Source organism: Gossypium raimondii, chromosome 5 (assembly GCF_025698545.1).
Source record: "Gossypium raimondii isolate GPD5lz chromosome 5, ASM2569854v1, whole genome shotgun sequence".
NCBI lineage: Eukaryota > Viridiplantae > Streptophyta > Magnoliopsida > Malvales > Malvaceae > Gossypium > Gossypium raimondii.
In genome coordinates, this window is record NC_068569.1 from 24,033,404 (window position 1) to 24,104,415 (window position 71,012).

Sequence of the window (71,012 nt, forward strand, 5' to 3'; positions counted from 1 at the left end):
AGATTGATAAAATTTTAATTTATTTCATCAAATATTATAAAGATATAAACTATTAAAATAGTGAAAGCATATTTTTACTATCGTAAAAATATACAATTTAATTCCACCCCTCAAAAATATTTTCTAATTTCGCCACTTTCTCAATTATAAAAAAAAATTAAAATCTTTAGCCATTCTATTTGGTTTTTAATCTCGTTGTGTGTGGATGACCAATTCCACTCTTAATAGAAAATAGAAAATAACAGAATTAATTTCTTGAGGATTTTTTTTTTTTTTATAATAAGGAAAGGCATAGCCCAATATGCCACTTAGCCATGGGCCATAAGGTCCAATACTTTTAGGGAATCAATGCTAGAAGCCTAGAATAGAAAAAAGAAAAGCCTTAAACTGTAAAGGTAGTAGATCCATAACAAAAAGGTTAAAATTTGTTATTAGTCCCTGTACTTGTATAGAATTTGATATGTGGTCCCTATACTTTAAAAGTTAAAAATTCAATCCTCCTACTTTTTCAATTTAAAAATCCCAGTCCAATCATTATCATTGTTGGTAGTAGTTTCTGTGAAAAAATTTCAATCTAACTTATTTATTTTCTGGCAATCATATATCACGTCATATGAAGACAACCTAATCAAATTTCCAAGTTAACAAATTTTAATAGAAAATACATATTATTTTAATGACTGGACTAAGGTTACTAAATAAAAAGTTAAGATATCTTGCTTTTTAATCAAGTTCATCTCGCGAAATCAATTTTCTAAGAAATCAAGCAAGGCTTAACAATCCAATAATACTTACACAATCAATCATCTTAGGGACAGGTTGTACCAAAACCAATAAATTTACTATAATTTTTAAAAAATATTATTAAAATTTTCAAAAAAAGTATTAATTGTCGATGGAGAAAATAGCACTAAAATCAGAGGTTTCGACATTTAAAACATCATTGCCACCATAGAAGAAGCGTCGAAACAATTAGTAAATGATAATTCCGTAGATGACATCCAACCACATGCTCCACTTTTTTATAATTTGAAAATTGAAAGGAAATTGTTAGAGTTGAAGATAAATAGGGAGAGTTTTTCTTTTTTTCTTTTTTCTTTTTATTGTTAAAATATTATTTTTTTTTTGAAATTTTAGTCTTTTTTTTTATTTTTGTTTCCTACTAGTGTAATACTAATTACAACGATAAACAAACAAGAAGAAAAAGGAAAAAGAGAACATTTACAAACTTTAATCTTATATTGCAAATAACAAAAGAAAAGTGCTTTGGACTAATTACAACGAGGTCTCTAGTTTTAGTAAAAAAGGTCACATCAGTAATTCGTTGGTGGATTAACGGAATTTGTAACGGTAGTGACCAATTTGAGCAATTATATTAATTAAAGTGTTTAAATTGAAAAAAGCCAGAGTGACCAAAATAGAAACGACATTATTTTAAAGTGACTTACAGTGTAGCTTTCCCTTATTCTCTTTAAATGTGAGTTTAGTAATACGATGGAAAATAAAAGGTATTCTCGTCAGTTCAAAAAAAATTCAAACTCGTACTTTTATATATACTAGCTTCTAATGTCATGTGCACGTGAATTTTTATACATTTTTAATTCATTAATAATATATATTTTTATAACTTCAAAAGTATATATTTGTGCTAATTAAGTTAAGATTAATTTAATTTATACTAAAGTGAATTAGTTTTAAAAATAAAATAATATTTTAAAAACAATTGAAACAAACAATTAAATTAATGCATAAAACAAATTTAAAACTACGTAAGAAAGTAAATACAAAAGATATAATAACAATCAAAATAATTGTTGAAATTGAATTTATTTTCAAAATGTTTCTCTTATACCAAACAAATAATGGATAACAGATTTAGCACTGCTTGCTTCACGTAATATAATCGACTTACAAAAAATAAAAATAAAAAATAATAGTATAATTTTATATTACTTCATCATCTATTAAAATAATATTTTATCTCTCTTTGGTGCTATTGTTGTACAAATATGATTCGATATTACCTCATAAAAACTATTACTTTATAATTCTAACTTATTATTGCTAACAATCTCTAATTTTTACATCTATTTTTTATTGAAAGGCAAGTCTTACGATTTTATAATTCTTTCATTTCATGGATTTGATTTTTTGGTGGATACCGAGATTCCTATTAAAATAATTAGAAATGAAGGAAAAATGGAATGGAATAGGCATATATTAATTAAATTAATAAAAAAAGAAAAGAAAACCAAGTAATCTTTTTTTTTGAACATTCCAAAGAAGTAATTCGTTGAGCAACTGACAGATGATCCAAAGAGTTCTATGGTAACTTTTCTTCGTATTTCGTTTCGAAAAAAGGGTATACCCTGCCGATTTTGAATTTAACTTCTTTGATCCATGATATAAAATGAGTCAATAAAGTATTTCATAAATGAAATTCAAATAAAACAGGGGGTAAGTATCTAATATGTGACTACACTAAGGCAAGATCTTATTAAATTAAATTAAAAAAAGATTTTTTTTCTGTCTTTAAACAGTAAAGAGGGAGAGAAATACAAACAAGCAAATACAGAAAACAAAGGGGATTCCTTGTCCCTCATTGTCCGTTTGTAACTCTGGTAAGAGCTGGTTCATCAAAATAGACAATTTAGGAAGAATTCTTTTTTTTTTTAATTTCCCTAATTTTATTTATAAAATTAAAGTTAAATTTTAATTAGTATATAACTCTAATACTAAATAATTGATAATTAAATATTTAGAGTTCTATTCAATTATTAACTCTATTTTATATAAATAAAATTAGCACAATTTAAAAAATCAATTTTATAGTAACGTCAAATTTAAATTATATTTGTTTTAACTAATAATTTTAAATTAAATTATAACTATAATTATCGCAACTTTTTCTTATATTTTAAGCTTAGAGTTCTATTCAAATAATAATTATATTTTAAAATTTGTTTACATCAAACTTTTTAAATAATAAATGTAAAATATAATTATAATTATTTTAAATGTATAATTATCAAAATTTTATTAAATTATAATTACTTTTAAATGTTTAATTATCGTAACTTATATTTTATGTTAATTTTTAACTAATAATCCTAAATTAAACATTACACTATTTTTAAATGTCAATTTAGTAATATATTAAAAAATTATTCTAGTCGGTTCAAAAGTTTTTCCAAACTCGTGTTTTTATATATACTACATATTATATATATATTTGGCACACTAGTATTGTATTTTTTATTTCACAACCAAATTTAAAAAATTGTCATGCGATTTTTTTTAAAATATTACTTTTAACATTTTACTATACTCTTGAAGAACACTTATCAAGCTTTTGACTTGCTTATGAAATTTAAAAACTCTACTAACAAGACATCAAATATTTTTCATATATATAATATTACTGATTACATATTATAGATAATAGAATATTTTATCGTTTAAAATATATGTTTGCCATTTATATAACACCTACTAATAAAATCATATAAATGTAAGGCTCAATTAATGTTACATATCCTTGGAACTTCTTTTATATATATATATACACAATTGATATTTAGAAAATTATTTGATACATGTTAGCGGAGTTTTTAGACTTTAAATATTGATTGAATGTTTGATAAGTGTATTATAGAGTCTAATAAAAATATAAAAAATAAAATTAAATTAAATTAAATAAATAAATGTGACATTTATCACACCTCAATTAAACATGGAGCTTAAAAACTCTACTGACGGAGTATCAAATAATTACCTTTAATATTTTTAAGGCTAACATATTTATATCCTATTCATAATAAATCATTGTATAAATAATATCATATATTAGAATATTTAATGTAAAGTGTTTTTTTCTTTCAAGCATCGACTAGAATTTAGAATTGTCAGTTAAGAACGAGGAGTATATTTTTTGATATAATAAATTTTTAGCTTTCCAATCTTATAAAAAAATCATTTTAGTTTTTATTTATTTTTCATTTTCAGTTATTAAATTTACATTATTTGTTAAATCACTTGAAATGGATGAAAAAGTTAACCTCTGTTAACTTCGTTAAATTGACAATCCACTTGTATGTTACGTTAGCAAATAATTAATTTAAAAAATTAAAAATCTATATTTTATACTTTTTTAAAAATATACTTTATATATTTTAAAAATAATTAATTACTTATGTGACATCTATGTAAAAATCCACCTATATGCCACATCAAGAAAGTTAACAAATGTCGACCTTTCTATTTATTTTAAAGTGATTTATAAAGCAACACAAATTTAAAGAGTAAGAAAAAATGAAAAATTAATTAGAAGGTTAATTTTTTTTTTTTTTTGTAAAATTGGAGGTGCATATAAGTTTTTAATTTTTATCTTTTTTAAGCCAAAGCTATTTTGGCAGGTCTCTAATGGTTGCGAGAATTGCGTTCTCCACGAGTCGAATTGAGACCGACTATCTCCTAGTGATCAAGTCTTTTCCTAGTAACCATCATATAGTATCGAGTCTGGGAAGGTGGATAGTGGCTTTCATTTTTTTGGCTATAGCCTTTAGATTTTGATGTAATAAGTTAAGACATGTTTCAAGAGTAGTAATCAAACTGCTCAATATCTTAAAAAAATATGCTCTGGGTAAAATTTGAAAATTCTTTTAGGGTCGAAATTAAATTATAATTTTATAATAATAAAATATAATTTCATTATTATATTTTATAATTTTAAAATATTAAATCAAATTTTTATGCTTTTAGTCTAGACCAAATTACAATTTATTTTTATTAATTTAAAATTTAAAATTTTTTAAAGACCAAAATAAAAAATTCTATTTTAGGGTGCTGCCAGCCCCTTAGTTTTGCTCCTTATTAGATTATGTTTCAAGGTGAATAATCGTTTGCCTTTCTTTTATTTTTAGAAATTGATAAGAAGAAAAGAAAGAAAGAAGAAAAGAAAAAAAAATCATGTTTAAATTATTTCTAATTAAAATCTTACAAAAGGATAATATTAGTAATCAAAATGGAGCAATGATCAAAACAAAAATTTAACCAAACAATAATGACTATTTTTATAGTTTACCCTTCAAAAAATTTGTCTTAAATTATAGGAGAAAGACCCCTTTACCGTAAAAGCCGGGTGGGGAAATAGAAATAAGCTTCGCCTTCTTTCTCATTTTCCGACCTTAGGAGACACAGAAAAGAAGAAAAAACGACTTCCTCCCTGGAAATCTTAAACTCCTCGTTTCAAAACTCTTAACTATAAATATTCTATTAATATCAACGAGGTGTTTAAGTAATTTGTTCAATTGGTTTATGTTCTTTTAGTTTCTTGTTAGATTTGTTTTTCTGTTTTGGATTTTAGGTTAAGAAGAGCAGGAATTGTTTTATAAATCAATTGAAAAAGAAAAGAAAAGATAGAATCAATGGATGGAATAATGAATAAGATAAGGAATTTAGATGCGTACCCTAAGATAAACGAGGATTTCTACAGCCGCACGCTTTCCGGTGGCGTTATCACTGTCGTCTCCTCCGTTGTTATGTTCTTGCTCTTCTTCTCCGAGCTCCGTAAGTTCCTTTTTCTCTTCTCAATTATTTCGATCTGATTCCTTTTTTTCTTTATCTATCTTGGAATTGAATTGTTTGAAATTTGTTAGGCGTTTTTAGATTTGAATTGTGATTTGAATCGAGATGGTGACTCAGGTTTATTAATGAATTAGTAACTTAAACATAAGGAATTAGTAGGGAAATCGTTAATGATTTTAGTAAAGAGGGGTGGTTTTCAATGGCTGTTTGCGAATTGATTTGATTTAAAATGAATGTCAACGATAGCAGTCAGCTGCTGTCATATGCAAGCCGAGCTTCATCTATATATTTGCATCCATTTTTGACAAAATTTGTTCGACTTCTATGGTGTACAATTCTTAAGGGGTTGTTTATGAATACGGAGAGATTTGCATTTTGTTCTTGAACATATTGCAGTAGTATGGTTGAGGAGTTGGTAACGATGGCCTTTCCATTGCGGATTGAACAACTGATAATCCATTTATGAAGTCATTTAACTTGATCATGTTTTGTTTACAAGTTCCCACCCACATTCTTTGTGATTTTAGTGCAAGACACTTTGCAGGCTTTTTTCTAGAGCTAGTAGTATGTATTTTCAGATATTTGAAGTGAAGCCCTACTGTAAACAAGTCATGTTAATGATAGCAATGAGATTTCAAATTTGTTCTGGACTTCATTCACGGAAATTTGTATTTGTTGATAATCACTTGCATCTTCATTGCTCAACCATGATCCTTGTGCCAGTGTCGAGTTTCTTTGAAGTTTGAATATGGTTATTAAGATCTTTATTGATGGATGATATTCTTGTTTATATACTTTATCTTTGATACTTTAACCTTAAACCTGGTTTCTCTTTAGTGCCTGCTTTATCAGTTTTCTTCAGTTCTGTTAACTCCTAACATCTTGTGAGTGGGGTATGGTTGGGGTGGGTTGCCCTGTTTGGGGGTAGGAGGTTTCTTTTTGTCTTATTCATAATCTAAGTTAGATGTTCTGTTTCCCTGAACATTTTTGTTTTTACCTGTCTTGGTTGCAGGATTATATCTTCATGCTGCAACCGAAACAAAACTCGTGGTTGACACTTCAAGGGGGGAAACTCTACGCATCAATGTATTATCATCTTCTAATCCATCTTTAATTTAAGTTTTCCCTTTTAGCTTTTTCCCTATGGCCTTTAATTTTGCATAAAATTTTCTTAAGATTCTTCTTGCTTTTGCAAGATTTCCTAAAGATAATTCCATTGTCATTTTTCATGTTTTACTGTATTCTGTTTCTATATTGTCTGCATCAGCTTATTCTGTGTCATCAACATTAATATAACCATTATATCACACAATTTGTAGTGTTTCTTCAGTTTTATTCATAGCACTGCTGTGGATCCTTTGTAATTATCATATGTAATTTATTAAAGTTCCTTTGGATTTGAAAAATGCAGTTTGATGTTACATTTCCTGCTCTTGCATGCTCAATCGTTAGCGTTGATGCAATGGATATAAGTGGAGAGCAACACCTTGATGTGGTATGTATTGTGATGAATTCTGCTTTTTAATTCTATATTGATTAGTTTTTCTCCTACATCAAGTATCGTAAAGGGAATTTTCTACTTCTCTCTCTCTCTCTCTTCATGGGCACATAGATGTGTTTTTGCATGAAAATAGACGAACTTATGTGCATTCACACGGAACTTATTTTTTTCTGCGCTTGCTGCTAAAATTGTCCAGTTGTTTCTGTTAAACATTTATTTTTATAAATTTGCAGAAACATGACATAATCAAGAAACGGTTAGATGCACATGGCAATGTTATAGAAGCGAGGCCAGATGGAATTGGTGCTCCCAAGGTTTGATATATGGCGATATTGCTTGAAGTTGATTCCTCAGTTGCATTTTTTCTTTCAAAGGATCTGAGGAACCACACATTCAGCTTTTTTTGTTTTGCCTATGCCTTTCTTTCTGCTCATAATTGTTCCACTTCATACAGATTGAAAAGCCTTTACAGAGGCATGGTGGCAGACTTGAGCACAATGAGACTTATTGTGGTTCATGTTATGGTGCAGAAGCGGTATGTTTTATTTATAGTTTGTTGTGATATAAATCAATCCGCTGGATGCATGTTTTTCCTGAATATGAAGGATCTTTGACGTGTTTTATGGGTCCCATCCCAGTACCTTATTTTCTTGATCCTAATAGAATTTTCATTCTGTCATCATTTGCCTAAAATATGATATACCCATTTGATTTAGTGGCATTTATTCACCTTTATTCTTTTTTCAATTGGCAATTTCCTTAATTTCTTTTGATTTGGTTGTGTTTTATTATGGAGTTGAAGAGGCAGTTAATGTTGCCAGTATTTAGGTAGTGAATGATCATTGAAATCAGTCCAGTTTTAAGTACTATCTTTCTGCTACAGGTATGATGTACTTTTCCTTTTTCAGCCTTCTTTTTCCTTTTGATCTTGCAGGCTGATGATGATTGTTGCAATTCCTGTGAGGATGTTCGTGAGGCATACAGAAAGAAAGGTTGGGCGTTGTCGAACCCAGATTTGATTGACCAGGTCTGTCTGCATAAGAGCACTTAAACTATCAGAATTTTTAAGCAACTTTAATTGGAATGAGACACACATAGACAGATATGCTGGGATGGAAAATGTTATGTTTGCCTTTAGTTTCGTTGGTATCCATAGTCTTGGTTGTAATTAATTGCTCTTGTTTCCATAAGAATGCCTATTTTCCCTTCCCAAGAATTCCTATCGAGTACTGACCAGTTCCAGATCCAACTCCCACAGAGGCTTAATTTGAATGCCAACTATGAAGGTGGCAAGGGAATTGTTATTTGTCTAATAATTAGGTAATTAACATGGGACTTGCTTGCCCTCTTCTTGGTGCATTAAAAAACTTGATTCCTTTTATTTCTCAATAATCTTAAGATAACAATTTATATTATCTTATATCAGGGCAGCTACCAATACAGTCTTTGTTGCATAATACTTGAAACTTTTAATTGTTGTTGATGGTTGATACTCGCGAAAGGTATACAAGTTTGTCTGAGCTAATATCCTAATGGGCAACAGTGTATTATTGTCTGTGTAGTAGTAGTTTTTGCTCTCTGGTCGGCCTATCTAAAGATTTTGTTCGTTCCCCCCTTCAATATTGGTCTTTAACCCAGTTGGCATACGTGACTTAATGTGACCCTGGCTTATGCTTTGATTTATGCTTGCTTGTTTCTGTTCAGTGCAAGAGAGAGGGTTTTCTTCAGAAGATTAAGGATGAAGAAGGTGAGGGGTGTAATATATATGGCTTTTTAGAAGTTAATAAGGTGGCGGGGAACTTTCATTTTGCACCTGGGAAAAGCTTTCAGCAATCGAATGTTCATGTACATGACTTGCTAGCTTTTCAAAAGGAGAGTTTTAATGTAAGATGCAGCCTTATTGTTTTTATCTTTTGCATACATTAGCATGTGTTATCTGATGTTATTGCGCTTCATGAATACTGGATACAGCTAAGTCACAAGATCAATAGATTAGCTTTCGGAGATTACTTCCCCGGGGTCGTGAATCCTCTTGATAGGTACTTGCTAACTTTTGCTTAATCATTTTACCTTGGCCATGTACAAGAGAGAGATGTTGGCATATTTTACATTTTATCTTGTCCTTGTTTGTTTTTGCTTCTAAAATTCAGTGTTCATTGGACTCAAGAACAGCCAAGTGGGATGTACCAGTACTTTCTCAAGGTTAGTTTTCTGTGTGAATTGATTTTTACTCCTTTATTATCATATTCTCCAATAACTATCAAGAGGTATGACACCTATCTAGTAATCGAAGACAGAATATTACTCCTGGATCTAGACTATTTGCCTTCTGGTAACCCTTTTCATTCCATTAGCCTTTTAGTGTTTGCAGCAGGTGATGCTTCCACTCCTAATTGTGCATATATAAATGTTATATCATATCAAAGTTCAAAACTTAATTTCAAAAGAGCTTTGACAATATTGATAAAGTTTGCTTATTCTGCCCCTCATTGAACTTTATAAATGGCACAGAATGCTAAAAGTCTGTCTGATTAGCTTAATCGTTCTAAGCTAATGAATGTTGTCGAATTTATTAAGGGGAAAATTCCAATTTCAAAATGATACCAGCAAACAGATCAATAAAACTAAAACAGAGAACCTACTGAGAATATGGTTTGCTACAGTTGAAACTTTTGTGCAAATATAAACCTCAATACCACAGCTTTCATCTTCTATGAAAGCAAGAGAGAATAACACATTCAAGAAAACCAAGTACCATGTGTTATGAATTCAAGAAAACTGAATACCATGCATTCAGACTAACTTTGTAATTTGATGGCATACATTCATATCTTCAGGGGCATGGATTCTTGCTTTTTTTCTCTGATGCATGTAGCTTATCATGTTCCTCAATGAGCTTCAAATAAATAAAGGGTTTCTTAGTTTGATGGTTTTCAATGTATTCTCTAACTTGTAGGTTGTCCCTACCGTGTACACAGATGTGAGTGGGCACACTATCCAGTCAAATCAGGTGGGGTTAAAACTTGCAAAAATTTTGAATTTTATCTCGCTTTTCACTTAGTCAAAATGATTAATGCATGAGAGATTGCTTTTGACAGTTTTCTGTAACGGAGCATTTTAAGGGTGCAGAAGTTGGCCGGCTTCAATCCCTCCCTGGAGTTTTCTTCTTTTATGACCTTTCTCCTATCAAGGTTGGTTGCTCCCGTGCATTTGTTTTTAGGCAATATCTTTGACCGAATCAACATTTTACGTCATAGAGATGCCACATCACTTTCAAGGTTCAGTTTAGTTATTTATTTTTGTATATGCGAGGGGGCCTAACGGGTCAAGCATTAGACATGAGTTCTCTTAAAGAATAGTTATAAATGCTAGCCCGAGTCCGGACTATTTTTCATATTTTTTATTTGATTCCTGCTATTTCTCTGAGCTTATTTTGAATTTCATTTTTTTAGGTGACTTTTACAGAGCAGCATGTCTCGTTCTTGCACTTTCTAACAAATGTTTGTGCTATAGTTGGAGGTAATTTTTCCCCCAGCATTCTGTTTATTTCACAAATTAATAGCAGTGTTTTACCCCTAAATAAACTTGTTCATATTTCATCGACTTCATATGAGGCAAGAACCCAAGATCTCCCTGATCCGACTTCTAAAATCTAAAAGTTACATCACAAGTTTAAATTCTCATCCCTTCCCACAACCTTTTTTTATATGAAAAAAGAATGAAAAGTTTAAGTTCATGTTTATGTTGTTTGGTAGTTCCTTGACCATCTTTTTGCAACTGAGTCAACAAACTATGCCTGAAGATTTTCTATTTTGCGGATAAAAAACGGATGATATCTTAGCAAGTTCTCTAAATCGTCTTTATTTGATTCTAGCAATTTATTCTGGGTTTAATTCAACAAAAACTTTTGAGTCCAAGAATATGGCTTGGTTAATTGATTTTAACTCATAGATATGCCCTTGATTGGATTGGAGTTCCTGATGAGCTGTTCAATATTTTTTTTTCAATTCAGGTGTTTTTACTGTTTCGGGAATATTAGACTCTTTTATATACCATGGTCAAAAAGCAATCAAGAAGAAGATGGAAATTGGTAAATTCAGTTGAAGATTGAGGCTGCTGCTTCATGTTCCGGTAAGAGGTGCTTGGGGAAAAATCAAACTAAGCGAGAAGACCACGCAGCAATGTACCGTACGTATTCCTGTTCAGTCAGATTTCTTGGTAATCATGAATATGGTTGAATTGGATTGATTTCATAGTTCATTTACAAGTCTTAGTTGTCTTTGAGACTGACCGAAATCAACAGAGTCCAAGCTTGAGTTTGAATTTATCTACTCCTTTATTATGCGTTACTCAAATGGTATGATTTGTATCTTTTAACAAGAATTAGAAAAGAAATGGAAGCGATTTTTGTTTAAGAGGAAATGATAAAATATCTAATAATCTAAAATTGATTGAATTGTAGCTTATAATAAAGTTCAACCGTGATAAAATATTTTGTAATTCTCTTATCATTTTCATATACCGTATATGGTTTTATGAGGTAACTGAAATAAAGTCTCTGGTTATTAATGCTCCACACTTCGAAAAAAAACATTTATGCTAAATTATTGACATTTTATAAGTTTGGATTCTCGTGGTTCGGGTTGGGGTATTTCTTCAATCTGGATTTTGAACAAGTTATTTTGTAATTTTAATTTTGATGTTACTTGTATTATTATTTAATAAATAAAAAGGTATTTAAATGTAATTATAAAATAATGTAAATATGTTGATACAAGGAGAAATAGGTGATGGTGATGGGTGGTTCACCCTTTATTGAGTGGCTAGAGTGGGAGATACCAGGAGGAGAGGATGGAGTTTGAAGTGAGATGATGGTAGAGGAGGTTTAAGTTTCTTGCTTCCAGCCTTAGGCTTTTAGTCTTTTAGCTTTACATACATCTCTTGTATTGAGGTGTCACGTGCTCAGGGGTAGGTAATCAAGTGATTTAGTGCCATAAGTATTCATTTCAAATGATGGTTGAGTTCTAATGTAACGATTAATGAGTGAGTTAACTTATCAGGCAAATTTAAAGTCAAAATGGTTTTTACAAGGGTTCGGGGGAGGGGGGTTTTGCACATACTGTTCATGGGGGGTTTGCTCGTATTGCTCACAAACTTGGCGCTTGAACTATCATATATTGGTGTAACAAAATATATAATTTTTATTTCCTTTAATAAAATATCTATTTATACTTATAGCCTTCAATTCTTAAATCAAATCAAAGAGAAGTTTAAAGTTAAATTAAATCTTTTATGTTTAATATTTGATGAACAAGATGATTGGTGGTGTAAGAATGAATGGGATAAAAACAAATTTGAATTAAGAAGAAATAGAAGGGGTTTATCAGGGTTAATCCTTATTAAAGGGTGCAAATGTAGAAAGGCTAGAAAGCATTTAATTGGAGTTTGAAAGGTGGGTTGACATTGGTCCCAAGTGTGTACTAATTTAGATGATGTACGTACGCACATGGGTCCAAATGTTCAACACATTACCAAGTAAAGCGACCCATGCCATGACTAGTTTCCTCATGACAGCCAACCACCACCCATACAACTTAAAGGAATCTAAAGAAAATAAATAAATCACAAATCAGTCGCTTGACGGTGCAATCAACCATTAAAATTGGTTATGATTCCGAGGGATTCTTATGGAGTTTAAAGTTTCAATCAAGTTATATCAGTTTATTTAATTGAAGTTGTTTATCTATTTAAAAATAAGTTTAAAAGTTTTTTTTTCTACTTAATTTTAACTTTGATTATTATTTTTGAGTTTATTTTAGAAATATTCAATATCAATTATTAAGTTTATTAATTACTTGAGTTTTTTTTAAAAGTTAATTCATTAATTTATTTAATGAAAGGAACCATATAATTTAGGAAAATAAATAACAAATACTCGTCATAAATGATAAAAGATAAGTTCCACCAACACAATAAATGTTTTAACTTTAGCATTTGACAATTAGCTTTGTCACAATTTGGAGTGATTGCAAGCACTTAATACGATAATGAAATCAACATCGAATGGTCCAAAAAAGTGAGTAAAAATCGACAAAAGAATCGAGCATTTACCAAACTAGAGAGAACGATTACAAGATCATCCCTAGAATCACTTGTAAAACTAAGATTTACATGCATAAGTAAGATTAAAAAATGTGCTACAAGAGTAGGCAAAAACTTCTAAAACTGAAAACTTATTAGACAATGGAAAAACAAATAAAAACATATAAAATTTAAAACAACACGGGTCCAAATCGGCTCGTAAAATAATTTATTATTTTGAAATAGTTTCAAAATAGAAACATGTTAAGAAGCTGACGAAGAGCTATCAACTTTTCATGAAAAATTAATGATGGCCGGTGGAGTTTTAGCGAATGACAAACACCGTCACCTGTCCATCACAACTTGTGAAAACAACAAAGATACCCATAAAATAGACCTGCAAACTGAAAAGATAGAAAACATGTGGAGTGAATGAGAAAGAAGTTGACACCGCTGAACAAAACAAAAGATAAAAAACAAACGACTTATAGAAAAAAAAGGGAAAAACTTTTAGGGTTTTTAGGTTTTGTATAATAATATTGGTTTTATTAATTATCTGAGTTGAATGTTTTAGTCTCATTTACATCTTAATATTGTGAATTTATCTCTAAATTTATTTTAATTCATTATTTATAATAATTAATTCTAATTAAGGAATACGTTACGAATTTCGAGTTTGATTTAGTTTACACTCCCAACTCAATTATTCAGTATCAGACTAACTTTAAATTATTCCATCATGCAAACTCCACAATAATTTAACCAAAAATTTGTAACATTTACTTCGCCGTTCATGTCAACCAATCAAATAAAAGGGCCCAAAACACAACCTTTAAACTGAAAGCCGTCCCTACATGGCAGACGTTCACACCGAGAAAAATTCAGTGTTACCCAAAAACCCCATTCATAAATATACGATGCAAGGGCAATCAAGTCATTCTCTTTTAACAAATAATTAACACCATCTCAGTACGACTCACTGGACTGTAAGCACTTTTCAGGCAGCTTCACTTTCTCAAAGATGATGCTTTCTTTCGTTTCCTTACTAAGTTTCACTCTCCTTTTCATCCACGGCGGATCAACCCAACCCCCATTTGCATGTGATTCATCGAACCCAGAAACCAAAAACTACCTTTTTTGCCAAACCGAGTTACCCATAACTCAAAGAGCTAGGGACCTGGTTTCAAGGCTTACATTAGATGAAAAAATCTCTCAACTCGTTAACTCAGCTCCGGCTATCCCACGGCTAGGTATCCCGGCATACGAGTGGTGGTCGGAGGCCTTACACGGCGTTTCCAACGTCGGTCCCGGCGTCAAGTTCGACGGTACCATTAAAGCCGCTACTAGCTTCCCTCAAGTCATCCTCACCGCTGCTTCTTTTGATCCGTATCAATGGTACCGCATTGGCCAAGTAAGTTGGCCATTTCTCTGGGTCATTTTTTTCTTCCCAATTTTGTTTTTAATGGTGGTGATGTTAAAATAGGCGATTGGAAGAGAAGCGAGAGCTATGTATAATGCAGGGGAGGCAAATGGGATGACATTCTGGGCACCAAATATTAACATATTTAGGGACCCGAGGTGGGGAAGAGGGCAAGAAACACCAGGGGAAGATCCATTTGTGGTTGGGAAATATGCTGTGTCGTATGTGAGAGGGGTTCAAGGAGATACTTTTCAAGGCGGGAAACTCCATGGACACCTTCAAGCTTCAGCTTGTTGTAAGCATTTTACAGCTTATGATTTGGATAATTGGAAGGGTACGAACCGGTTTCTCTTTGATGCTCGTGTAAGTGTTACCCATTGTTCCCTTTTATTTTCCCATGCAAAGAGTAGTTCTAGTTTTAGATTTGGTTTATGAATTTTTTGTAGTATTTGATAAGAAATTTAGAACATTTCTGGGCTTTTTTATCTTTAATTTATGATCATTGTTTAATAATAATTTTTCCTTCCCAAGGAAGTAAAGGAAAAAAAAGTAGAAAATAAAAAAGAAAAGCTTTCAAGTCACTGTAGCATTAGATTATCGTCTTGGAATTTGATTCTATGTTGTTTGTTCTTATTTTTGGGTAAATTTCGATAAATATCAAACACAAATAATTAAAAAATCTAAAAATCAAGTTCCAAGATGATTATTTATCTTTATATTCAAATATGTGAAATAATTTGAAAAAAAAAAAACATAAGTTGATATACCTGGTTGGATGACAAACATGTGAAGCAAGTTGGTGAAGATGCGGTTGTTAATCTTGCTTTAGTAAAAAGCTACTTTATTGGTCTCTAATGTCAAAAACCATATCAAGTAGAACAGTACATTTTTAACTTTTTTGGTTTTGGAATTTGGATTAATTTGTAGGTAACAGTGCAAGATTTAGCCGACACATACCAACCGCCATTCGAGAAGTGCGTACGAGATGGGCGAGCCAGTGGAGTTATGTGTGCTTACAATAGAGTTAATGGCGTCCCAAGCTGTGCTGATTCCAGTCTCTTGTTCAAGACTCTGAGGGGCGAATGGGATTTCAAAGGGTAATCCTTTTCATTTCAATAAATTCAGATTTCTCTGTGAAAATCACAATGGGTATGTTATTCAAAAAAAAATTTAATGCATTTGGAGAGTTATAGACGGGCATCATCATCATAAGAGGCCATGAAAGATCATACGTTCACGAAAATATAAATGAAGAATCGGACACAACATAGATCAACAACTCAATGATAAATTATACACTGGTTGAAAATTCTGATTCAGGTATGTCACATCGGACTGTGATGCGGTTGCAATCATCCATAACGATCAAGGATACGCCAAAGCACCTGAAGATGCTGTTGTTGATGTTCTCAAGGCCGGTATGCACATCCTCACCCCTTGTAATCTTGTTGTATGAAGCTCCTATTTTCGATTTTATTTACAGTACCGTGTGACCATCGCATAGTCGTATATGGATATCGGAATATGATCTTTTAAAGGCATTTCAAATGTACATACATGCGTTAGACACATGTTTATATGCGAAATTTGCACCTGAGTCCAAATAACATAAGTAACGTGTGCATGTGTTTCTGCATACTTCCATTAATCTGCATACTCATGTTTGGGTATACGACAGATACGGATGTCAAACACGAGTGTTCAAGAAAAAGTGAAGCAGTTAAGTAAAATATGGAATTTCTTCTAGGGAAAAAATGTAGGCCTAGGATTTTAAGTAAGAGATAAAATTAAAAATTTGATAATTCATATTTGATCATTTCTATGACAAGCATCATAAAAGGAACATAAATGGTGATGCATTTCATATGTAATTTCTGCAATCTAAATGGTTTTTGTTTCTATAAGATGATTTATAATGTCAGCAAATTCGGTTTTACCTTACGAATAAATGTCCTTATGTTTTTGTTTGATGAATATTTACAGGCATGGATCTCAACTGTGGATCCTATTTGCAGAATTATACCAAATCTGCAGTACTGCAGAAAAAACTACCAGAATCTCAAGTAGACCGAGCTCTCCATAATCTGTTTGCTGTTAGAATGAGATTAGGCCTTTTCAATGGAAATCCAGTGCCAAATCCTTTTGGAAATATTGGAATGGACCAAATCTGCTCCCCCGAGCACCAGATTCTAGCACTTGAAGCTGCTCGTAATGGCATTGTCCTTTTAAAGAACGATGCTAAACTCCTTCCACTTCCAAAATCTACCATGTCGCTTGCTGTAATAGGTCCAAATGCCAATTCGCCACAAACACTTATCGGAAACTATGCAGGCCCTCCATGCAAGTCTGTTACTCCTTTGCAAGCTTTGGAGAGCTACATTAAGAACACCGTGTACCACCCCGGTTGTGATACGGTTTCTTGTTCTACTGGTGCAATTGACAAAGCAGTCGACATAGCAAAACGGGCAGATTATGTAGTGTTGATAATGGGATTAGATCAAACTGAAGAAAGAGAGGCACTCGATCGGGTTGATTTGTTTCTTCCCGGGAGGCAACAGGAACTCATTGTCAGCGTTGCGAAAGCTGCAAAGAGACCAGTTGTTTTAGTGCTTCTTTCCGGAGGTCCGATTGATATATCTTTTGCTAAGGATGATCCGAGAATCGGTGGCATTTTTTGGGCCGGTTATCCAGGAGAAGGCGGAGGTAATGCACTCGCGGAAGTAATCTTCGGTGATCACAATCCAGGTAACAATCTGTTGATACCGTCTATTGCCAATAAAATGTTATATGATCAATGATGATTCACTACATACTGTCATGCAGGAGGGAGATTACCCGTAACTTGGTATCCGCAAGATTTCACCAAAGTGCCAATGACAGACATGAGGATGAGACCTGAATCGTCATTGGACTATCCCGGACGCACATACAGATTCTATAAAGGAGACACGGTTTTTGAATTCGGTTATGGCCTTAGTTACTCAAAGTATTCGTATTCGTTTACCCGTGTGTCCCAAAACAATCTTTATTTGAACCATTCTTCGAGTTTACATACAAAGGAGACCTCCGAATCTGTACGATACAGGCTAGTTTCAGAAGTAGGTGCTGAAATCTGTGATGAAAGGAAGATCACAGTCCATGTCGGAGTGAAAAATAACGGGGAGTTGGCAGGTAAGCATCCGGTATTGTTGTATGTGAGGCATGGAAACCATGGAAATGGGAGGCCAAAGAAACAATTGATTGGATTTCGAAGTGTGATATTAAGTGGAGGGGAAATGGGTGAAATTCAGTTTGAAGTTAGCCCTTGTGAGCATTTAAGTAGGGCTAATGAATATGGTTTAATGGTAATGGAAGAAGGAAGGCATTTCTTGGTTGTAGGAGACAACAAACATCCCATCACCATTATAATTTGACTTGTGTCCGACATGGATATGTTCGATTTTTCTTTTCTTTTTGATGTTGGTCTACGAATATGGAGGATTTATGCATTAAACACGAATACTTCATAAGAAAATAAAGAAAATGAATAGTCGGACTTGAAGCTAAGAAATAAATTTCTACCATGTATATTTCAGGAACAAACTATGTTCATTTTTATTCTACTTTCTAGCCTGTAAAATATGTGATGAAATTCGGGTACATGTCCCACTAAGAATAAATAATATATTTAGGGTATAATTTTAAATTTAATCTTTTTGTGAATTTGACTTTTAATTTTTAATTAAATTAAATTATCTTTTAACGAAAGTGTTAATTAAATTTGCTTTTTGAGGGTAAAAGCTTTCATTAACAAAATTAAATAAGAAAAGCAAACATAACAATAACGTTCCAACAAGCAATTAAGGGAGATATATATCTCAAGTCATCATGCTCACTCAATACATCCGGTTCTAACTTTCTTAGAGACATTGGAGTTAATAGTAGCCAAATCCGAAACCAAAATAACATAAATAAAAGGAGAATCATCCCAACTACAACAAGATGCTGACGATAAAAGCCACCTTAGAAATATTAACTTTTTTCACAATGTTAGTTTAAACGTGTTTCACGCTGAGATGACATTATTTGTTTTATACGTTAACGTCAACAAATAATTTATAATTTTTTTTAAAAATTAAAAAAAAAGAAAAAGCATGGAATACATGTGATTTGCAAAATTGCAATGCAAGTTGTCGTATTTAAAAATTTAATATTTTAATCAGTTTTTCCATTAAAATAACAATTTAAACCTTTGTAAGGTTGATGGTCAAATTTAACTGTTTTTAATTTTTTATTTTTTGAGTTGAGGTAAGATTTAACTAAAAAAGCTAAATTGATAAAATATATAAATGTTGGAATATTAACATTTTCATATAATTTACTATAACTAAGTTGAAATATATCTCAAATATTAATGTGTGGATCCAAACATTACTTTAATAGCAGTATAAAGATCCAATAATTTCGGTTTATCAATAATGTATAAAGGAATTGAGATAAGTAAATCTTCAAACCCTTTTTATCTCATCCTAAATTTCAATCTATTTTATCTGTTTGACTGAATCTTATCGTTTTTCTTAATGATTGTTCCAACTAATCTTATTGAAATTTTGTTTGTAGATATTATTGTGATCCTTTTGGTATGAAAATTTGTGAGAATTTGGGTTTTTTTGTGGAGAATTTAGATTTTACAAGGGTAAATTATAAAAATAGTCACTTTTGTTTGTTTTAGATTACATTTTAGTCGTTTATGTTTGAAATGTTACGTTTTAGTCGCTTATTTTATCATTTTATTACGAAATTGTCACTCTACTGTTCAACTCTGTTACCTCCTTAGCCGAAAGTCCTACGTGGCAATCCAAATGGGTTTTAAATACTAACTTAGATGTCCAGTTGTTGAGATGAATATAGGTTTTTAATTAAATGAAATTAATTTGGATTGTTACGTAGAGCATCCAAGTTGGCATTTAAAACTAATTTGGATTGTCACATAGACCCACCGTTAGGGAGGTAACAGAGCTTAACGGTAGAGTGACTACCTCGTAACAAAACGGTAACTTAAGTAACTAAAATGTAACATTTCAAACATAAGTGACTAAAATGTAATCTGAGGCAAACAAAAGTGACTATTTTTGTAGTTTACCCATTTTAAATGAATAAGAAATTTAAATTCAACAAATTTCAGAAAATTATTAATTAGAAAAAGGAGGATTTATTCCTAAAAATATTAAAATTAAAACAAACAACTTGTTTGACCAAAATTGATTCCTAAGTTATCCAAATTTATTAATTTTAAAAGAAAAGAAATCTCGAATTTTGCATTGTAATTATTAGTTCGAACTTAAATTTTAGCAGCTCAAATTATTATATAAATTGAATTGAAGTATTTCAATCCTTGATTCCAATATTTCAAAAGTCTAATTAAAAATTTTAATATTTTTAATTTTGATTATATTAAAATCTTAATTTGAGTTTAAAATAAATAATTAAAACTGAACTCAAAAGTTATATTCATTTTATTAAGTAAATAAATATAATTAAATAAATTCTAACCGTTCGTTTTTTTCTTAAATTAGATTCAATAATAAATAAAGGGTAAACTATAAAAATAGTATATAGGACTGCTGTTAGGGAGGAAACGAAGTTTAATGGTAGAGTAACTACTTCGTAACAAAACGATAACGTAAGTGACTAAAACGTAACATTTGAAACATAAGTGACTAAAATATAATCTAAGGCAAAAAAAAAGAGACTATTTTTATAGTTTACCCATAAATCAAAAAATCCCTCCAATTTCTGGTTTAACTCGAAATTTAAGATAAATCCGAACTCCTTATCATCAAAATTCCTCCAATTGTAAATTTGCACCTGTGATTGATGACGTGGCATCCCGTGGGCCCCACACAATTTAATGAAAGCACAAAAGCACAGGATTCTTTCCCTGCGAGTGTTTACACACACGAATCAAACCCACACCGCTAAATCACCAAACCCTCTCTTTTTCTCTAATTCACAACATTACCCCTATTTCGTTACACTTCCGATCCCTTATTGGCCTTTCCTATTAAAGGGTTTTATCGTAAATTCATTTTCATTTGAAGGATAAAATACAATAAATAAAAATAAGAAAAAAAGATGGTTGGATTTGTTTATGAAAAAATGACGTGGAAATAATTAAACGGTGACGGAGAGAAAACCGGCCGGTAAGGTTGGGCTCCTTATTTCCTATATAAACCCGTTTTCTCCCTTGACAATTCGCACATTTAATGGAAACTAGAGAAAGATCCTCTTATTTTTCCTCTCTAAATTTATAACCTAATTTCTCTCCCTTTTTCAATCCTGGCTCGGTACTTCTGCAGTTCTTGAAGAGGTAAAAGAAAAAAAAAAAGAAGATAATTAAGATAATTAAATAAATGGGAAATTCTCTCTCAACTGAATTTCTTTTGTTTTTTCTTTCTATTTTGAATTTATATGTTGGAACTTGGAGAAATGCTGGAGGAATGAGATTAGATTTTGAATCGAAGGACAGAGGGTTTGACCTTTTGGATTAACGCATTCTTGTTTGACAGTTTTAATCGAAGTGATTTATTTTGATCTGCGAAAGGTTTTAGTTTATGAAATCTGCGGATTTCAAAGAAGGTGAATGACAATGGAGCTAAGTGTTTAGATTTATGCTCGTTTAAAACCCTAGGATTTGATCTGGGGGCTTATATTATGTGCTTATCGAGATTAAGCTTAGATTAAGTCTAAATTAGGGATCTTATGATTCTAATTAAGTTCCGATTGGATTGCTTTTCTAAATTTCGAGTTAGTTAGGATTGAGGGTGAAAAGTTCTTCATTTTTTTAATTGTTCACATTGGATTCAATTAAGTTAATTATTTGCTTTGTTTGAGTATATTGCATTTAATGCTCCTTCAGAAGTAATCTTGTCGCCTTATTGTGATTGTTTGTGTGAACTATTTTAATTGCGTACTGTTTGGTAGATAGATGATAATCTTAGATTTGTTATGCTTTACTTTTGAAACTGTTTATTGATTATTAAAGTTGTGCGTATGTATGTGGAGGTATCAATTTTGGCAGTCAAGCTAGTTGTTATTTGGTTGTTGTTTCATGATTGGAGATAATTAGCAAGTACATTGCTTTGTTTCTTACAGGATGTGCAAACTTTTGTTGCTTAACTGGATTTGGTTAAACTAATAACTTTTTATCATATGTACAGCTTGTTTTCTATGTGGATCTTTTGCTGACTAGTATACCCAGTTAGATCTTGTTGGAATAATCATATAGCTTGTATGCATTTATATATGAAATGGGCTCCCGTGGAAGACCATTATTTGATCTTAATGAACCCCCGGCTGAAGACGATGAGGAGAGTGATCTTGCTTCCTGCTTCCAGCCACAAAAGGCACTTCCATCTGCTAATGCCCATACTTCCGACTTATCTGTGACATTAACAGGTTCTCAGCAAAGAGTTAATTGTGACGGGTTCTTGCATGTGTCCTCTGACTTAGGTTTTCAAACATTTATTCAGCCTAAAGCTTCTCCTTTAACCAAAGTAGATATTGAACTCGAGAGAGCAGAAGACCAGAATTCCAATTTGGCATCATCTTCTTCAAAGTCAAAATCAAATAATAGCAGGGAGACGAAAGGACATGTAGCAGCTTCCTCTGTTTCAGCTTCTACAAATGCTCAAGCTGCAGAAAGAGAAGAAGGTGAATGGTCTGATGCTGAGGATTCTGCTGATGCATCTGGAAATAATAGTATACATGAAGAGGTTAAAGCTTCACAAAAGCGAGCTATAAATGAACTGATGGATCATTCTAGTGCTTCAGGCATGATTATTCAAAGTGTTAGTGCCACTGAAAACAATCATTCTCCATTAAAGCCGGACCAGTTTCTAAATGATCAGATGGGCAACAGTAGCCAAAATTCAGAAGGCAGTGGAAAAGGTGATATACCCATTGATGGTCAAGAAGAACCTGGCTTAGTGTCCAAACAAAGAGAAGTTAAAGGTATTGAAGCTAGTCACACACTTAGGTGTGCGAATAATCTAGGAAAGAGGAAGATAGGTCAACAGAAAGAAGCAATGCTGGGAAAGAAACGGAATAGAAAGACAATGTTTCTTAATTTGGAAGATATCAAACAAGCTGGCCCTATAAAAACTTCTACTCCAAGAAAGCAAAACATTCCAATGCCAGTTGTTACTCGCATTGTGAAAGAATATCACGTTGGTGAACGAATTGGCGAAAAGCAAGGCCGGCCAATAAATGAGGATCAGAAGCAAGTTGATGTACCATGTAATGAAGGAAGCAATCCTGCAGTAGAGTCATGTGATCCTAAATCTGAATGTAATGGTGATATGAATTCTGGACTACTTGCCAGGCCTAGGAGGTTAAATAGTGGCTCTGATCTTTCTCATTTACCAAGCATTCCCAAACAGAGTTCATGGAAGCAACCTATAGATTCAAGGCAACTTAAGAATTCACAGTTTCCTAATAGGAAACCAACTCCAATCAGCCAAAGCGCTATGGACACAAAGATGGTAAACAAGAAACATCTTCCTTCTAAAAAGATAACTGCCACTACTACCTCTTATCATGACACATCTGTTGAACGTTTTATACGAGAGGCGACGAATGAAAAGTTTTGGCACCACCCAGGTAATAATATATGTGTGTGTCTGCATGTGTGCCTTCTTTTTATGGGTTTACAGATAGCTGTTGAATGCTTTTAGACTTCCTTAATCTAGATATTCTTGTTCTCTTTTAAAGGTGCTGTTTCCACTGATTTATTTGCAATATCTGTTAACAATAGTTCTCTTGATCTGGTTATTTATGAGAATTTCCATTGTAGAAACAATTAATGTGACATGTCTTTGGAGTTGCTGGTTTCCTCATTTACTCTTATCCCTCCTTAAAATATAATTATTTGTTTAATGGAACTTTTTCGTTAGGCACATGCATGTTATAGGAGATTACTTGGATGAATATGCTTATTTTTTCTACTATTTGTAAAGCCCCAGAATATTTACCTGAGCCCTAATAATTTGTACAATTTCTGGAGCCATTGACATACAATACCGTAAAAGACGGCGTATTTAATTAATGTGAAGTAAAATATATGATCAGAACTATTTCTTTCTTTCTTCCCATCATGGTAATTGAGTAAAGTTCCTTTTTCATTTTGCGTTTTTTTGGCTTGGCATCTTTTAGATTGCAGTTGTACTTGACCTCTAATTATATTTGATTTCCGTTCATCTCTATCTTGTTTTTTTAATCTTTTGCTTCTTTTGGTGTACTAAATATCTTATGAACTTTTAGCCCTTGTACTTGACAACGAATTTTCACTTAATACATCAGAAAACAGTGAACTCCAGTGTGTTCCTGGGCAGTTTGAATCTGCAGAAGAGTATGTCAGAGTATTTGAGCCGTTGCTTTTTGAGGAATGTCGTGCACAGCTGTACAGTACATGGGAAGAGTTAGCTGAATCAGCTTCAAGAGATACACATGTAATGGTCCGTATCAAAAGCATTGAAAGGCGTGAAAGAGGTAAGAGTGGCTTAAAACACTTACCAGTCAACAACTTTGCAGTCTATTATCTTAGTGATAATGTAATTACTGTAGGTGGGGGGATTAGTAAGTTTGACAATTATGGTTTTGACCTCTAATTTGGTTAAATTTTTGGTTCCAAGGTAAAAATGCTGTCATTGTTTTTGGGAAAGAGAGTAATCTTTCTACTAGTTTATTAATTGGCAGAAATTTTTCTTCTGTTGGTTTAGGATGGTATGATGTGATAGTTCTTCCCACTACTGAGTGCAAGTGGGTATTTAAGGAGGGTGATGTTGCAGTTTTATCTGCTCCAAGGCCGGGTTCTGGTATGATATTGGAATAAGATTTCTTTTCAGATTTATTTAGGAATAATTAAAAAGAAGTAAATATTTTAGCAATGTTTATTTCTTATATCTTGCAGTTAGAAACAAGTGGAGCAACACCTCTTCAATTGAAGAAGATGAGGAAGCCGAGGTTACTGGACGTGTGGCTGGTACTGTTAGGCGCCACAGGCCCCTTGATACTCGTGATCCTCTTGGTGCAATCCTTCACTTCTATGTTGGGGATTCCTATGACTCAAGCAGGTAATTAGAGAAATATCACGTCCTTATTTATATGCGCTTTGTTGCTACAGTTGATTCCTGCAAAAGCTTAGCCAAATTTTCACAAGCATTAATTTTCTCTTTCTCTGTTTTCTAATGTTGAAATAACATAGTAATGTTTATAGCAAGGTTGATGATGATCATATTCTACGGAAACTTCAACCCAGGGCTATTTGGTATCTAACTGTTCTTGGATCTCTTGCAACCAGCCAGCGGGAGTATGTGGCATTGCATGCATTCTGTCGTCTTAATGCCCAGGTACATACATTATTATCATTTTTAAAGATTCCTGTGGCCAGATGCAGCAGGTCATGTCGCTTGATGCTTTCTTACTATGGTTAACAAAATTTCTCTTGGGCACAGATGCAAACTGCCATCCTTAAACCAAGTCCAGATCACTTTCCAAAATATGAGCAACAAACTCCTGCTATGCCTGAATGCTTCACCCCAAATTTTGTTGATTATTTACATAGGACCTTTAATGGGCCTCAGCTTGCTGCAATCCAGTGGGCAGCTACGCATACAGCCGCTGGGACAAATAGTGGGGTGGCTAAGAAGCAAGAGCCATGGCCTTTTACACTTGTTCAAGGGCCTCCTGGAACAGGTAAGACACATACAGTCTGGGGGATGCTAAATGTCATCCATCTGGTTCAATATCAACACTACTATACTTCTTTGCTCAAGAAATTAGCACCTGAAAGCTATAAGCAAGCTAATGAGAGCAATCCTGACAATGTTGCGATGGGATCAATTGATGAAGTCCTTCAGAACATGGACCAGAATCTTTTCCGCAGCCTTCCAAAACTCTGCCCTAAACCCAGAATGTTAGTTTGTGCTCCTTCTAATGCTGCAACTGATGAGCTTCTTGCGCGTGTTCTTGGTCGAGGATTTATTGATGGTGAGATGAAAATTTACCGTCCTGATGTGGCCCGAGTTGGGGTGGACTCTCAAACACAGGCTGCTCAGGCAGTTTCCGTTGAGCGGAGGTCCGAACAACTTCTGCTCAAGAGTTATGATGAAATTTTACAACATATGCGCACTTTAAAGGCTCGTGAGGCTATGTTATCTCAGCAGATAGCAACTCTTCAAAGGGAACTTTTTGCTGCAGCTGCTGCTATTCATTCTCAAGGATCTGTTGGTGTTGACCCTGATATTCTTGTTGCTCGGGATCAGAACAGGGATGTATTGTTGCAGAACCTGGCTGCAGTTGTTGAAAACAGAGATAAGGTTCTAGTTGAGATGTCTCGCCTTCTCATTGTAGAATCCAGGTTCCGTGCTGGCAGTAACTTCAACTTAGAGGAAGCCCGTGCTAACCTTGAGGCCAGTTTTGCCAATGAGGCTGAAATTGTTTTCACTACTGTCTCAAGTAGTGGCCGCAAGTTGTTCTCTCGCCTTAGCCATGGTTTTGATATGGTTGTCATTGATGAGGCTGCTCAAGCCAGTGAAGTTGCGGTACTTCCTCCCCTGTCTCTTGGTGCAGCAAGATGTGTACTTGTTGGGGATCCCCAGCAGCTTCCTGCAACAGTCATCAGCAAGGCTGCTGGCACCCTCTTATACAGTAGAAGCCTTTTTGAAAGGTTCCAGCAAGCAGGATGCCCAACTATGTTGTTATCTGTGCAATATAGGATGCACCCTCAAATTAGAGATTTTCCTTCTAGGTACTTTTACCAAGGACGTCTTACTGATAGTGAAAGCGTTTCCAACTTACCTGACGAGGTTTACTACAAGGACCCTTTACTTAAACCTTATATGTTCTATGATGTTACCCATGGCCGGGAGTCTCATAGAGGTGGATCTGTTTCGTACCAGAACGTGCATGAAGCAGTATTTTGTTTGCGCTTATATGAGCATCTACAGAGAACTATAAAATCTTTGGGTGTGCCAAAAATCACAGTGGGTATAATCACCCCATACAAGCTGCAATTAAAATGCCTACAACGTGAGTTTGAGAGTGTTATAAAATCAGAGGAAGGGAATGATCTATATATCAATACTGTGGATGCATTCCAGGGCCAGGAACGTGATGTTATAATTATGTCTTGTGTCCGAGCCTCAAGTCATGGGGTGGGCTTCGTTGCAGACATTCGGCGAATGAATGTTGCTCTTACTCGTGCCAGAAGGGCTTTATTGGTATGATTTCTATCTTCTATTATTCTATGGTACCACTTTCTAGCTCAGAACATCACGGAACTGCTTGAAGTCATGTTTGTTTCAGGAATTAACATTGATGTTTGAACAGGTTATGGGTAATGCCAAAGCTCTGGTGCAATCCGATGACTGGGCAGCCTTAATTGCTGATGCCAAAGCTAGGAATTGTTATGTGGACATGGATTCTCTCCCCAAGGACTTCCAAAAAGACTTGGTCTCCAAAGATTTTTCTGGGCCCAGGGGACTTGGTTACCCTCCATCGCAGGGTAAGGCTTCTAACACAAGGAGTTTCAGGTATGCTGGACCGAGACATAGATCAGGAGATATGCACATGGACTCCAGGTCAGGAACACCTCTAGAAGATGCAGGCAAGTCGATTTATAGGAATGGTAATTATCGGCCATTTAAGCCACCTATGGAACCTTCCTTGGATAACTTTGATCAGGCAGGTGATAAATCTAGAGATGCCTGGCAATATGGTACACAGAAGCGAAATTCAGCTGGTGCTCTGTGGAAAAAGGATTCTTAGCCATTGATTATTTGCCTACAAAATATTTGTGCTCAGTGAAGATCCTGGGAGCAAAACTTCGATCCTTGTGATTGAAATTCGTGAATAGCTATTGGCTCCACAAAGGATGCAGTTCAGTAGCTCGAGTTATTTATCTGTTCAGCCAACGCAATTTACAAGAAGTTGGTACCACTGCGTGATTTGTGTATGATACTTGCTGGTGGGCACCAACATGCTTTTGCTCGAGGCCTCGTACTGTTTTTGCTAAAAATCTGTCTCTGCAAAGTTTTTTTCCTGCTATCTTGCAAAGGAGATGGATGATTTTGGGGTAGGATCTATGAAACTGTACCCTAGATCCAGCCACAAGCTTCGAAGGTAAGAATAAATCATGAAGTCAAAGTTTTGTACTAAACAACTTGTCATCTTTATGGTTGCTTTTACATATAATTATATTTGTAGATGTGTCATCCAGGAATTGATTGCTGACATCGAGTATGGTTCTGCCTAACCAACATCACTTAGCTTGATTACTGAGAGCAAATTGTTGCAATCTGTGGCATGACCTGGATGAAAGTCTTTGATACATTTGGGCAGTCATCCTGGTTTTTTGGCCCTTTGGTCCTGTATCTCTCTCCACAACATTCAGCTGATCCGCAGTTCCTGAATGCATTTGTTTATGCTCTTCACACTTGAAAGATGCTAACTTCATTACATGCCTTAAGGTTGCAAATGCTTGCAAAAATCTTGAAGTCTGCTCTGCAGGATGTTTATGCAGAACCGACACGGTTGTGAAAAGCACAGCCGGTACAAACAGATGAAGTAAACTGACAAATTTTGAGGTCCGCAATGTACGGGTTAGTTAACTGAATATTCTTTCTTTTCTTTGTTGCCGTTTTGTGTCGGCAAAGATTAGGTGATTTTCTTCCATAATTCTGTATAGAAAAGGAAGAAAAGAGTACAGAATTTGTTTTTAAGGGAAAATCTCATAGCATAGGAATTGTGATGTTAACTGACTTTGTACATACACCTTCTTCAGGTTCAGTATCCTGTGGAATCATAGAATTCTTTCACAATGTTCTAAAGCTTTGTTCTTAAAAAGAAAAGAAAAGAAAAAAAATCCAGAGATTTGAAATTCCAAGTACCCAGGATTTATGTTATTTCTCTTGTGTTTGTCAGGTATATGATAAAAAGACAATTTAAATATTAAACTGGGGACAGATCATCTTTTATTCTTGTTTCGGTAGAGAGAAGCATGTAGAAGGTGATACTACATAAAATTTATATAACTCATCTGAATTCGTTAGACGGAACATGATGAAATTGATTGATTTGAAATCGTCTCGGAAATGAAGGAATCAAATTCCATTCCATGTGTTCGGATCTTATCCGATAATGCTGTCGCCATCGAGCACACGTTAACATAACCTGGCACCATTTAAAGCAAGGTATCGGCAAAGTTGGACGGAGCTGTTTCAGGGCCACTTTGTAGCTTTGTGCAACTAGTAAGTCCACGTAAACCTACCCCCATAACTTTGTACCATCTTCAATGGCAACAGCAATGAACACTGGTGATAGTGTTTTTAAGAAAAAGCATATTTGCAGTCCTCTAATATCTAAGAAATCAATCTAATATCGAAGAAAACTCAATTCACTTCGAGTCGAATTTTACTATTTCAGATCGATTCAATTGGTCGGTTTTTATTTTTGTCCTTTTTTTTCAAAAATAACTTTAATATGTTAGGTCCCCGTCCAAAACTGTCTAGGTTATAAAACTTTAATTGCATCTTAATCATATCAATTATATTATTTCATTATTAAAACTGTTAATTTAACTATTAAATGATATGTCAAATTTTATGTGACGTAATTTAAAATCAAGATTTTAAAGAAAGTAAAACGTAATCATATTACTTTCTAAAGTAAAAACTAAAAGTGAAGTAAAATTGAAGAAAGAGTGAATGTTTTCTTTAAAATTTGTATTTTAAATTATGTTACATAAGATCGATGTGCAATTTAACAATTAAATTAATTATTTTAGCAATGAAAGGACCTAATTGATATAACATTGATAGTTTGGATATGTAAGAGCTTTGAAGTTTGGAGACCAATTCGAATGAGGGTCATAGATTGAGGATTTCGATGTCATTAACTTATAAAAATAAAAAGTAAAATTTAGAAGAGGAAAAATTTAATCCGAATTTAACTTATAAATAAAAAAATTGAATCAAATCAAATTAGGGTTCATTTAGAGGACATTAAAATTTACAATGTAATATTGGTATAGATTCAAATGTAACAATGATGATACATCAATAAATATTTCTTTTGAGACTTGGAGGTAAGGAGTGAAATAGTTAGATTAAATCTAAACTCTCATGCCCTGCAACATAATAAACTTGTTGCTAGATTAAGAAGCTGTTGAGAACTTCATCAAGTATTAATAAAAATAAAACATAAAATCATGGTAATATATCAAATAGTATTTCCATCTATACTAAAAAATTATTGAAAATAACATTAACAAAGTTCCCTTGACTTAGATCACTTTCGTTTCAAGGAGGAAATAACAGATTAGTATGGAAAGTTGATTTCAACGAGGTCTTCACAATTAAAAATGTTTATTCCCTCAACTTGTCTCCACTGAAGACCTCTTTTCGAGAAGGCTCTCCATCAATGATAATATTTGCCCACTTTCCTAAGAAGATAGGGAAACCCCTAAGTACCTCTTTTTACATTGCAGTGTTCGGCTCCCCTCGTGTTCTTCACTCCGATTCTCTCACAACTCATTCATCTCCGGTTGGCTTTTTCATTGGCTCCAAGGAAATTGTATCAACACTCAAGATTGAATCAAGAAATTAACTCATCTTTAGAGGTTCTAATTCATGTCCTATAGGGGACGTTACAAGAATATCATATCTTCTCGGGCTTTTCATTCAAGGAATCAACCTGCTCTCAGCCTTGGTGATCACTTCTCCCATCGGTCTCTATCGTCAAAAGGACATGACTAGAGCAGCAGCTATTGTTTAAAACTCTAATGTGCTCCAACTGTTGTCCATTCAAAACTTCATGTTTCCCAGCAATATTCAGGCTAGAATTTTATCCTCCGTGCAATTCTTTTATCCCTTTAAGTCTCATAATAGACATGATATCATTCTTGGATGCACCAAAGTAGGGTGAAAACTTCAACCAGCATTGAAAGACACCTATAACCTCCTCCAATTTATTACCATTGGACAACAGCCAGATGACAACCACATTCTAGGAAGAGAAACGGTGAAGTGGGCAACATGTGCTTCGAAGACTTTCTTTTGCTTCTCTTGGCCATAAATATACCAAAATGATAGAGGTTCCTTAACTATAACTTTTTTTATCACCTAATTATAAAAAATTACAAAATGATCACTCAAAATTTAATAAATTTATTTTTTAGTCACTTAATGTTTAATTGTCTTTTTGGTTACCATCTGGCTAACATGACAATAGAAACACCTAAAAATCTAATATAGTTGAGTGACAAAAAAGACAATTGAATAATTGAATAATAATTTATAACATTTCATAGTTGGATAGCCAAAAAGAAATTTACTAATAATTGGATGACCATTTTGTGACTTTTCATAATTAGATAACAAAAAAATTATCATTAGATGACTACCAATGTAATTTACCCTTTTATTTAAAATAATTACATAAATTTATTTTAGCCGTAATAGGGAAAATACAAGTAATATAAGTAGATATAAAATATTATTTGATATTATAGAATAGTTTCCATATTTCTTCACTCGAACATAAAAGATTATATGAAACTATAATTTTACATCATCTTTAGAAAAATTACAAATAAAAATAATAGTAGATATTATGAATCAATTGTCTTCACATTTTCCATTAATTTGAATAAAATAATATCATATATTTGTATTCAAATACAAATATTGAACACAGGTCTTCCAAATAAATAATAAAAAAAATACAAAGATCCTGACAGAAGAAATCGCATATTTTATATTAGAAATTCAATAGAATTCAGAGAAAACAGCACGCATGTCGTATTCATGTTCATATTCATATATGCCAAACTAGTAAGTAAATTAGACTTCACAGACCGCCACTCTAATCATCTTCCTCCTGGTACACCTTCATTACCTCAGCACAGCCAGCTTCAGCCTTGTTGGCCATGAACCCCATTGCGTTGGCAAAACGGGTGTTGGATGAAATGCCGTTGAAGTTGGTCAAGACCACGCGTGCACGTTCACGTCCCGGTGACATTTCAGCGCACTCCGGCTGCGAGCTCTTAACGAGAACAGCGTCGCAGATCTCATCCAAATGATCCTCGGAGACAGCGATCTTGTATTGTCCGGTTGAGTCCGTGTGTCCTTCCTTCTCGTACACGACATCACCGGTCTTCCGGTTGGAACATACCACCTTAACCTTGGCACCTGACAGGAAACCAAATGTACCATTAATCAAACCTAACAGGTAACGGCATATACTCAAATCTTGTGAAAATTATCTCCAATCTATCAACAGCAATCAGTTAAGAACAATACTATGTTCCATCTCCATGAACCACCATTTTTATATTCCATTAAGCTAAGCATGATTATGAGAGTCGATCCACCTAAGACTTCCAAATAAATCAAAGAAAAACTTCGAATATCTTAAACATATCTATATCCATGTTCGAAACTCACGTCATAATCCGAGTAACGTAGTACAAAACTATGAGCAAAGCTATCATTTTTGGAACCATACTTTTTCTTAAAAGTTACAACTTTGAACCAATCTGCTCTCAGTTGTCAAATTCTAAGTAAAAAGGCTATAATTTTCATGGTTTTAGGCTACTTAAAGCTTACACTATGTCCCCTTTTCTCCCCAGATTTGAAACTTTCCAGGTTTCAGTTAACCGCCAGTCCAACTTGCCAATATTTTATGTTTCAAACATACCCCTAATTTCTTCACTCATGAAACATCAAATCCTCTGAACTACTACACAGAACTACACGTGCACACACACAAAAAGAAACAGATCTAACAGTGCCAGCAACAAAAACACACTAAAAACAGGCATAAGGAAACATAGAAAAAACATATAAGAAAGGCAAAGATGGAAAGTACCAGCCATGTTTCTAGTCTTTGGTGTTTCAAACCCAGCACGGCAATGGTCACAGTAAACTTGACCTTGAACCACCAACGGGTTCTTCACCATGCGTGTAGCACTAACAAGACATGGAACCACAAATAGTGCAATGAACAGCAATAATTTGGCCATTTTTTTGGCTCTGGGTTTTTCTCTTGAGAATGTAATGAAGTAATGGGAAGAAGGCGTGGAGATTAAAGTCAAGATAAAAGAGGGGGATAAAAAGAGGGTGATGATAAAGAGGAGTGATATAAGGAAATTAAACAAAAAGTGGGAAACAGAAAATGATAACGGGCAAGCCGCGTTAACAGAGTGTAATCGTGTGTGTGTGGATGGAGGATTTGGTAAATACTGAAGGGAGATGAGGGTATTTTGGTGAATGGAAAGAGTTGGGATGGTGAGGTGGCGAGGTTTTATTGGTGGGAGATAGAACCAACTCCAAGTGGGGACGTCATCGATTGCAGGTTTCACTTTTCACATTAGGAACGTTGTGCAAAGCAAGCAAGCATAAGTTGCGGGATGGCATTAGCATTACTTCTTTAATTATTTTTCATGTATAATTACTTATTTAACCTTTTAATTTTATAAAAAAAATTATTTTATCGGATCATCTTAAAATATTTTTTTTTTCAAAAAAATTTTAAACTTATATTTTTTATCGAATCATCTAAAATAAATAAAAAATTTAGATATCACATACATATAAATTTTCACTTGGATGACACATTAACATTTAATTAATTTTTTAAAATTTTAAAAATTATAAAATATTTTTTAATATTTAAAAATTAATTAACTGCTGACATATTATCTACATGGTAATTCACATTAATTTTTCATCTATTTTGAAGTAATTTGATAAAATATATAAATTTAATGATTAAAATAGACGAAAAATTAAATAAAATGTTAAAATATTTTTTTTGTAAAGACAAAAAAAAAATCATTATGCCTTTTGTCCAACGCCAATCACGCAGGCTTGCAAGGCAGAAGATTTAATGGGATGGCACTGCTGAAGGCGCCTGCTACAGATGGGCTTAATGCACGGTTATTTACGAGACATTTAAACATTGTGGCTCAATAATTTGTGACATGGTTAGGGGAAGTATTAAGAGTACGATTCTTGGAGCCTATGGTTATTTGCCGCGGTTAAGGATGATAATTCTGTTCAAGGATTTGAATGTTTGCAAAATACTTTATATAAATTTTGCGAATTCTAGATATTAAAATTATTATAAGCTGCAAATAAAATAGATCTCTTGAGATTTATTATCTGAATTTATATGTAAGTTTAGATAACTCATGGATAATTCAAATATATTAATTACAAAATATATATTTTAGTACCTGAATTTGGCTTCAACATTTAAATTAATATTTTTTTGTCTAAGTAGGTACTTGAACTTGGCTTTAAGATTCAATTTGATACTTGAACCTAATTTTTTGATCCACATTAGTATTTACAACAAATAACTTATTTAAACCAATTTGTTCAGGTACTAATTCGAACCAAAAAGCTAAGTTTAGATACTTAATTGGACAAAAAAAAGTTCAAGGATCAAATTGAACCTTGACGCTAAGTTTAGATACCCAATCGGATAAAAAAAAGTTTAAGTATCAAATTGAACCTTGAGGCCAAGTTTAGGCACCTAATTGGACAAAAAAAAAACACATTAGGTACCAATTTGAATCTTCAAGCCAAATTTAAGTACCAGAATGTATATTACCCTACATAAATTCATGTTTTATCCATTAATATTTCTCTTAAACTTTAATTATAGTTTACACGAATAAATAAATAAAGTATAAAAACATAATAAAATATTTTCCAAAAATAAATATACTTAATAATAAAATTAAAGTAAATATTTTAAACATGCTAATTTTATTAGGAAAAATATATATTCTTTAATATTTTTATCTTAAATCTCATGCTGCCTTTATTAAATCCTATCTTACGTATCTTAAATCTAACTTAACAATGATATCGAATCGTAGGAATCCTTAAATTTTTATACCCTTTTATTATTTGACCAACTCAATTAGTTAAATTATTTTAAACTAATTTTTAATTAATACTTATATAATTAAAATAAATATTATATAAATTTAATAATCGGACATTATTATATCTATTACATATTATAAAAATAGTATTATATACATTTAAGGGCATAAAATATGTCAATTGTTTATATATGCAAAACGAATTTATAATTATTATACAATTACATTATTATAATGTTCATTCTTTTGTTAATGACATGCAACCTTTGAACATTAAACGTGTAACTAATTTTATAGTAGATTATAATATGTACAATTAGTATTATATAATTAAAATAGATTATTAATGATTATTAACCCTTTTATACAACCATGTTATTATAAAGTACATTTTATATTAATGATATGTAAGCTTAAACCTTAACGTGTAATTAAATTTACGGAAAATTATAATATATACAATTATAATTTTTTGGAATACTTATGTTTAATTTGTCGGGCATATTTAAATTATTGTGAAATTGTTATGTTTAGTTTGTTTGGATTTTTATTTAAATACTTTTGTTAATTTATTATTTATAAATAAATTTATTTAAAATTAATGTTTTTATTTTATTTAAATTAATGTTTTGTTAATTTATTTATAAATAATAAATAATAAATCATAAGGTTTGTTTGTTTTTTTCTTTTGACATAAATCATATCTAAATTTCTTTGGTGTTAGAAAATCATATCTAAAATAACAGTATGCAAGAAAATTTATTTCATAACTAAAATTACTTTATTAAAAAGGTAAATTAAGAAATTTTTTGGTTAAAAGGAAATAAGAGTAACTTTCTAACTGCGACTCTCTGAGAGTCTATTCTTATTCTAAACTGTTAAATATTATTTTCTAGTAAAATTCAAACACACTCAGGTGACTTACCAAAATAACACTTTACATTAAATCTCCAGTAGACATCTTCACTATACAGTTTGCAACTTTATTTTACTCCCTTAACACATACCAAAATAAAATCAAATATTACGTATAAAATTTACAATTAAATATTAAAAACAATATTATGGAAAAGTTTGCCATTGAAAAATATTTGTTGGCAAGATATATTGTCACATAATATTAAATGAATACTTACCAAATATTGCATAAATGCCATACATTAATTGTTTCAGTATGTGAGCACAATTTTGACTTAATGACATTCAACTGCATATGTGTCAGCATATGACACATGGCAAAGTATATAAGAATTGAAAGTTTTCAAATTTGTGTCAAAGCTCTGCTTTATTTTATATTTATATATATAATATAATTATTTGGTAACTTTTAAGTTTAATTAATTAATTATTTTAATTTTAAATTGATTAAAATATTTATGATACATAATCAAAAATTGTTGGAAAATGTTTATTTTAATTTATCTTGAAATAAAATTTAATAAAAATAAGACTTAACACTAAACAAGCACCTATAAAATAATTAAAAAAAAATAGTTGAGCCATTAATAGAAAAATTTTGCAATAATCGAAGCATTGAAATATGGGTTTTCATTCGAAACCTTAACAAGTCATTAAATATTGACATGGTAGGTGTCGTGGTAGTTGGTGTGAAAAATAATGATGTGGCAGCTAACATGATAAATGGCACGAAAAAATGTTGAAGTGGAGAGTTTAATTGATTTTTTTAATAATTTAAACTTAAATATATTGCAATATTATAAATTTTTTGAAAATGTAATAAATATAGAAAAATTAGAAAAATGATAAAACTATTAAATATTACAAAATATTCACATGTTATGAAAATATTATAAAAATTAGAAAATACAGATTTTTTAAAAATTAACCTATAAATATAGAAAATTATATGAAAGTATAAAAATTATATAAAATAATTAAAATGATGAAAATTATAATAAAATTATAAGAAAATATATAAGAAAATTATAGAAAAGTTTGTTATTTTTAAGGTTTGATTTGGTTTTAATGGGGAGCTTGAACTGTGATAGTTATTGGGCTTGTATAAAGTGTCAACTAAGGGATCTGAGAAACAATAAGTTTAATGTTTGAAAACTTAAGGTAAGTGATGATTAATGTTTTTGGTTGAAAAGAAAAAATGAGAGGGAAGTTGATAAGAATGGATTGACGTGAGGTATAATGTAGCGCAGCGTGTGAAGGAAAAAAATGAATAGTAATTTTTATCAATTCTTTTAAAAAATCATTAGAAATTATTAAAATATTACAAAAATTAAAAAATTATAAAAAACTTATATGAGTTACTAAAAATTACAAAAAATAAAAATAAAAATTACTTCTATATTATTTTATAAAGTTTTAATAATTTTTATCATTTTTATAATAACCTTTCATAAAATAATTAAAAAAACAATTAAGTTATCTACGTCAAATGTTAGGTCAACTGCCACATCATCATTTTCCCTCACATCAACACTTAACGACCCACTAGGGGCTTTGATGGATAATCATATTATAGAGATTGAACTAATTGCTAACTTTTGATTAAGAGTTCAATTGATTGTACTTTTCGATTAGGACTCAATTGATTTTTTTATTATTTTACAAGGGCTTCTTTAGTACTTAAGTTTAAAAATAATAAAGAATGGTTATTTTTATATTTCATTTTAACTTTTAAATAATATATTTTAGATAATTAAAAGATAATTAAAATTTTTAAATTGGTTATATATAATTTTAAGATAAAAATTTTAATAAAATCTTTTAAATTTTAAATTTGATAGTTTTTTAATAAAAATTAAGGCAAGACCCTATTTAATAGAAGGTAAAGTTAATAGCTTTTATATTTTTAATTTGAAAATTAAGTATATAAAATTTGAAAAGGTAGAATGTTATGTGTTTTGGAAATTTTAGTGTTAAAATAAATAAATAAATATAAATAAATATAATAATTTTACTCTTTTTTTAACATTTTTGCTACTTAAATGGTTTCATTACATGTCAATTAAATAAGAGCATCAACTTATCATTAAATGAGACTATCCACGTTAACATATATGAAATAATCATATATATATATATATGAATAATCTTATTATAAAATTTATTTATATCTATTTTTTTGAATAAAATAAAGATACAAAGTTAAGACTTCTATGGGAATATGCTAAATTTTTTACTGCTTCACCCTCTAATATGATGAGTTCTCTTGACTATGGTAGAATTAGAGTTCCCCGAAAAATCTTTCATGATTATATTAATAGCTTCAATACTATCTATTTGAATTAGGATCCTCTCAAAATGCCTATCCAAAATAAGGTTTAACCAGTCCAGCATCCCCCAAAGCTCTGCCTCCAATATAGTGCAATTATCCAAATATCTAGCGAACCCAATAATCCACTCACCATTATAATCCCTCACACAGCCATCATCTATTGCAAAGCCCTTGTTAAACCTAACCGAACCATCTGTATTAAAACTCACCCAGCTATTAGATAAAGGACAATTATGGAGATGACTTCGTGCTTTTTTTTTATCACAATGCTAAAATTACACTTCAGCGCACTAGAATCCATGTCCTCCTACATTGACAACAATATCCATACCAATCGAACTAAGACTCAATAAGCTATTATCAAATATATATAGCAAATTCTCGTTAAACTAGATCAATTTTATTAAAACTACCCATGTCCTTACAAAAGTTTATTTCAGTATTGTCACATATTCAATTTCAATGCAATACAAACTCACATAAATCTTTAAAAGTTTTAAATAGGATTTTCGGTGATAAATATTAAAACAAATATCCTTAATATGATATTTATCTCTTCACTTTGTAAGAAGGTAAATTGAAAAATTGAGAAAATATTAATTTAAAATATAGTTTTTTTTTTAAAAAATTGCAAATGATTTAAGGATTTATTTATTTATTTTCATCAATATACCTATTTTAAAGATAATATAATGCATAGAATCACTTTTTAATTCAATTTTAAGTGAATTTTTTTTATGAGAGAAAAAGAAATGAAAAACGTTGCAAGGAAAATTATTAGTGTTATTTGCATCTTCGTGATATGTTTTCCAAATTCAAAGCTTGTAGCCGCGTGGTCGTCGTTAGCTCCTTCGGAGATTTGCAGCACTGTCATGTATGATATGGCGGATTGCCTTTTGTTTTTAATCAAAGGCAGCACCGATAACAGTCCGATTCCTTCATGTTGTTTTGGATTTGAAACAGTAGTGCAATCTAACCCCGATTGCATTTGTGTAGCTTTGCAAAACAGTGCCGATCGATTTCAATTTTACGAAAGTCCTTACTTCGCCTTCTGCTTGTCAAGTTTTTGATTCTCCTATCAACAAATGCGATGGTAAATGACAATTAAATCACCTATTTATCCTTTTTTTTTTTTTTGATAACAAAGTGTTGTTGTTTTCCTAATGCAGTACTATCTACTTCGCCTGTTGCAGCTCCTGGTACTTGCTTCTTCCTGTTTTACACACTCACATTTATTTGCTTTTACTTGGATATTTTGTTAATAATTGGTAGATGAAGCTTAATAATTATGTATATATGTCATATTATAAACATAGTCACCGAAGGTTCTTATTGTTTTAGGACCGTCGACTGCCCACCGTTAACTACTGCTCCAGTGCCGATGGCTTTGTCAGGAACGGATTCTCCATTATTTTATTTCCTTGTACTCATTAACATGCTAATTATTTCATTATTTCATGTAATTCTTGTTCTATAGGGCATTAGGTATATTCGTCTAATTTTTTTTAAAATATATTTTATATAATGTTATAATTATTGTTTTAATTGCTTAGTATACATACACTGATTAGAGACAATTGTTGGGACATTGCGAAAGGTTAATGATATCTTTGTCGTATGACGCTTTTTAATATTCATGACCTAAGTTTAAAATTTACCAACCCCTTGTTTGTTGTATTTTTGTGTTAATTTTAATTTTAATTATATGTGATTTGTGTTATATATACACACACTCACGTGATCCCTATCATGGCATGGCCTTGTTAAGCTTTTTTGAATGGCGTGAAATTTAGGCTCAATAGTTCACAACAAAAACAGTACTGTTAGATAAAATTTAAATTTTTTTTACACAGAATAAATTCAATTATCTTTTATTTATTTTAAGTTAATATTCAAATTCAAATTTTAAATAATATACCAAATATTTTATAATTTAAATTCAAACATTTATTTTTTTTCACAACTTAATCTTTTCAATTTATCAAAGATAGCTTTATTTTGCTATCATTTTCTTTTTCAAAATTAGGGCTTATTATTTTAAAATTAAGTTGAATTGCAAAATGGCACATCTAGAAAAGTAAAACCGGCCTTTTATGGATCGTATATATAGTAAAGGGGAAGGAAGAAATTTATGGTTGAACAAGTAAATGGATGAAATTCAATTATTGTATGCATACAGTTGAGAAATTTAATTGATTTTGGTAGAAAGTTACAAGCAACTGCCAACCATCCAATTTTATTTATTTACTAAACAAAAAGTCCTTTTGCCAATTAATTCATCATTGCCTTCACAATGATTCATTGAATGCAAACCTTTTTTTTTTTATCTCAACTCAAACATCCAATTATTAATATTATTCTGTATTTTCAAAGGTTAAAAATTGGTATGCAATATAATATTAGAAAAATGGAAATTGACTCATATCATTCATTTAATTTTACCATATACTTTTTCATGCAATAAAATGGAATGAAAATAACATAAGCGGAAGGTTGGTGGACAACACCACCAAATTGTGCATGATGAAACGGAGAGTCAAGGCACGTCATCTCCTATCATCAAACCTACTCGCAAATGGCAATGGAACCTTCCAACATTTTTTCTTCTTCCATATTTTAGATTAAAATACTCATAAATGTCAATTTTTTTAAAAAAAATATTTGATTAAGCTGATTTTTGAAAAATGTATGGAATATGTCATTTTAACAAAAACACTTCCCCTCCGGTTATATCAACGTTAATATTTTTTTTTACAGTTGAAGCGTTTTCATAAAATCAACTTTTTCTCATAAATTTTTCAAAAATTGATTTAATTAGGTTTTTTATTGTAAAATCGACATTTATAAGTATTTTAATCCATATTGTGAGAATCAAACCCTCCATTTTAATTCTAAAATTTAATAAATAACTTCAGTAAAATTGAATTATGTAAATTAAAAAAACAAAATTATTCAGATAATTAATATTACTGAAAGATTAAATAAGTAAATAAAATGTTGAATATATATGTTAAAGTTTTAGATTTCCAACTTAAGTATCAACGAAGGTGATACATATATTTTACTTACATGGCTTCATATATTAGTGACGAATGTATGAATCCCGGGAATAGAAATTTTAGATGTGGATTGGGAGACGATAATTTGATTGATATTTGGCAATATTATTATATATTCTTTTTATTTGGTTCATATTTTTGGTTATCTAATATCTGCAGATGATATGATGATAAACATGAGGGAGAATAAAGGAGGAGTTTAGGGGCAGATACCACGTGCAAGTTGACACTTAATTAAACAGGGCCGTTACAAGGAAAAAAACACCCACCTCCTTCTACCCCTAACCTAACTCTATGCTACCACATCACTGCTCTACTTATTTAAGGATTTCTTTTTTCTTACATTCTTTTGCATGTACATCTCTCTTAACACTTCCCATTCACCATTTCTTCTTTGTTTTTCTCTCCTTTTGTTTCCATTCACTAAGAAACACTGAAGTTATGCTTCATACCCATATCGTAAATTGATACACTTTTGTTTTTATCCCAACTTTCCTAGAAAGAAATTCATCTTTCTTTCAGGTTTGTTAGTATTCTTGTGTTGTTTACAGAATTGGGTATTGGTTTTCTTTTTCTTTTTCTTTTTTTTAAGCAAGAAGGGAAATTCTCGTTTTCCTTTTTTTGGATTGATTTTGTTTGGTTTGTCAAGTTTGATACAAAAAAAAGTTGTCTTTTTTTTAGGCCGGTTGGGTTTGTAATTTTGTTGATTGAGGTTTCAGTTTGGTAAGGTTGGTAAACAATAATTTTTGAACTTTTGGAGAGTTTTTAATGATGAGCTGTTTTGCTTTCTGAAGTTATGCTTTTGTTGAAATGAAATGTTTATGTGATCTTTCATCTTTGGTTACTGGAAGTGGAAGTGGAAGTGGAAGTGGAATCAACCATGAATAAATTTTCATCTTTAGCACTAAAAGTTTGATTTTTTTGATACCATCTTCACTAAAATAAGCTATAAGAGTGTAAGGGAAAAGTTCACAGTGTTGATCATACCAAATTCTGGTATGCACAAGCAAAAATAGCTTTATCATAGCATTTCTTTTTGGTTTGGTTTCAATTTAAATTTGTTTGATCATGATGTTGGTTCATTTATATGTTTAAGGAATCACAGTTACTTTTGAAGTCTCAATTCAGAATTAGACTGCCATTACTGAAACCTTGCACCCATTGATGATGGTTGTTTTTGATGATATGCAGTATGTCTGAGGCCCAAAGAAGGTCAGCTGTGTCTGGTGGAAATAATGGATACGTAAATGGGGTATTGCCAATCCGGAGCCCGGCTACAATATGTGAAGTAGATGAATTTTGTTCTGCACTTGGAGGGAAAAAGCCGATCCATAGCATTTTAATTGCGAACAATGGAATGGCAGCTGTCAAATTTATACGTAGTATTAGAACGTGGGCTTATGAAACATTTGGTACCGAAAAGGCAATCCTGTTGGTGGCAATGGCTACTCCTGAGGACATGAGAATCAATGCAGAGCATATTAGAATTGCCGACCAGTTTGTGGAAGTTCCCGGGGGGACAAATAATAATAACTACGCCAATGTGCAGCTCATTGTAGAGGTGTGTATAGTGACCTCCGGTAACATTTGCTTGCTTCCGAATTGTTCTTATGTTGATGAATTGCCTCTCAAAAAGCTTGTTTTAGTTCAAAGTACAAAGGAAATTTACCACTCTTATGATGTCCTTGCTTTAAATAATTGATTTTCATCCAAATGATTCTGATACATACGACTTCATAGATGTCAATCGCTCAGTAACAGATGTTTGCATGTAAAGTCCTAGGACATTGAAAGAGAACTGATAAGCAATACGAAGGTTTCTTTTTCTTGCTACTAAAGGTTCATTGGAGTTAGTTCCCGCTTACTATGTTTAATTATATGATGAAATTCTATATTTTTTGTCAAATCATATCATGTGTTACTCAGATGGCAGAGATAACACATGTTGATGCGGTTTGGCCTGGATGGGGTCATGCATCAGAAAACCCTGAGCTGCCCGATGCACTGAATGCAAAAGGAATCATTTTTCTTGGGCCTCCATCTGTTTCTATGGCAGCATTGGGAGATAAGATTGGTTCATCATTGATTGCCCAAGCAGCAGATGTACCCACCCTTCCATGGAGTGGTTCTCATGTAATTATCTTCTTTTTTAATATTAAAAAGTGTCCTTTCCATGGCAGTTTCTCATGCACAGTTGCTACATTCCTGTTTTCCAGGTGAAAATTCCTGCAGAAAGTTGCCTAGTTTCTATTCCAGATGAAATATATAGTAAAGCATGCGTTTATACGACAGAAGAAGCAATTGCAAGTTGTCAAGTTGTTGGTTATCCCGCAATGATTAAGGCATCTTGGGGTGGCGGCGGTAAAGGCATAAGAAAGGTTCATTCATTCATGAAATGTTTTGATTCTCTGACAATTGCGATTTTTACTTATATCCAATGCTCTAGCTCATTCCCTTTTAAAGTAACTGCTCTTATTTTGGTAAAATTATCATTGATTTAAACACTTTTCATATTATTCGAATTGGTTTGAAGTTTTTGCATGCCTTGTGATGTTTGGTTTTCTAGGTTCATAGTGATGATGAAGTTAGGGCACTATTCAAGCAAGTGCAAGGCGAAGTTCCAGGTTCACCTATATTTATAATGAAAGTTGCTTCACAGGTGAGATTTTAAGCAACGATTCATTTCACAGAAGTGGCAGGAATATAGATGATTTTTTTCTGACAAAACTGTTTGGTATATATATTCTTTCCTGAATTAGAGCCGGCATTTAGAGGTCCAGTTACTTTGTGATCGGTATGGGAATGTTGCTGCTTTGCATAGCCGTGACTGTAGTATTCAGAGGCGGCACCAGAAGGTCAGTTTGTTTCTTTGAGGCTATATTTGAATGTTAGTCTTCCATAACAAAAGTGATTCCAGTCAAAGGGAGTTTAATGCTTCAGTTGCATCATATTTGAGACTTAACAAGATCTGACATCAGCATTCTTTATGTGAAATAGATTATCGAGGAGGGTCCAATCACTGTAGCTCCGTGGGAGACAGTAAAAAAGCTGGAGCAGGCAGCTAGAAGGTTAGCTAAATGTGTGAATTATGTTGGAGCTGCAACTGTTGAATATCTTTACAGTATGGACACTGGCGAGTACTACTTTCTAGAGCTCAACCCTCGGTTACAAGTATGTCATAACGATTTTACCCATAGTTCTAGAACATGTCATATGGAGTTAGGTGCCACATTCAGCCAATCAACTTTGTGCTTTTGCTTTTCTGTTTGTTTTATCCTTTTAGTGTGGTTCTGCAATATATTAATTGTATCTTCATTTGGAAAGGATGTTAAATACAAGTGCTAGCTGGTTTCGGAATCAGTATTGAGCTGAAATAACCATTTATAAAAGCATTCAGTTTTACAACCACAAAGGGTGTAGATTTATTCTACAACATGGTTGGTGGATTCTTAAATTATTTTGGTTCAAAGAGGTTAAGAAGAATCTTGTGATTTATTTGGCGGACGGATTTTTTGCCTTCTCACTTTCCTTACATAATCAATAATTAAAAGCTTTTGCAACAGGTGGAGCACCCTGTAACTGAGTGGATTGCTGAAGTGAATCTGCCAGCTGCTCAGGTTGCGGTCGGGATGGGTATTCCTCTATGGCAAATTCCTGGTATGATGCCAATATTCAATACTTCTCGTAAACCCTTTTTCACATGATCATGTAATTTATGTAAATGATATCTGTGTGCTTGATTTGATTAGAAATACGGAGATTTTATGGAGTGGAACATGGTGGAGGTTATGATTCTTGGAGAAAAGTTTCTGTTGTTGCCACTTGTTTTGATTTTGACAAGGCTGAATCAACAAGGCCTAAAGGTCACTGTGTAGCTGTGCGTGTGACGAGTGAGGATCCTGATGATGGTTTTAAACCTACCAGCGGAAAAGTACAGGTCAGCCTTACTAAGTTCTCAAAAAAATAAGTTGTACTTCAAATATCTCAATTAGTGCTTTGTTTGCTTCATTTATTTTCTTTAAGTTTGTATTGAGCTCCATGACTTTGTACAGGAGTTGAGTTTTAAAAGCAAGCCAAATGTGTGGGCTTACTTCTCTGTCAAGGTAAGCTTTATTTTTCGGAAAAAAAATATTGGTTTACAGAATCTAAAACTTAATACAATGATTGTGCAATAATACTTTACAGTCTGGAGGAGGCATTCATGAATTTTCAGATTCTCAATTTGGTAAGAATTACACTGATATATTTCGATTTTTCTATGAATGTTTTTGGACAAGATAGCCGCTTTGTATATAGTTATTCCTTACAAAGATATCATTATTTCTGATAAGAGTGAAATCTTACATTAGGACATGTCTTTGCTTTTGGGGAATCCAGAGCTCTTGCTATAGCAAATATGGTTCTTGGGTTGAAAGAAATTCAAATCCGTGGAGAAATTCGTACAAATGTTGATTACACAATTGACCTTTTACATGTATGTTTATCAAATGAACCATCGTTTTTCGTTATAAAAATGTACGACTTTAGGACTACCAACCACTAACAGCTAAAATGCTATACAGGCTTCAGATTACCGAGAAAATAAAATCCACACTGGTTGGTTGGACAGTAGAATTGCTATGCGAGTTAGAGCAGAAAGGCCTCCGTGGTATCTTTCAGTTGTTGCCGGAGCTCTCTATGTAAGTGCTCATATATCAGCATTCAATGTTCTTATTATAGAGTAAGTATTTTACACTGTTTATTTATCTCAGAAAGTGTCGGCCAGCAGTGCAGCTATGGTTTCAGATTATATTGGTTATCTTGAAAAGGGTCAAATTCCTCCCAAGGTACAGTGCTAAGCCTGAGTTGCTTCTTTTATGTAGGTCTTTGTTAACATACTGATGTCTGTTGGTCTTGATTTCAGCACATATCACTTATGAATTCTCAAGTGTCTTTGAACATTGAAGGAAGCAAATATACGGTATGAGTTTTCAATTATGTCATTGTACCACTATTTTAAGGTTTCCTTTTCTAATTCTCAAGAAATTCTAGCGATTTTGGGTATCATGTTGATGAATCATGCATATTAACATTTTGAAAAAAAAAATGTTTTTAGATTGACATGGTTAGAGGGGGAACAGGAAGTTATAGGTTGAGAATGAATGAGTCGGAGATTGAGGCAGAGATACATACATTACGTGATGGTGGTTTATTGATGCAGGTAAGCAATTTCCCTCTAGCATTTTACTACATGTTTTACGTTTGCTTATGTTCTTTATTTCTTCTGCAGTTATTAGAACCTCTTACTTCTGGTCTTTGTATTACAACCGTCCTTCTGATGCTTACTTTTCAATTTATTATAGTTGGATGGAAAAAGTCATGTCATTTATGCAGAGGAAGAAGCCGCTGGTACTCGCCTTCTAATTGATGGAAGGACTTGCCTGCTACAGGTGCAACATATCCCTTTCTTTCATACACTTTGAATCCTCCCCTTGACCCAACTTGAAGGAAAAAACAACCCCACGTTTTCCTTTGGTCCAAGAAAATAAGTTGTGAGGTTATTATTTATGATTTTCTTCTTGTTGATTTTCCCCCTTTATCCAGAAAGATCACGATCCTTCAAAATTAGTGGCTGAAACACCATGCAAACTGCTTAGATTTTTGGTTTCTGATGGTAGTCATATTGATGCCGACATTCCTTATGCTGAGGTTGAGGTTATGAAAATGTGCATGCCTCTTCTTTCACCTGCTTCAGGAGTTATTCAAATAAAATCATCTGAAGGTCAAACAATGCAGGTAATATGTTCTATATGAGAAATATAAAAGTTGAGTTTTTTGGGAAAACTTAGGAAGCCCTTGTTCTTGCAGGCTGGTGAGCTTATTGCTAGCTTGGATCTGGATGACCCTTCAGCTGTTAGGAAAGCTGAACCATTCCAGGGGAACTTTCCGGTACTGGGGCCGCCCACTGCAATTTCTGACAAAGTTCATCAGAGATGTGCTGCAAGTTTAAATGCAGCCCGCATGATTCTCGCTGGTTATGAGCATAATATCAATGAAGTGAGTATTTCTCTATCCCACAGTAATCTCAAGGGGATGAAATAGGCCAGGAATCACAAAATTCTCTTCCGCAGTAGTTTTTCCCTTTTAAACTTAAGTTTCTTTAACTAACTAGCTCTCAAACCATGGGTTACAGGATTTCGATTTTTAATTCCTTAAAGTTTTTACAAGTGATATATAATATATGGCTAATAAATGGAACTAAAGAGTTCAGAATGCTACAATATCAGCCAAACTTTAAATAATGCTTACTGAAAATAATAGTCAATTAAATATAAAAAGGAATAACAAAGAATATGAATTGTTCAAAGGTCTTAGTGATGCCTTTAGATAGAGAGCAAAGACTGAGTAAAACATTCAACAAAGGGTGAATGGAAAAAGCTCGGATCCTAGGTCCAAGCCATTCTTAGATATTCTTGAAATTTGATTCATGATATCAATTTGGCTGACACATGTTACAGGTAGTTCAAAGCCTTCTAAATTGCCTTGACAGTCCCGAGCTGCCTTTCCTTCAATGGCAAGAATGCATGTCTGTTTTGGCAACCAGGCTTCCCAAAGATCTTAAAAATGAGGTAAATATTCATTATCTAGAATTTATCTCGGCTTTGGTGCTTCGGGAAGTGACTTTAGACGTGTATCTTTTGATCCAATTTTATTTTTATTATTACCATTGTATCAGCTGGAATCGAAGTATAAAGGGTTTGAAGTGATTCCAAGCTCCCAGAATATCGACTTTCCTGCAAAGCTATTGAAGGGAGTCCTCGACGTGAGTTTCCTTATCCCACAATCCTTATCTTGAAGTTCACTTTCTGTATTGGGAAAGTTAAACACTTAGGGCGTCTACTTTGGTTGCAGTCCCATCTATCCTCTTGTTCTGAGAAAGAAAGAGGATCCCTAGAAAGGCATATTGAACCATTGATGAGCCTTGTGAAGTCATATGAAGGCGGAAGAGAAAGTCATGCTCGTGTTATTGTGCGTTCCCTTTTCGAAGAGTATCTATCTGTTGAAGAGTTATTCAGTGACAACATCCAGGTAACTTTGTCGAAAAGAAATACATATTCTTCATAATGGTATTACTGTAGTGCATATATCTTTGTCATGGTTATTTCTTTTGACAATACAGATATGAATTGCCTTTATTTTGAAGTGTTGAGACATCAATGCATAAATTTTGAACATCATATTTGCACTTCCCTATCTTGTTACAGCCTTCAAGTTTTCGAATGTTTGTTATTCTGTTTTCATGTTTATACAAGTCATTTCAATGCGATATCACAGGCTGATGTGATCGAACGTCTTCGGGTTCAGTATAAGAAAGATCTACTAAAGGTTGTGGACATTGTGCTTTCTCATCAGGTACTGCCCCTTTTATAGTTGGCTTTTCTGCCCTTTTTCCTATCATAAAATATAGGCTAAAATAGCAAAACCCCCATGAACTTTACCAATTTACTTAAGTATAATTTTATTAAACCCAAATAAGTCCTTAATCTTTAATTGTACCAAAATAGGTCCTTAGCCTTTTAACTTATACCTAAAAAGCCCTTATCAACCGTCAGTTGAAATAAGGGCTTATTTGGTACAGATTAAACGTTGCAGGTTTATTTGGATACCATAAAAATTAGGGGCTTAGTTAACAGAAGTGGAATAGTTCAGGGGATCTTTTAATATTTTAGCCTAAAATATTCCATACTCATACTGTACGGTTTGTGCTTTGCTTGCAGGGTGTCAAGAATAAAAATAAACTGATACTCAGACTCTTGGAACAACTGGTTTATCCGAACCCTGCTGCATATAGAGATCAACTAATCCGATTCTCTGCACTAAATCATACTAGTTATTCTGAGGTTAGATATTTTACTAAGTTACTAATTTAATAGCTTACAATAATATGATTTACTATCGTGTTCTTTGTATTCATCATTTCGGCTTTCCAAACTCAATTCCTTGGAGGACAATATTTGATGTTTTCTCTTTAAGGCTTATTTTTGAATTTGTGCATATAGTTGGCACTCAAGGCTAGTCAATTACTGGAACAAACCAAATTGAGTGAACTTCGCTCCACCATTGCTAGAAGCCTTTCTGAATTAGAAATGTTTACTGAGGATGGTGAAAGTATGGACACGCCCAAGAGGAAAAGTGCCATTAATGAAAGAATGGAGGATCTCGTTAGTGCTCCTTTAGCTGTTGAAGATGCTCTCATAGGTTTGTTTGATCATAGTGATCACACACTTCAGAGGCGGGTTGTAGAGACATATGTTCGGAGGCTTTACCAGGTATTAAGGCTTAACTTTCACAGCCTCAGCTTATGTTATTTCGAGACCATTACATCATTTTTTAACTGTTTGTATTTGTCACCAGCCGTATCTTGTAAAGGAGAGTGTTCGTATGCAGTGGCATAGATCTGGTCTTATTGCTTCATGGGAGTTCTTGGAAGAGCATATCGAGAGAAAGAATGAGTCAGAAGAAAAAATGTCTGTTGAGAAACATAGTGAGAGGAAATGGGGCGCCATGGTTATAATTAAATCTCTCCAATTTTTGCCTGCAATTATCAGTGTCGCTTTAAGGGAAACAACTCATAACCTTGAGAAAGCAACTCCACATGGATCTCTTGAGCCAACAACCTTTGGTAATATGATCCATATTGCACTTGTCGGCATAAACAATCAGATGAGTTTACTTCAAGATAGGTATATCGAGTGGTCCTCTGAAATTTGCTTGTATTGAAATCCATAGTTATATAAAATTATACAACCTATTAAAATCCAAAGGCAAGCGTATATCCAATAATAGTTGGAGTGGTTGATTTTCTATTTTTAAAAGTAAATTTTCTATTTTTAAAAGTAACTTCTTGAATGTAGGACAAAATCATAGATTTTCTTGATCAAAATTCTACTTTTACTTTTTTTCAGTGGTGATGAGGATCAAGCTCAAGAGAGAATCAAGAAATTAGCGAAAATACTTCAAGATAAAGAGGTAGGGTCAAGTCTACGCTCGGCTGGTGTGGGGGTAATTAGCTGTATCATACAGAGGGATGAAGGGCGAACACCAATGAGGCACTCGTTTCATTGGTCAGCTAAAAATCTATATTACGAGGAAGAACCTCTTTTGCGACATCTAGAACCTCCTCTATCCATATACCTCGAATTGGTCTGTTATTTTAACTGGTACTTGTTTTCCTTCTAAGAAAAAAAATATTTCTATGCACCTTTGATCTGAGGACTGTTAATTCTTAATCCAGGATAAGCTTAAAGGCTACGAGGGCATAAGGTATACCCCATCACGTGACCGTCAATGGCACTTATATACTGTTCTAGACAAGCCACACGCGATCCAGAGGATGTTCCTCAGAACACTTGTCAGGCAGCCTACATCCAATGATAGGCTTACAGCATATTCGGGACATGATGTTGACATGATGCATAATCAATTGTCTATGTCTTTTACTTCAAAGAGCATTTTTCGGTCCATAATGGCTGCTATGGAGGAGTTGGAACTTAACGTGCACAATGCTACTCTAAAGCCCGACCATGCTCAGATGTACCTTTGTATCTTACAAGAGCAAGAGATAAATGATCTCATGCCTTATACCAAGTAATTAAGTCTATATTCTTATTTTTGTTCCCTTTCGCCTCCTCCACTTCTGCAAGATCGGTAAACTTCTTCTATTGCACCAGGAGAGTTGACATAGATGTTGGACAAGAAGAAGAGGCAGTAGAGACGATCTTAGAAGAACTGGCTCGGGAAATTCATGCGTTTGCCGGTGTAAGAATGCATAAATTAGGTGTTTGTCAGTGGGAGGTGAAGCTCTGGATAGCATCTTTTGGACGAGCAAATGGTGCTTGGAGAGTTGTAGTGACAAATGTGACAGGTCAGACCTGTACTGTGCATGTAAGTTTCTATCCGGTAAATGGTGGTGCTTCGAAAATTGTCCACCACACTCTAGATTAATGGTTTGAGAATTGAGAACTATATCTATTATCCGACTAGAGCTAGTCTAAACCTTAAGCTCATTGAAAATGGAGTTTAGATGAATATAAGTAAAACAAATTAATATGGCCGTGTTATACTTTCAGATATACCGAGAACTAGAGAATACCAGCAAATACCAAGCGGTATACCATTCCCTTTCTGTAAGGGGTCCTTTGCATGGTGTACCAGTTAATGCCCACTATCAGCCTTTGGGTGTTCTTGACCGGAAACGTCTATTAGCAAGGAAAAATGGTACCACTTATTGCTATGACTTTCCATTGGTAAGCATAGTGCTATAGCATGCAGTCCATATTGGCTACTTTGCTTGTTCTTTTCCTTTTTTATGCGCAATAACCCGTAGCAGATAAACTTTATCACTGAGAATGAAGCTACTTGCAGGCATTCCAGATGGCCTTGGAACAGTCATTTGCATCGCGATTCCCAGGTTTTAAAAAACCCAAAGATAAACTTCTTTGTAAGGTCACGGAACTTGTATTTGCTGACCAAAAAGGTTACTGGGGCACTCCTCTTATTCCAATCGAACGCCAGCCTGGCCTCAATGATGTTGGCATGATAGCCTGGAGCATGGAAATGTCTACTCCCGAGTTTCCTTCTGGAAGAACAATTTTGATAGTAGCAAATGATGTTACCTTCAAAGCTGGTTCTTTTGGTCCAAGAGAGGATGCATTCTTTCTTGCCGTGACCGATCTTGCATGCACTAAGAAACTGCCTTTAATTTATTTGGCTGCTAACTCTGGTGCCCGTATTGGGGTAGCTGAGGAAGTCAAAGCCTGCTTTAAAGTTGGTTGGTCCGATGAATCCAGCCCTGAGAACGGTTTTCAATATGTTTACTTGACCCCTGAGGATTATGCAAGGATTGGATCATCTGTCATTGCACATGAGATGAGGCTAGCCAGTGGAAAGACCAGGTGGGTGATCGATGCTATTGTGGGTAAGGAGGATGGTTTGGGGGTCGAGAACTTATCAGGTAGTGGGGCCATTGCAAGTGCATACTCAAGGGCATACAAGGAAACCTTTACCTTAACATATGTGACTGGTAGAACTGTGGGTATAGGTGCTTATCTTGCTCGTCTTGGCATGCGATGCATACAGAGACTTGACCAGCCGATTATTTTGACTGGTTTCTCTGCATTGAATAAACTTCTTGGTCGTGAGGTTTACAGCTCCCACATGCAACTTGGTGGACCTAAAATCATGGCAACAAATGGGGTTGTACATCTCACTGTCTCGGATGACCTTGAAGGGGTATCAGCGATTTTGAACTGGCTAAGTTGCATTCCTCCTCATCTAGGTGGGCCAATACCCGTTTTAAATCCTTCTGATCCTCCAGAACGACCTGTGGAGTACTTCCCAGAAACTTCATGTGATCCTCGTGCTGCTATTTGTGGTACTTTAGATAGTAATGGGAACTGGAAGGGGGGTATTTTCGACAGGGATAGCTTTGTCGAGACACTGGAAGGATGGGCCAGAACAGTTGTGACAGGAAGGGCAAAGCTTGGAGGAATCCCTGTAGGAATAGTAGCTGTCGAGACGCAGACAGTGATGCAGGTTATCCCTGCTGATCCGGGACAACTTGATTCACACGAGAGGGTTGTCCCTCAAGCTGGACAGGTATGGTTTCCGGATTCTGCCACAAAAACAGCTCAAGCAATAATGGATTTCAATAGGGAAGAGCTTCCACTTTTCATCCTTGCCAATTGGAGAGGCTTTTCGGGTGGGCAAAGGGATCTTTTCGAGGGCATCCTTCAGGCTGGGTCAACCATTGTTGAGAATCTCAGTACATATGGACAACCCGTCTTTGTTTACATTCCCATGATGGGTGAGCTTCGTGGTGGGGCATGGGTTGTTGTGGATAGTCGGATCAATTCAGACCAGATAGAAATGTATGCCGAGCGCACTGCTAAAGGTAATGTCCTTGAGCCGGAAGGAATAATCGAAATCAAGTTTAGGAAAAAGGAACTAATAGAGTGCATGGGAAGGCTCGACCAACAGCTTATAAGTTTGAATGAAAAACTTCACGAAGCCAAGAGCAATGGAGGCCATGCCAAGGCAGAGTCTCTGCAGCAGCAAATACAATCACGTGAGAAGCAACTGTTGCCAGTGTACACGCAAATAGCCACTAAATTTGCTGAACTTCACGACACTTCTTTGAGGATGGCTGCAAAAGGGGTAATAAAAGAAGTTGTTGACTGGGACCGTTCACGCTCATTCTTCTACAGAAGACTGCGCCGGAGAATTTCTGAGAATTCTCTAGTCAAAACTGTAAACGATGCAGCCGGTGACCAACTGTCATATAAATCTGCAATGGACTTGATCAAGAGATGGTTTTTTGATTCCAATGTTGCAAAGGGCAGAGAGGATGCTTGGGTTAATGATGAAGCTTTCTTTTCATGGAAGGATGATACGAGAAACTACAACGAGAAGCTACAAGAGCTTCGTTTCCAAAAGGTATTGCTTCAGCTTACGAATATTGGCAGTTCAGCTTCGGATATGCAAGCTCTACCCCGAGGCCTTGCTGCCCTTCTAAGTAAGGTAAACCATCTTGCTTCCCTTCTAAAATATCCCTTCTTGTTTTTATAGCATTCTTGTCTATATCAGAACTGAAAATGATTGTTTTAATCCAACGCAGATGGAGCCATCAAGTAGGAAACAAATAGCTAACGAAATCCGTAAGGTTCTGAGTTGATTAGACGTCTTCATGAGAATAATGTCCAACAATCTTCTCACTCACTCATTTAAATTTTGGTAACTTGATGCGAGTTGATAATCAAACCATGCCTGTAGTGGAACTTCTGCAACAATTCAAGTATTTATGATGGCAATTCGGTCCAACTACGTGAAGCTTCATGAGAATTGGAGACGTTGGTGGAGTCTGCAGCAAAGTCCATAGCTTTCGTAAGCGTAAATTTAGGGGGGTCCAGGTTGATGGAGTATTAGATTTTTAGTGGCATTAGGAAATCATCATGCATTAGCAATCTAGTTTAATGGTTTTGCTGCAGATCTCATGAAAACTTTGCTTGTACGAATAGTTTCCATAATCTATGTTTACTCAAACTTGGCTTTGAGTATGTATCCAACGTAGGTATGTTTTATCTTTTATAAGTTTTTCCATGTATTTGTAAAGTTTGCAAAGGGTGATATCACAATACCATGTCCGAATATATGTCAGACACCAGGTATTTTCAGCAAAATGACGGAATATTTGTGAATGCAAATTTATCAGGTTTTGACATTTTGTATCACTAGTTTTAACCCACGTTAAGAATATCAGTGTTCATTTTAAATAATAAACATAATAAATATTAAAATATTTAATAACATAAAATAATTTTATGGTAAAAGAATAGCATAAAATAATTTATAAAATTTCGAATCACTCCATATTAAAATAATTTTATCTTTTTTTTAAATTATGATAAATTTAGCTCTTAACGTTCTATTTTATTACTTTAGCCTTATTTTTGGATATTTTGGTCATCCATTTTCAAAATTTAGTCATATAATTTCTTTTAGATAAAAAATAACTAATTAAATAGTTAAAATTTTAACGACCCTAATATGGCGGCTTGCATCGTGGTCTACATGCACATCATTTCTAATGTGGATAATTTTAGAAAAATATCTATGAACATTTTTAAATTTATTGAACTTTTACTATTTTTATTAATTTTAAAATTTTTATGAAAAATATATGGATTGTCGCACAAATTGTCATGTTAATGCCATTAAATTTTAACTTTTTCATCTAAAAGAAAGGAATTTGACTAAATTTAAAGGTCAAGGGTCAAAGTGATTAAAAAAACTGGGATAAATTGACAAAATAGGTCAATATTAGGGTTAATTTTATCATTATATCAAAGTAAAAAGGGCAAAATACCAAAAAAACCTTTTTTTTTTAAATTTACCGAAATGGGCCCTGTATTTTATTATTTACCAGAATGGACCCTTTTCCCCGAAAACGCGTCCACGTCAGTGCGATGTCAGGGGACGTGTCAGCAAAACGCGTCCCTGAGGGCGTGCTTTGCTTACGTGGACACAAAGCGCGCTTACGAGGACGCGCTTTGTTGCCATGTAGGCAAAGCGCGCCCTCAGGGACGCGTTTTGCTACCACGTAGCGCGCCCCTGGGGACATGTTTTTGTCGTTTCTTCCACGTTAGGTTTTGGGTTTTTAGGGTTAGGGTTTAAGGTTTTTAGGATTTTTAGGGCTTTGGAGAAAAAATTAAACAAATAAGGGATTAAGGTTTAGGGTTTCTTAATTAAATTAATTATAATTTTATCAAAATTATATTAGGTTTCGTGTTTATGAGTTTTTAAGATAAAATCAAAGCAGGATGCTTTATCAGAAGAATTTCTGAAATCGCGCCCACATGGATGCGCTTTTGCTACAGTAGGTCCTGAAAAAATAATTTTGAGTTGACGTTTCTGAGAAAATAGTATAAAAAAACGCTTCAGGTAGGATGCTTTATCAGAAGAATTTCTGAAATCGCGCCCACGTGGACACGCTTTTGCTACAGTAGGTCCTGAAAAAATAATTTTGAGTTGACGTTTCTGAGCAAATAGTATAAAAAAATGCTTCAAGCAGGATGCTTTATCAGAAGAATTTCTGAAATCGCGCCCACGTGGACGCGCTTTTGCTACAGTTGGTCCTGAAAAAATAATTTCGAGTTGACGTTTCTGAGCAAATAGTATAAAAAACGCTTCAATCGACTAGCTCATGATGGAAATATCAATTTTATTTAATACTTACATGTGCTTCCGACTGTTGGTCTAATAAAAGCCTTATATCTTCAAGAGAGGTAGGTAATCGAGCATAACTTGCCGGACGGTTCCACCTAATTAAACAAATTTTTAGCATACTATTATTTTTAAAAATCTACATAATAATTGTAAAAAATCTAATATAAAATTTACCTCGTTATGAGTGAGAATGTATATGGGTGATCCACTCGAGGACGTAGAAACGGAAAGCGAAACTGTGCCCATGACTGCAGTAGTGACAGGAAACTTCTGATTTTCGCTTTACTCGGTCGCGTCGCCCCGCACATCTCCCGATATAATGTTGCCAAGACGGCAGACCCCCAACTCAATTCACCAGCTGCTTTAAAATCAACGAGTTTCAGCAGCTATCTTAGATGTATGAGGTTCCGTGACAAGTTCGGCATCAAATAATCTCCAATTATCTGAAGAATGTATGCCCGAGCATATCGAATTCTTTCTACTTCGGTTGAATCATCATCCCCAATTACAACCCAAACCGAAGCCCAAATGCACCGGCCCAATTTCCCTAAAAAATATCTGCCTAGGGTTTCAGAGACTGAAACCCTAGGTGCCGCCTCCCCCTTAGCCTTTTGACTCTTGGCCTTCTGCCAGTCGCCGCCACCGTCGTCGGATGTCCCATCCGCGCCGCCCACGGTCACGTTGACCATGCCACTTGCGCCGCCGGTCATCTGCAAAGAAAAAACAACACAAGCAGTAGCAGAAATTGGCTATAAAAGCCAACAAAAAATGTAATTTTTTTTCTTCTAGCTATTTTTGTAACACAAAACAGACATTAGCAAAGAAATATAAAAACAAAAAAGATTCAAGGTGATTTTTTTCTTTTCTTTTCAGTTTTGTGGATCCGTTTTTCTGCTCTTTTTTTCTTTTCGTTTTACATACATGTAAATAAAAGAGGAGAATAAAAAGGAAAAGGAAAAAGGGACTTACTGAGCCGGCCGCGACCTCGCCGTCGGAGGGCTTCTTCTCCGTGTCCGATTCAGGCCTAAGGGAGATTGAAGCCCTCTTTTCTTTGGTCTAGCGAGTCGAGAGAGCATAGCTCTCAAGGATGACTTTTAACGAAGGCTAAAAAGCCTGTTCTGCGTGACGCCGGCCTTGGGTCACGGCGACGGAGCGGCGGTGGCCGGAGGGTTGAGAGAAAGAGTAAAGTCTTTGAAGTTTTTTTTTTAAAAGATGGTGGCTAAAATGAGGGTTATCAGAAAATTTGGGTTTAAATAACCCTATAAAACAGCGTCGTTTTGCACTCAAGGGTCAGGTGCCAAAACGACATCGTTTTGGCCCTGACCCACGCAGTGACCCGACCCAGGGGGAGGATCCGCGTGTTTTCTTTAAATGGGATATTTCGCGCGCAGTCCCTCCGACTTTGCAGCGCGTTACAATTTGACCCTTTTTCATTATTTTCTTTTATTTTAATTTAGCCACGATGTTTTATTTTTGTTTCAATTTGGTCCACTGAAGCGCTGCGTTTTGGGACTTTGGTTTGTTTACCATTTTGGTGCCCCCTTTTAGGCGCGTATCACAATTTAGTCTTTTTCGTTTTTTTATTATTTCAAATTCGCCCAGTTTTTTTGTTTTTACTGCTATTTAGTCTTTTTTAGCAATTTTATTATTATTACTATTATATTAATATATTAATTAGTTTTATATTATTTTCTAACTTTATTTTTATTCTATATAAATACATATATGCATTATGCATGTACATATTTTTTATAATAACTTATTTTTACATACATACAAACGTATATATATATATATATATAAATATTTTTATTTCTATAATTTTATACATATATATATTTGCACATCTATATACATCTATACGCATTTTTATAAATACATGTATATAAAACATGCTTTTGTACACCTTTTATATATATATATATATTTACATATATCCTTGTTGTATTGTTTTTATATTTTATAATTTCCACATACATATATATGTACATATTTATGTTTTTTTTTATTACTTTGTTCACGTTTATTTTGATTATTTATTCACGTTTTCATTATTATTATTTCTAACTTGTTCATATGTTGTTATTTTATGTGTTATTAATTTGTCCTCTTTATCCATTCATTTTTATTGTTGTTACTTGTGTTATTTTGCTTACATCATCATCATTTCATTACACCAATTTTTTATTTAGATTTCAATTTTTTTTTTTAAATATAAGTAATACTCGGTATTTGGGATCTTTGAGAGAATCGAGCCCTAACGTATTGGGTTCCGATTCTTTTCGTTGAATCTAAAAATCGAGATTACTTTTTTTTTAAATGATAAAAGACTCATTATCGGGAATCCAATACGTTGTGTCCTAACGCATTGGATATGACACGTTGTTTTCCCGAGATGAAGATTTTTCTTAAAAAATTAATAAAGGTATTATTTTGCATTTAGATTTGAGAAAGTCGTGCCCTAACTTACTGGGTTTCGATTTTCACAATAAATCTAAATATGTGAATCTTTTCAAACTCAAGTTTTAGACGATCTCGAGAATTAAAAAAGATCGTGTCCTAACTTACTGGTCGTGATCTCTTTTTAAATCCGAGATTGCTAAAATATCTTTTAAATAAGCTTTTTTTTACGTATCGAGAATTCGAGACATTGTGTCCTAACTTACTGGATATGATTCTTTTTCTCGATTAACGTGAAATATGCTTCTTCTTTTTTCCCAAAAATTTGCATTTTAATACAAGGATCGTGTTTTTAAAATTCTTCAAAGTTTTCAATTTTCGACATTAAGAGATTAACTAATCAACTAGGTACCAATTTTGGGCGTTACGAGGGTGCTAATCATTCCTCGTACGTAACCGACTCCCGAACTCATTTTTCTGAATTTCGTGGACCAAACTCGTTATTTTAATAAAACTAAATCGTTTATTAAAAGCAACCACTTTTCAAGGTGACCCGATCACACCTCATCAAAAAGGATCGGTGGCGACTCCCGTTTTCATTTTCATTTTTCAAAACCCAAGTCGACCCCGTTTTTCCTCAAAAAAATGGTGTCAACATAGGGCTTTAAGCTCTAACATATCATCTAATAGTTCTTTGCTAACCATTTTCACATGATGCATAAAACATAGGCCATCAAAATTTTAAAAAGTTCTTATACCCACGTTCTTTTAATAACAAGCAATCATGCTTAATACTATTCAAATTATCATTGAAAAAAATTGAACAATCACTCATGACTAAAGTGTATCTTTGATCGCTTCAAGAGTTTTCGCTTTTTTTATTTTTATTTATGGACCCTTATCCTCTTTAATTCTTTTTTGAGTTTTCCATAACTATCTTTTCCCCTTAATTCCAAGGTTATTATATCTATTTTCATTCTCCAAAAAATTGGTCATAACTACATTAATTACATGAGCTCAAGGAATATGTGTCCACATTAATTGAAGAAGTTCATGAATTATTATGGTCCAATATCGGTGTTCTAAGCTTCCTTCATCTTCAATGTTGATCGTTTCATCCTCAATGTTTAATGAGAGAATATCATGATTTTGCAATCCAATGTCCAAGGATTAGCTTTGAAAAAAATTATGTATATACCTTAAACACTAAACTCTAGTTTTAAGATTAAGTTTATTAATGATTAACTGATCATCACAATTTGCTAATTATCAAATGAGTTTTCTTATCCTCTATGTTTTTGCACAAAATTATCCTATAATTTGAATATCTAAATTAGTAAAAGATTCATCTGCGTATTTCACACTTTTGTTAATCAGTTATTGCACCTCTCTCATTTGGTTGCTCTTTTCTTTTCTTTTTTTTCCCTTCAACTAAAATGCATATTCAATCTCTTCAAAAAAAATTTCGCTGTCTTTATTTTTACTTATAAACCTTTATCCTCTTTAATTCTTTCTTGAGTTTTACCATCATTACCTGTTCCATTAGTTCCAAGATTATTATATCTATTTTCGTTCTCAAAAAACTTGGTCATAACCACATTAATAACATCTGCTCAAGGATTTTGTGCCCATATTAATTGAAGAAGCCTATGAACTACTTTTGTCCAATGTTGGTGTACTAAGCTTCCTTTATATCAGCTTGTCATTTCACTTTCTATTGTAATTTCCTGATAACTTCTTCCACATAGACACTCAACATCTACCTTTTATCAATACATACATGATTATGCTTGATACTATGCTTCTTTTTTTCTTTCTTATATTCAACATAAAAATCTCAAAACCAATTCATTAAATGCGCACATCTTCTTTTTTATTATTTCCACAACTTATAGAAACATGTTCCTTTTTTCCTAGTTTTTTTTATCAACAAAGACACTTGATTTAACATCGGATGGTATTGGAGGTATGGATTGTTAGAATAATTTTCTAGATAAAAATATTTAACCGATGCCAATACTTCTTTGTATTAAAAAATAGGGAACTTAATGCAATCACAATTGAATATCAAAATCTCTTTAATATGACTTTATTGACTAGTTAAAATCTGCATAGTTATTTTATCGTAATCATAATTTTCTATGAGTGATTATTTCACTAATACTATCTCTTCTCACATATCAACTGTGTTTCATATAGTCCAAATGTGTTGATGATTCCACCTCTTCAAACCACCTCGATTTCCAATCCAATCCTCTCTTAAGAAACATTTTTTAACCCCATCCACTTGAAACTCGAGAAGAAATTGCATATATGATATTATTCAATATTTAGACAAAAAGTACAATTAAAAATATTAATTAGAAGAATTTCACATTAATACAAAATTTAATGAAATAATAACACCAATAAAATTATTTAATATTTTAATTTAATAAAATAAAATTATTTACGATTCTAATATTTAATTTTAAAAGTTATTTTATATAAATTTTAAAATTATTAAGTCCAAAAATTTTGAAGTAAAAAATCTAATTAAATCATTTACATTGAAAAGGGAAAGTATAATTAAAATAATAAATAAACAATTTCACATTAATAATATTTTTAATAAAATAATACAACCAATAAAATTAATTGATATTTTAATTTATTAAAATATAATTAATTAAATTTTGAATATTTAAAATTATTAATAGCATAATTATGGTTTAGATACTTAATTATAAAAGTATCAAGGGCAAATATGTCGTTTACTATTTGCAATTTTCGAGTTGGTACTTTTATATATAGTAGATAGATAGATAGAAAATATAAGTTTGACAAATAAGGGTGAATGTCCTTTATTATAGGGATTGAATTAAATTAGTCTTTCTATTATTAAGTGAATCGATATAGTTTTGTACCATTAAAAGGAATAAAAGGTTCAAATTTTAGCAGAGTTAATATTTATTATTTAAAAAAATCATTTATTGCTAATATTTTTAAGTGTTTTATGATTCTACAAATGAAATATTTGGGACAAAGATTTTTATTCCCGGATAGGCTCAATTTTGAATTAAATAAATTTTAAAATATTTTTATTTAAATTTAATTATAAAAATATATAAATATTAATGTAAAATTATCTATTTTATTATTTTATTGTTTTTAAAGAGTGAAATGAGTTTTTTCTGGGCAAGCTAACTCAGGCTTGGAAATTTCTTAAAATCAACCATCGGCCTAGCCCAATCAATAAGCACCTCAATGACTTATATCCGTGTACTATTTTTGTATATCCTACATGTTCTGTTATTGCACTTCGGTGCACCTGTGTACTATTTTCGTATATCTTACATGTTCTGTTAAGTCTACTTTGGGCCTCTGTTGAATAATAAAAGACAAAAATAAAGCTATGAATAATTTGATAAGATTATGTGTTAGTGATGAAATGATAATGAAAGAAAGTATAATAATTGAGTTATTGTATGGAGATACTAATACTAAATTATTGTTTTATACTTATTTGTTACAATGCTATTAAACTATGTTTTCATTTATTTAATAAAAGGTACTTTTAATTTTTATTGTACTTACCAAGCTTTGACAAGTTTATCGCGTTATTTTTAATGCGTAAGTAAAAACATGAAGTCAGGATTTATCGAGGATTAGTCTCTTCACATCTCATCACATCCCAAGAACTTGGAGAAGAGCATGCTATCAGCACTATTTTGTTTTAAGTATATGACATGTACCTAGGGGAATGTTTATGTAAGTAAATAAGAAACTAATTGATTCTGAAACTTGTGTTTGGTGTGTTTTGGTGAGTAAATATAAGGTATTATATGGTATGAGTTATGGTTTCTGTTTGAAATGATTATGAATAATTTTGGTATGGTTTGGATGTGTTTAAAAACAGAATTTTTAAGTTCCCTATTCCAAGTCTCGAGACATGTGAAATGTGTCTCGAGACATATAAATTTCAAAGCTAAACATCTTTAGTAATCGAGCCATGTCTCAAGACATAAGCTTCTTTGTCTCGAGACAGAACAACATCAAAGTTAAACTTCTACAGTGCCTTTGCAATGTCTCGAGATATATAGACCTGTAGCTAAAAATTTTTATTCGAATTAAATAAGACCTGAAACAAATTTTATATGCAATTAATATTTATTAATAGTCTAATTATATTCCTAAAAGTGTAATAAGATCTTGAATTCATTACTAAAAGTTTAATTTTAAAGTGATTGAAATCCTAAATGCATGTTCAATATTAAATGTAACAATTATTGTTGAAGTTCACTTGGGTAAGGGTGTTACAAATATACCCTTTATTATTCATTATATTATTAAGTTGACATTAAAATAAATAAATTTTTATATTTTTAAATTAATAGAGTTTTTATTCAAATTATATAGTTGAGTTGAAATTGAATCTAGCCTATTAAGAATATGTAAAATAATAATTATTAATCATTTTATATTTATTTGGACTCAAATTTCTAAAAATATTTTATTAGAAGCTTAATTAAGATTAGACTTACTTTTATTTAATCAGATAAGTAGGATATTTTATCTTTTATTTTTCATTGTTATTCCTTTCATTATGAATAGTTTAATGCCAATGTAGCCTAAACAAAAATTCAGTGTTTGAATTGTGAGATTCGAAATTGTACTTTATTTTCTTTCCGCCTTGATATTCACTTTTTCTTTGGATTTCAGAAAAGATAGGATCATTTCTTAATTTTGTTTTTTGGTATTGTTTTGATAAGGGCTTCTTGTTTGATGCTTTGAATAATACACGATCAGTAAAAATAATTCAATCCGTAATTGTCGTTTTATTTTACTAAAAAAATAAATTGGTGTGGTTCAATTGGGTGATGTCATGGGAACTAGCTATCTAATTTAAATGATTTGCATAGTTGAGATCATTAATTAGAGTTGGATTCTTCTCATTCGTAACGCTATCGAAGAATTAAACTATGAGAGTTGATAATGTTGTTCGTTTGACAAGAATTAATTGTCAGGTTGTTCCCAACCATAATTAATTTACCACTACAAAAGAATTGAGGTTGTTCCTCGATCAATTTAACACTACACCAAAACAGGCTTTTAGCGGCGCTTTTAGTGGCGTTTAGATAAAAAACGCCGCTAAAAATCAAGCATTAGCGGCGCTTCTGAAAAAACGCCACTAAAGATTGAGCATTAGTGGCGTACTTTGGAAAACGCTGCTAAAAATGAGCATTAGCGGCGTTTTTCAAAAAGCGCCACAAAAAACCTAAGCACAACGACGTCGTTTTCTGAGTTTTTGGGGCTTTAGTGGCGTTTTTTAAAAAGCGTTGCTAATGCATGGGGCTTTAGCGGCGTTTTTGAAAAGCGCCGCTAATGCTTAGGGTTTTAGCGGCGTTTTCCAAAAAGCGCCGCAAAAAACCTAAGCCCAACTACGCCATTTTTTGAGTTTTAGGGGCTTTAGTGGCGTTTTTTAAAAAGCGTCGCTAAAGCATGGGCTTTTGCGGCGTTTTTGGAAAAGCGCCGCAAAAAATATTTTATCTATTTATTATTATTTAATTGGTTTATTATTTAATTGGTTTATTTATATTAATTAAAATTCAAATTATTTTTAATTGAATATTCAAAAATTAAAATACTATTATTTAAAATAATTTTAAAGTTTTTTAGGTATATGACTGATTTTTTAATTTATATATTATATAATTTCTTATATAATCATAAAAAGATAGTATTAATTTTAAAATATTGAATTAATTATTATTGTTTAGGGTTTAGGGTTAAGGGTATATGGTTTAGGGTTTAAAGTTTAGGAGTTACTATTTTAAGGTTTATAGATTATGGTTTATAGTTTATGCGTTTAAGGTTTAAGGGTTACGATTTATGTTTTAAGATTTATAGATTAAGGTTTAGGGGTTAGGGGTTAGGAGTTCAGGGTTAAGAGTTAAGGGTTATGGTTTATGGTTTAAGGGTTGGGGTTTAATGTTTAGGGGTTAGGGGTTTAAGGTTTATGTTTTATGATTCAATGTTTAGGGGATTGGGGATAGGGGTTAAGAGTTTAGGGTTTAGAGTAATTAATATTTTTTAATTTATATATTAAATAATTTCTTATATAATTGTAAAGGAGATAATATTAATTTTAATATATTAAAATTATGATTATAGTTTAAATTATTTAAGAGATTTATTATATGGTTTACTTGAGATTTGTTAAATGATGAAATTTTATACAATCAATTAATGCTTTTATATTTCAAAATATTTAATCTAAACCATTTGATATATTTAAATATTAGATTAAAAAACATTGATAAATAAATAAATAAAAAGTAATGATTGATATGGATGGGTAACTATCTATTTTGCATAGGATCAAATTATAACAAATAAAAATAAAAATTATATAAAAGATTTAAAATTTATCTAATTCTTTTAAATATTACTTAATTTTTCAAAAACTATTTATTTAAAATTGATATGAATTATATAATAATTAAATATAAAATTGTAAAAAAAAGTTAATTATTAGCGGCGTTTATAAGAAAAACGCCGCAAAAGGTAAGCAATAGCGGCGTTTGGACCAAAAACGCTGCAAATATGTATTTAAAATTTTCAAAACGGCCCGTTTCACTACAAAAATTTAATTTTTAGTGGCGTTTTTGTTGAAAACGCCACAAAGTTATTCAATTAGTGGCTTTTTTTTATAAGCGCCCCAAATATTCTGACGCGTGATTTTCATTTCAAATTCCCGCTAAAAATCCCTTCTGAAATTTTGCTCAAATGCTTTTTAAACTTTTTCATCTTCCTTTTAATTGTTTATTCCATCAACTCGTCTCGAAGTCTCAAACCGATTCAATAGCAGTGAGTTGACTTAGCAGCCGCTTATTTCCGTATGGGGATGGAAACGAAGGATGAGTTCACGACTCATGAGCCAGAGCAGGCCCAAGTGGGATCTCGAGGACCGAGGTTAGTAATTAACGAGATGGTGATGAGGAACTTCAAGTCTTATGCCAGTGAGCAGCGCGTCGGTCCCTTTCACAAGGTTATATTTTCTTTTATCGTTTAATTTTTATAGTTTTTATTTGGTTTCTAGTAAAGTTTGGAAATTGAGAAGGAAAATTGCAAAATTTATGTAATAATTTCGCGGACTCAACTTGGAAATTGAGAAGGAAAAAATGAAGAACTGAGAAGGAAATTAAAAATTGCATGACTTCAACTCGAATAGCTTTCTTTTTTTTTCTCCTCTTTGTTGTAATTTTAACGGTTTCCTTTTGGTTACTGAGAAAGCACTGGAAACCGAGAAAGAAAATTGCAGATTGATGAAATTATCTCAAATTTATATTTTCGATTACTTTTTTTTTTCATAGTTAGATGTAGAAAGTAAGCTTTTAGTTAGTTTGTTAGTAGTCTAACTCCTGCTTGGTTGCCAAGAAAAAAAAATGTAAAATGAGAAAGAAAATAAAAATGATATGATAATTGCACGAATTGAATTTGAGATAATTTATTTTTTCTGTTATCAGTGTTTCCTTCTTCTGGTTGCGAGAAAGAGGTGGAAAATTGAGTGGGAAGTTGCTAGTCTATATGAAAAGTTCTAAAATTTAACTCAAATTAAAAGTAACAAGAAGTTTACATGACTTGTGTTAAGCATCCAACCTAAAACCAATTGGCTATAAGTGGAAGGGCCTGATTTAATGTATTTAATGGGTGCTCGAAGTCAAACAAATTTATTTAAGGTAGCTGAGATCCAACCAACTCCAGCCTTAAAAAACAGAAAGAAAAAAGAACAGAAGAGATTTTTTGACCCTGTTCTGGTTAGCTGTTATGAGATTCTTGCAGGTTCTTCAAATGCAATTGCAAATTTTGATAGTAATATACTGCTAACAGAAGCCTGCAACTAGAAAGACAAGGAGCATGTCGAGATTCTCATTTCAGTGACTGTGCTTCTATTTGCAACAATAATGAAAAATTTAAAGGTCAGAAAACTTATGTTGAATACGAACATGCCTAACGTTTTACCAACTCAAACCAAAAGAAAAATCGGATAGCTTATTTGTTTAATTATTACGTAAAAGATGATTATTTGCTGTCCATGTTCCTATTAGTAGCCTTGTGCACTTCTCTTACATGTCCTCGGAATTCATAACCTCTAATAGTACTCAAAATTATGCTCTTTAAGTCCAAAACAAAATTACGTATTTTCTTAGCTCTTTAAGGTCATGCAATTAACCCTTTTTTTCTTATTTCTTCTTTCCTTCTATTCTTTTATGTATTATTTTCTTATTATTGAAACCAGAATGTGTTTTATTGGACAGGTGCGTGCAGTTCGCTGTGACAATGGAGAAAAGACTGATATCTCTAGAGTCTTTTTGGTTGAACAAGTAAAAGGAATGTTGGATAAGATTCAACAGAACCTATTCGATGTGGCAAAACAAAAAGAGATGCCTGCATTGAAGTTGTAAAACGTGGGATGAGTTTGTAAAACCTGTATTTTGTTAGGCAACAACATGAGCTGGATCATATTCTAATCTCTCGAGGCATATGTAGCTCATTTTTCTTAAATGATGTTTTATGTTTTGTATATATAAGAGGTGGAGAAAGATGTGAAAGCTCGAACAAGGGGTGAGATGGGAGCAGCTAAGTCTCTTTGTACCCCATTCGAACAACCTGAACTCTCAGAAGGTACTTGACTCCATCCATGCAGGCATTTATTTTAAATAATTTAAAGAATATGAAATTAACCCTTTTCCATCCAAATTTCTTTAGAGCAAACAAGGTTTTATATATAAAATTATATATATATATTGTCAATGATTATGTTTGATTAATTCTGCTGGAGTTCAGAACCTTGACAGAGCTGCTATATAAGAAGCTTAGTTGGCATTTCAATTTTCAATTCATCTATAGAAAAATAACATTTAGTCTTTAAATTTGTAAAATTTAAACCCTGATTAAAAAATAATTTATAAAATAATTTTTAATTTTTTAATCAAATAGTTAAACCCTGATTTTGTTTTGGACTGCATTGATAACATTGACACAAAGGAATCATCATGACTTATGAACTTTCAATTTTACCTATTGGCTATAAGAATTTTATATAACGTTGCAGTCAAATATTGGCTTTTCACCATATATAGAACTCCTAATTTCTTTATGTGGTTCATGTTATGCTCTAATTTATGTTTTATTTTTCATTATTATGATAGTGCATGGCTAATCCTTCTATATGCTTGTTTGATATTGCACCCATCTAAAGCACGAGTAAGCAAGCAACATAAGTTATTCAGCTGAAGGATTAGGATCAACTTTGCTACTTAGTATGTACGAAGGTTAGGTTTTGCTTCTAGATACGTATTTCATTTTAGTATCAGTAGCTTTAGGTTATGAAATATTTATGTTTTTGTATTTTTATTATTTATTGTGATTTGAGCTTCTGGCATTTTATATTATTGATTCTGAATACGGTGAAGTTGTTTTGGAGTTGTCAATCATTCTAAAATGGGGGCTCTTTGCGTCTGTGGCTTTTGAATCTACACTTGCTACTGCAGTTTTCTGGTGGTTGCTGATCTTATGATTGGTGTTTACTTTGGGGCCTTGTCCAATTAGGTTTTATTTGGTTTGGAAAAACTTTAATATCTTATGCTTGTATTTGTTATTTTGGATATCCAATTTTACTCTTGTTTATCTATTGCATTAAGAAGACATTGTTTAGGGGTTTATTTCCTGATATCATTCACTTTACTCTTTCTCAAATTTTTGCTTCTAGGTGAGACACCGTTTAAGGAAAGATCATGGGATTGATGGTGGAATTCCTGTTGTTTTCTCTTTAGAGAAACCTAAAGCTCAGCTGCTTCCTTTTAGAAGACCAAGTGGTGAGGAAGACAACCCTTCAGATTATCAAGTGAGGATGTTTGCTTCTTACTTTTGCAGTTTTAAAGTACTCTGTTTGATCACCTAACATCATGCAGTGGGGAAATTCATCCAATATATTGAAGCAGAATTTGAAATGAGAATTGAAAGTACATTTGGATGGAGCTAAAGTTGTGTTTCTTTTAGCAATATATTTGAACTTGCTGGTGTTAGGTCCCTGGTTTTTGCTATCTCTAGATTTAAGGGTAGAAGGAAAAGGAAAATATTTAGGTCTACATTAGTATGTAATCTACATGTTTAATCCAACAATTTAATGTGTTATTCTGCTGTCAGTTAGTACCTGGGCAGGTTCAACAATTTAATGCATTGTATTTTTTATTAGCTTGCAATGTGTATAGTCATAGGAGGTTCAACTAGTCAGTTTGTTTTTCAAATGTATTATTTATTTTAGTTTTGATTCTAAATTTTTATTTTTACTTTAATATTTACGACAACTTGAGTTCTAACTTTTGAATTTTAATTGTGTTATTAATTTATTATTTTAAAATTTAAAACTAAATTCATTCATTTTATATTTAGTTTTAAAGTTAAAATTTTCATAGAAAATTTAATTTAAATAATATTTTTATTTATCCTTAAAAAGTATATTTAAAGTTCAAAATTAAAAAATATAATATAATATAATATTTGATTAAAATATTTTTTTTAAAGGTTATGTTTTTAGTGGCGTTTTTGTGAGAAGCGCCGCTAAAGATATTATTTGATTAAAATAATTTTTTTTAAAGGTTATGTTTTTAGCGGCGTTTTTTGCGAGAAGCGCCGCTAAAGGTTTGTTCTTTAGCGGCGTTTTTTGCGAGAAGCGCCGCTAAAGATCATGATCTTTAGCGGCGTTTGTGGCAAAAGCGCCGTTAAAGGTCGTGGTCTATAGCGGCGTTTGTCGAAAAGCGCCGCTAAAGGTCGTGGTCTTTAGCGGCGTTTGTCGGAAAAGCACCGCTAAAGGTTGTGATCTTTAGCGGCATTTTTTCTAGAAACGCCGCTAAAGTTAGCGATGCAGTCTTTAGTGGCGTTTTTTCCGGCGCTTGTAAAAGCGCCGCAAATTCTTTTAGCGGCGTTTTTTAGCGCCGCTAAAGGCCTAAAAAAGCGCCGCTAAAAGCCTGTTTTGGTGTAGTGTAACTGATTTATCATCAAATGATGAGGCATCTATAATTCATGATCAATTTAGAACCCAAAAGTGAAGTCGCGCTTGAGCCTAGAGTTTTTATCCTTTTGGTTCAATCTTTTATTTCAAAATTTTATATTCTATTTCACATTTATTTTGATTTTATTTGTTTAATTTTGTTATACTTTCAACCCCTTACTCTATTTACGCAGTTTCGCACAAATCTTGGATAAAAATTTATCAATTCAATATATGTGGGACTTTTTATTGGTTTGAATTCTGGGGTGTAGGATTTTTTATTTTTAGTAGATTTAACATCGACCAGCGTTTTCTTTCTTTTTCATAAATTTTTATTGATTTGAACTACACACTTGAGTATATTAATTATTAATGATAGATATTATTTTAGATTGATTATCATTTAATTAGTGCCATAGTTATGTACCAATTACCATATTCTTTCATCATACATTTATTTAGTTTATTGTACATATTATACTAAATTTATTTTAAACTCAATTTTATTCGCTTTTCTATCATTCTATTGTCATGAAAGTTTTGCTTTATAATTGTACATTCTTATTCATTCTAATTTTACTTTAAACTATTTTTCAATTGATATTATTATTATTATTATTATAGTCATTATATTAATAAAATATAAACACATATATTCACTTGCAACCCAAACAATATTGAAAACTAATTTTTTAAATGTATAATATTAATAGTAAAATAAAATTGAATATTATAGTTAAAATCCAACCATTGTTTTAAGGGTAAACTATCAAAATAGTCACTTTTGTTTACCTCAAGTTACATTTTAGTCACTTATGTTTGAAAGGTTACGTTTTAGTCACTTACGTTATCGTGTTGTAAGATTTTAGTCAATGGGTCGTTAATTGCCGATAACGGTGTAACGGTAAATTGACATGGCACGTTAAATCATCATTTCAAACAAAAATTAGGTTAATTTATACAATCGGTGTAATAACCTGTTTTCAGTGAAATCGAAACAGTGGTTTTGAGACTACAAATTCGAAGTCAGAAAATTTTTTATTTAATATTATTTTATGGTCTACAGTATGATAGAAATACCGTATAAAAATTTCGTTAAGAAATTTTACCGTTACTAAATTGCATTAAGTGCAAAAGTTGAGTTTTAATAGCTAAATGTATTAAATAGATATAGAATTTGAAATTGGAGGTCCTTATATAGTAAATAGGCCATTAAGGTGGTTAGTGGATACGTATCAATAGTCATCATTGGAAATTTTATGAAATATTAAGGTTAATTTTAGAAATAAGTGATTTAAGTTAAATAAATAAAATAAAATAATCTATTCCCATCATCTTTCACCCAAAAAAGAAAGAAAGAAAGAAAGAAACCTAGCCATGGAAGCTTGAATTTGGACAAGCTTATTTTGCTCAAATAGGTATGTATTTTTGTCCTATTTTTAATAATTTTTATGTTTCCGAGATCGTGGTAGCTTAATCTAGCTAACTCGTGAATTAATTTACAAAACTGTTAAAGTATTAGGGTTTTGCTATTGATGAACATATTTGAGTTTTGAAGTTTGATGATAGAAAATGAATGGTTGTTGTTAGATAAACAACTTTTGTAAAGAGAATTTTGATGAAAATATCAATTAGGGATTAAATTGAAAAGATGATAAATTTATAGTAAAAATTGTGAAATTGTGAATCATGTGGGCTACTATTAATATGGATAAAAATTTACTAGGCTTGAGTAATGATTTAATTGTATGAATTTCATTTTCTGAGCCTAGGGGCTAAATTGCAATGAATTAAAAGTATAGGGAAAAATAGTAATTTTTCCAAAATGTGTGTTGACCTAAATTGAATATGAATTATACTGAATTGAGTTAAATTCATTCCTATAAATCCGATTAGACCTAGTACGGAATTAGATCGAGGCAAAGGAAAAATATCAGATTAGTGACCTTGGTATCTACGTAAACTCGTCGAGGTAAGTTCT

General features: G+C 32.5%; 5 protein-coding genes and 2 long non-coding RNA genes across 14 annotated transcripts; 6 read left to right on the top strand and 1 right to left on the bottom strand.

The window, feature by feature from the left end:
• The first annotated feature begins 5,120 nt into the window (after positions 1-5,120).
• Positions 5,121-11,517, top strand: LOC105770191 (uncharacterized). Its single transcript, XM_012591274.2, has 13 exons — positions 5,121-5,568; positions 6,599-6,672; positions 6,998-7,081; positions 7,321-7,401; positions 7,542-7,622; positions 8,022-8,114; positions 8,792-8,971; positions 9,059-9,126; positions 9,238-9,289; positions 10,044-10,097; positions 10,186-10,278; positions 10,540-10,606; positions 11,100-11,517. Exons 1-13 carry the CDS (start codon positions 5,427-5,429, stop codon positions 11,189-11,191), a joined length of 1,161 nt encoding a protein of 386 aa, XP_012446728.1. The 5' UTR covers positions 5,121-5,426; the 3' UTR covers positions 11,192-11,517.
• Positions 11,518-14,139: 2,622 nt separating this feature from the next.
• On the top strand, positions 14,140-18,278 carry LOC105770190 (probable beta-D-xylosidase 7). The gene is made up of 6 exons (XM_012591272.2): positions 14,140-14,579; positions 14,652-14,951; positions 15,516-15,685; positions 15,909-16,006; positions 16,572-17,333; positions 17,412-18,278. Exons 1-6 carry the CDS (start codon positions 14,190-14,192, stop codon positions 17,999-18,001), a joined length of 2,310 nt encoding a protein of 769 aa, XP_012446726.1. The 5' UTR covers positions 14,140-14,189; the 3' UTR covers positions 18,002-18,278.
• Positions 18,279-20,746: 2,468 nt separating this feature from the next.
• Positions 20,747-28,512, top strand: LOC105770193 (uncharacterized ATP-dependent helicase C29A10.10c). Of its 4 annotated transcripts, none has more exons than XM_052631356.1 (9): positions 20,747-20,937; positions 21,788-23,228; positions 23,928-24,116; positions 24,347-24,442; positions 24,538-24,700; positions 24,832-24,976; positions 25,082-26,848; positions 26,958-27,749; positions 27,834-28,512. In XM_052631356.1, the coding sequence occupies exons 2-8, from the start codon at positions 21,878-21,880 to the stop codon at positions 27,393-27,395; spliced, it is 4,149 nt and encodes a 1,382-aa protein (XP_052487316.1). In that variant the 5' UTR covers positions 20,747-20,937; positions 21,788-21,877; the 3' UTR covers positions 27,396-27,749; positions 27,834-28,512. The 4 variants fall into 4 exon arrangements, with proteins under 4 accessions (XP_052487316.1, XP_052487315.1, XP_052487317.1 ...); XM_052631355.1 differs by having other exon boundaries at positions 27,847-28,512; XM_052631357.1 differs by having other exon boundaries at positions 24,886-24,976; positions 27,847-28,512.
• Positions 28,513-31,236: 2,724 nt separating this feature from the next.
• Positions 31,237-32,793, bottom strand: LOC105770194 (olee1-like protein). The gene is made up of 2 exons (XM_012591280.2): positions 32,496-32,793; positions 31,237-31,816 (listed from the first exon to the last, which is right to left on the bottom strand). The coding sequence occupies exons 1-2, from the start codon at positions 32,647-32,649 to the stop codon at positions 31,491-31,493; spliced, it is 480 nt and encodes a 159-aa protein (XP_012446734.1). The 5' UTR covers positions 32,650-32,793; the 3' UTR covers positions 31,237-31,490.
• A 5,821-nt stretch (positions 32,794-38,614) lies between these two features.
• LOC128041300 (uncharacterized) lies at positions 38,615-39,241 on the top strand. Its single transcript, XR_008196067.1, has 3 exons — positions 38,615-38,867; positions 38,944-38,973; positions 39,116-39,241. It is a non-coding gene; the product is annotated as an uncharacterized LOC128041300 (long non-coding RNA).
• A 1,897-nt stretch (positions 39,242-41,138) lies between these two features.
• LOC105770196 (acetyl-CoA carboxylase 1) lies at positions 41,139-54,091 on the top strand. 4 transcript variants are annotated; one of them, XM_012591283.2, is made up of 32 exons: positions 41,139-41,355; positions 42,025-42,394; positions 42,760-42,966; positions 43,050-43,211; positions 43,400-43,492; positions 43,593-43,688; positions 43,831-44,004; positions 44,397-44,490; positions 44,583-44,770; positions 44,886-44,936; positions 45,019-45,058; positions 45,183-45,307; positions 45,396-45,512; positions 45,585-45,659; positions 45,737-45,793; positions 45,929-46,033; positions 46,176-46,262; positions 46,417-46,608; positions 46,681-46,869; positions 47,331-47,441; positions 47,549-47,635; positions 47,725-47,901; positions 48,148-48,225; positions 48,591-48,713; positions 48,873-49,142; positions 49,228-49,556; positions 49,779-50,016; positions 50,108-50,460; positions 50,544-50,757; positions 50,943-51,119; positions 51,238-53,391; positions 53,489-54,091. In XM_012591283.2, exons 2-32 carry the CDS (start codon positions 42,026-42,028, stop codon positions 53,543-53,545), a joined length of 6,789 nt encoding a protein of 2,262 aa, XP_012446737.1. In that variant the 5' UTR covers positions 41,139-41,355; position 42,025; the 3' UTR covers positions 53,546-54,091. The 4 variants fall into 4 exon arrangements, with proteins under 4 accessions (XP_012446737.1, XP_052487318.1, XP_012446738.1 ...); XM_052631358.1 differs by lacking the exon at positions 41,139-41,355 and adding an exon at positions 41,434-41,561; XM_012591284.2 differs by lacking the exon at positions 41,139-41,355 and adding an exon at positions 41,589-41,829.
• A 10,626-nt stretch (positions 54,092-64,717) lies between these two features.
• Positions 64,718-68,338, top strand: LOC128041247 (uncharacterized). Of its 2 annotated transcripts, XR_008195969.1 has the most exons (4): positions 64,718-65,957; positions 66,297-66,663; positions 67,241-67,313; positions 67,751-68,338. It is a non-coding gene; the product is annotated as an uncharacterized LOC128041247 (long non-coding RNA). The 2 variants fall into 2 exon arrangements; XR_008195970.1 differs by lacking the exon at positions 67,241-67,313.
• The last annotated feature ends 2,674 nt before the right edge of the window (positions 68,339-71,012 follow it).

Coding starts and splice junctions, on each gene's coding strand:
- LOC105770191 (XM_012591274.2), top strand. CDS start 5,427: ATGGATGGAATAATGAATAAGATAAGGAATTTAGATGCGTACCCTAAG. Junction 6,673..6,997: donor GGGAAACTCTACGCATCAAT/GTATTATCATCT, acceptor TGAAAAATGCAG/TTTGATGTTACATTTCCTGC. Junction 9,290..10,043: donor TGTACCAGTACTTTCTCAAG/GTTAGTTTTCTG, acceptor TCTAACTTGTAG/GTTGTCCCTACCGTGTACAC.
- LOC105770190 (XM_012591272.2), top strand. CDS start 14,190: ATGATGCTTTCTTTCGTTTCCTTACTAAGTTTCACTCTCCTTTTCATC. Junction 15,686..15,908: donor GGCGAATGGGATTTCAAAGG/GTAATCCTTTTC, acceptor ATTCTGATTCAG/GTATGTCACATCGGACTGTG. Junction 16,007..16,571: donor TGTTGATGTTCTCAAGGCCG/GTATGCACATCC, acceptor GAATATTTACAG/GCATGGATCTCAACTGTGGA.
- LOC105770193 (XM_052631356.1), top strand. CDS start 21,878: ATGGGCTCCCGTGGAAGACCATTATTTGATCTTAATGAACCCCCGGCT. Junction 23,229..23,927: donor AAAGTTTTGGCACCACCCAG/GTAATAATATAT, acceptor TTAATACATCAG/AAAACAGTGAACTCCAGTGT. Junction 26,849..26,957: donor GTGCCAGAAGGGCTTTATTG/GTATGATTTCTA, acceptor ATGTTTGAACAG/GTTATGGGTAATGCCAAAGC.
- LOC105770194 (XM_012591280.2), bottom strand. CDS start 32,649: ATGGCCAAATTATTGCTGTTCATTGCACTATTTGTGGTTCCATGTCTT. Junction 31,817..32,495: donor AAAGACTAGAAACATGGCTG/GTACTTTCCATC, acceptor GTTTCCTGTCAG/GTGCCAAGGTTAAGGTGGTA.
- LOC105770196 (XM_012591283.2), top strand. CDS start 42,026: ATGTCTGAGGCCCAAAGAAGGTCAGCTGTGTCTGGTGGAAATAATGGA. Junction 45,660..45,736: donor AGGGTCAAATTCCTCCCAAG/GTACAGTGCTAA, acceptor TCTTGATTTCAG/CACATATCACTTATGAATTC. Junction 46,870..47,330: donor ATGAGCATAATATCAATGAA/GTGAGTATTTCT, acceptor CACATGTTACAG/GTAGTTCAAAGCCTTCTAAA.